Source organism: Rattus norvegicus, chromosome 10 (assembly GCF_036323735.1).
Source record: "Rattus norvegicus strain BN/NHsdMcwi chromosome 10, GRCr8, whole genome shotgun sequence".
NCBI classification, from domain to species: domain Eukaryota; kingdom Metazoa; phylum Chordata; class Mammalia; order Rodentia; family Muridae; genus Rattus; species Rattus norvegicus.
The window spans coordinates 30,384,086-30,456,174 of NC_086028.1; the positions used below are offsets into that span (position 1 = coordinate 30,384,086).

Genomic DNA, 72,089 nt, shown 5'->3' on the forward strand with positions numbered 1-72,089 from the left:
GAAGCACATTAGTTTCAATGGGTGACTCCATAACAAAAAGACAAAATGTGGATTTACAAGACAGAGAAATGCAGTTTATGAGGAGGAAGAGGATGCAAACAAGGAGAAAGTTCTCTTCAGTGCTGCCTCACCACTGTCTCTAGCACATAAACCTTCTAAAACTCTTCTATCTAAACACCAAGGGAACTCTGCATGGGTTAGTTAGTTCTTATAAATATACTAGAATAATATTTATAATGTTGGAAACCAAGTGTGGAGTACATAATGGCCCTCTGGAATATTCTAGCATATTTTCTGTCTATAAAAAAAATGACTAAATGTTTTTAAAGTTTGCTCAAGTTGGAAGGTTTATTCCAGATAGAAATGTTCTTCATCTCCCCCCCCCCCATGGTGTGGGCTAGAAGAGAGTTCCTAGGTATCTCAGGGTTTTTATTCCTGCACAAACATCATGACCAAGAAGCAACTTGGGGAGGAAAAGTTTTAGTCAGGTTATAATTCCACATTGCTGTTCATCACCAAAGGAAGTCAGGAACTCACACAGGGCAGGGACCTGGAGACAGGAGCTGATGCAGAGGTCATGGAGGGTGCTGCTTACTGGCTTGCTTCCCCTGGCTTGCTCAGTTTACTTTCTTATAGAACCAGGGACTATTAGCCCAGGGATGGCACCACCCATAATGGGCGGGGCCCTCCCCTCTTGATCACTAATTGAGAAAATGCCTTACAGCTGGATCTCATGGAGGCATTTCCTCAAGGGAGGCTCCTTTCTCTGTGATAACTCCAGCTTGTGTCATTGACACATAAAAACAGCCAGTACACTATGGATGGCTGGAAACTGTTAAACATGGACAAGGAAGCAAGAAGGAGGCTGGGTAACATGTCTCCAATGCAAGCCCACAGAAGGAACAAACTAAAGCTTCAATGTAGAGTTGTGCCTAGTGCTTACAGCAATATATAATACAGTTCACAAAACTGTATTATATATGAAAATATGGAGTTTTGAAGACTCCAAACCTAAAACAGTAAGAGTACTGAAATGGTCATTCTACACGGTACTCATGACAAGAATCAGAGTGTCCCATAAATATATAAAATTACAGTGTTGATTGGGAAGAAAAATAAGCACAAAATTATTCTATTGTCTACTCTGGATCCTTTAAATAAGAGTACCTTGGAATATCTTTGCTTCAGTTAGAAAAACTCCAATTTGCCATTTATTGACTTTCAACTTTGCCTATAAACGGCAGAGTTAACATTCTCGAAATAGTGACATTATCAACATCATCGAAGCTTGTAAAGCTCAGCTTATCTGCATCTTGGAGTCAGTAGGTTAAGACCTCTTTTGTCAAATATTCTCAAGTCTCTCCAGCCATCATTACTTACCAGGTTTTATAAATTTTCTCTTTTTTTGCTTTATTTTTTATTGCTTATTTTTTTATTACATTTCAAATGCTGTCCCCCTTCTCAGTCTCCTCTTCCCTTTGCCCAACCCACCCACTTCCACCTTGCCCCTCTTGCATCCCCCTATGTTGGAGCATCAAGCCTCCACAGGACCAAGGGCCTCCCCTCCAATTGATGCCAGATAAGACAATCCTCTGCTACATAAATATCTAGAGCCATGGTCCCATCTATGTATACTCTCTGGTTGGTGGTTTAGTCCCTGAAATCTCTGGGGGACCCATAGGTTTTATGCATTTTCATGGCATTGCATTACAAAATGGACCATAGCTATGTACATACATATAGACATACAGATAGACAGGTATACATAGACATATTCATGACTAAGGTTAAACAGTTGTCTTTGGCTTTATTGTCCTAAGGTGATGACCCCTTCATGTCATACTGGTACATTAAGCAGATGAAACCAACTTTTCAGGATGGTTAAATTTAAAAACAGAAGTGTCAGGACCAAAGAAATAGCTCAGTGGTTGAAAGTGCTGGCTGCTCTTGTAAAAAATGGGCATTCGAATGTCAACACACACACACACACACACACACACACACACACACACACACCACACACACGGCTGCTCATAAACATCTATAATTCCACTTCTAGAGGATCTGATGCCCTGCCATCTTCTGGCTTCTATGGGCACCAGGTACATGTGGTGCATAGATACACATGCAGGCAAAACACTCATATAAAGGAGCAATAGATTTAAATAAATAAGTAAAAACAGAAATCTCAGCTATCAAAAATTAAGTATTTTCCCCCCATACAACATGCCAGATCAATGACTCCTCTGTGAATTATCTACATGGAATCTTCTAGATTCACACTCTTCACTGAAGAGACCTTTCGAAAGCTCCGGATATTCCTCTTTATGTGTGAGCACACACAAGTTTGGATAGCATTGGATGAAGCCGACTGTGTGAACCCACCATCTGATCTTAAATAACATGGGCAACTGTTTACTCCTCAATACCTGCTTCCGTTCATGACCCCAGATTTCTTGTGGATAGTTAGTGACACTACATTGGCTTCTCTATAGTCCCCAAATACAATCAATTCCTTGGGGGCTGGGGGGGTGGGGTGGGCTAATCTATAAATTGGGTATTTGGAACCAAATTGCACAGCTATCAATGAGGAGAATGGCCCTAATGAAATCGTAGCTACTTGACCTGTTTACTTGAGAGACCTCCAGGAAAAGGAAAATCCATTAATCAATTTGTTTCTTGAGGCAACTTAGCAACAGGGATCCCCACAGTGGATTGGGTGCCTTTGCTAATGAGCAGGTTGCATCGAATCCTTAGTTTCATCAACTTAATTTAATATTTAGCCTATTGATTTTCATTAGGAAGATTCAATGCAACCTTCCCACCTTCCTACAGACATTCTTTTCCCTTTGGGGACAAGCTATGTTTCACAATTGTCCCAGTGGGGGGAAAATCACCAAAAGCCCTCTACAGTGTTAACATCTGTGGTACCAGAACTTTCCATTGTCACGGGGAACCAAGAGAGAATGATTTCTAAGCTCTGTGCTTCAAAAATCAATCCACGACAAAAACAACAACAGAAGGTCGTACCGGCTATAGCACTTTCTTGTATTATCTTTTGCTTATATCCTCCATCCAATACTATTTTAAGTGAGTTCTGACTCATTTATTTATCTGCTTCTTTAGGAAATGGTTTCTGAGCATGCCTACATCCAAGCACTATATCAGATGATGAGAACACTTGGATGAATGAAAAAGAAACAGTCTTGCCTTTGCGAGGAGGGCAGATAATAACCAAGAAAACATGTGATGACCTAGTGCACTGCATGTTCCACTCATAAGACAGAGCGTAACCAAGGGAGAGAACGGGCTGGCCCACTGTAGGGGATAAATGGAAATAGCTATCGAGTATGGCTCTATATGTTTTACCTAGTCTTTCTTATCTGTATCCCTTCACCATCCTGTGGGGTAGGTACCATACCAACCTAAGTGTGTAGGATGAAGCGAGGAGTTAACTGAAAGCTTAAGGAATGTACCCAAAGTCCTACCTCTGCCATTGGGCAGCTTCAACTGTTGACTCTAGCGGTTCTGCACTCAACCACGACACCACACTGCCTAGCTGAAGACAGTTTACTGATGCAGAGGCCTCAAAATGTGCAGTGAGATGCCACACAAAGCAGGGCCTGGTGATCACTGGCATCAGATAAAGTGCTTGAAGGATCCAGACACAGGGCATCGGTTGGTGCTCATGGAGGCAGGCAGGAGTGAAGTGTGAGAGGGAAGAGCAGTGTTGTGTGTGTGTGTGTGTGTGTGTGTGTGTGTATCAGTATTATAAAAGCCTATATATGTAAAGCCCAAACTAGAGATCTGGAATACCTTACCACTCTAGTGCAAAAATTTTACACACAGCCTAATGAAGTCATCGATGCTACAATAATACAATTAGGAAATTACCTGAATAGATAGCTCCTCCCCCAAGAGAAGCTTGTACCTATTGCATTTGGCCCCAAAAGTCTATTTAATATCTATCCATGACCCCATTCTTAAACGTCTTGGTGACAAGACTCTATCATATCTAACTGTGTAGAGTTAGTGTCCCACCAAGTACATCATACAAAGAAGTGCATGATAAATGGGGTGTCGGTGACTACCCAGTTGAGTGGGTATAGTATAGTATGCAGCTGTTATTGGAAATGGAAGGAGGGAGTACAGAGAAGGGCTTGTTTGGATGTAAACGGCCAAGGACAAAGCAGAGAGTCACCTACAGGAGTAGCTGGGATGTGCAGTTGTCCTTGGGTTCTCAGTTGCCCTCTTCTGGGTACTGTTCATGAGCTATTCAACTCGTGAAAGCTCCAATGGAGGATGACATCACAAATGTGTTATTTAAGAGAAAGAACAGCTCCATGAGGATGCTGAGCCTCTGTTATCCCACTTGTAGGCCCAGGCTCCAAACCTTCTTGGCTCATTCCCACTCGTCTTTCGCCTGTGGAATATTTCTGATGTACACTGCCATCTGTTGAGGAACCTGGGCTCAAGCTGCACAGTTCAGCCCTCGGCCCTTTGGCTGCCTAAGGCAGGGAGGTGGCCCTGAGCCACTGGTGCCAGGGTCTTATCTTCCCTGCCCTGCAGCAATCTATGTAGGCTCCAAAGAGTGATGGATGAGGACCCCAACTGGGCCACCTCCTCTTATGTCTGCATCTGGATGGGTAGCGGACCAGTGTTTTCTGGTTCCGTTTCTCACTCACATTACTGCAAATGTCTCCTGGCTTCGATTGGACACCCTGGGACGTTCTCTTCCACACTGTACATTAGCTCCTCTCTATTCTGGCATTTTCGGAAACTGCCTTTGCCAGGGGCTGGAGGGACGGTGGTTGGGGGAAGGGCAGCTGCTGAACCCTGCAATTCCCAGGAATGCATTCTCACAAAATCAATCGAGTGTCACTCAGGTGACAGACGACAAGGTGCTTCAAGCACTGGTTTTGGAGTACTGGGGATCTATCCCTTCAACCCATCTTACTCAAGAAAGCCTTTTTGTGCAAAAAGTAAAACTGTCTCCCCATCTGGAATTGACGCATAACAATATGCCCAGCTTTTTTCCGCATGGCAGACTCCAGTGCAATCCATGTGTGTGCCCTGGAACGTGCGATCCAGCCGTCCTCCTGTGACCCCGGCTGGAGCACTAACCATCTAAAGTGCAGGATTGATGAGCAGAAGCCCGCTCTGTCACTCAGTTGTATGCCCGCAGGCCTGGATGGTTCATTCATCTTTCCAGAGAGCTTTCGTGTGCCCATGCTTCCTCTAATTGGATCTCATCAACCCTGGGAAACGTGCAGAGCGGGGCTCATCACTCCTCTTCTCATTTGGCTGATGTGATTCTGGGAGGACACACGATGTGCCCAAGGTCATACTTTTTGGGGGGTTGGAATATCATCCAACTCAAAATCCAGTGCTCTTCCCTCACGTCAGAAATTCACTCTGCGTCTCCTTTTTTTTTTTTCTGAATCATAAAATCACGGTGCTCAGACCGATGCCCCTAGTCCCACCCCCAGCCTGTGACAGTGAATTTACTCATTCACTTTGGGGGAACCAAAGAGCACGGACACAGGAGAATTATTTTTAATTTATGCTTAACTAATGTTAACCATGTTAGCATGAGAGGGCCCCATCTGCCACATGGAAAAAGCATGGCCTAAACAAGATGCTAAACCCCCGTAATAGTACCAATAGGAGCTAGATCTGAAGAAGTACCAGCGCTGTGCCTAGACTTAGGCCCTTACTTAGGCCTCATAGTCATAGCACATGGTGTGTGCTTCTACCTTTGTGGAGGCACAGACAGATTGAATTATTAGCACAAGATCACACAGCTAGTAAATGACTGAGGTGGGATTTGAACTCTTAACCTCAGAGACAGTGGTTGTCAATTCTGTTGCTATACATTACACAGGACTGTCAGCGCAACAGCAGGAAATAGAGGTAGCATTTGTTAAGACAAAACCAGAAAACAGAATATCAAAAACTCTTAAGTCCTAGGCCTGGAGGCACACATCTTTATTTAATCCCAGCACTTGGGAGGAAGACACAGGTGGATCTCTGAGAGTTCAAGGTAAGCCTAGCTTAGTGGTCTTCTTAGTGAAGTCCAGAATAGCCAGGACTACATACTGAGACCACTGTAACAAAAATAAAAAATAGAATAGAAAGAACCCTTAAATCTCAGTCTTCAGAACCAGATCCACTAACTGTAAGAGATTCTTCCCTGCTGTTTAAAACAGGCCCTGGTGAATTAGATCTGATGTCTTAAGTCAGAAAGTATTAAAAGAAATTATATATCAGAAAAATTAAAAGGGCTGGTTTCTGACTGAGTGGTAAAGAGCTTATTTTGTCACGTGTAAGACCCTGGGTTCAATCTTCAGCATGAAGGATAAAAAGCAATTAGAGAAATTTACAGAGATGGGGTTGCTTTTCCTGGTCAGACCAGTGTTACTAGATCACTCTCAGCTTAAACTCACAGCCTAAGGCTACTCCCTCTATCATGGGTGAGTCCCTTACAGCTCTGGAATAATGCATGGGCCACACCCTACAACCTTTTTCCTTGTTACCTCAGCCCCCTCTCTGCTTGCAGGGTCAAGATTACAGGTTTATGTATCGATATATCTTGGGGTTAAAAACACCATGCAATATGATCAAAAGCCAACAGACCAGAAAAGGCAAGAATGGTAAAAAACAGATTGCTCCCTGCCAGGAAAACAAATAAAATTTTAAGATGTAACAAACTCAGCCAAGTGTTTTAGTAGGAGCCGAGAGATACATTCTCCTCATAGACCCAATGCTTAAGACCAACTCTGAGAGACTCGTGTGTATTTGAAAACACTGGAAACACGGTACACTGGGGAAGCAATTACAAGTACAACTAAGTAGGCTAAAGAGAAACCATTCAGAATTCCTAATGGCTCCCCACGTATGCAAATGAACGTGCATCCTGGTGCAGCACCCAACCCCTCAAACACATAATCCCTATCTTTTGGCTAAGATACCAAAATCCTATTCTGCCTTTGATTGCATAGCAATGTGGACTCGGTTTAATTCAATTGCTACGAGAACATCTACTAAAACCACCAAAAGTATGTGCAGGGTTATACATAATCTTTGCAAAAAAAAATATCCATGTTTTTCACGTTTGCTTTTCTTTAAAGTGCAAAAGCAAAGAAAATAGGCAAAAAAAAAAAAAGGAAAATAAAAAGCAGGTATAGCTTACAAGTGATACTCATTTTAACTCGTTCAACTTTGTGTATTTGATTTCTTTGGAGAAAGAAATAATTCCAAGAATGGCTGGGCCTCTGGGGATTCAGGACAGGTCCAAGGCAGGAAACACAGAGCATCCTTTTCATGTGGGAATTTTCCCAACCAACTTAAGTACCTGGATTCCGACCCCACCCATAATCACCCAAATCCCTAGTTACAAAGAAACGGAGAGGGGATATTGCAGAGGACAGTCCTCAAGCAAGGTGACTTGCAATCCAGTTTTGATGATGTAAGTGAATATGCTTGGGCAGTCTGTTCCTAACATCTTCTTTAACATATGCCTAGGTGAAGATGAGCAAAGAAAAAACATTAAGGGGGGGAGGAAATACAATTCCCCCCATTCCCCTTCTCTCTAGGGCTTTAGTGAACTGTATCTTGTACCATTTTTAAAAATCAAAATACATGACCCAACACATATTGACCCAAAGGCCTTATTCTCTCAAATAATTAAAAGCCAAAGTGGGGATTTTTTTTTTAAATAGTATACAGGGGGGAGGGTAAATGAAAAACGAAGGGAGGGAGGACAGAAAACTGGGAAGGAGAGACAGGACACACCTCGCTGCAGTTTAACTTTGGATCATGAGAGCAAAGGGTCCTCTGTCATCACCAGCCATCTGCACGTCAAGCTAGAAACTAGCATATTGTTTCTATTTAGTAGATTAGCAAAAATCTGTTCCTAGGACAACTTTAAAACTAGCCCCAATTTCAAGTCTCTATCAGTTATGTCCTAAAGACATAAATCCGTTTCAAAGTCTGCGGGCCATTCGCAAGTATCATTCGCCACTTCCCATCTGCTTAGCTCATGAGTGACGTTCCAAATCGAAGGTGTTTTCTGCGAGAGCCCCATGAAACCACTTTAGTTTTATGCACAGGCCATCATGTCCGGGTCAGGCATTCCTGTAGATCTAAAATAAACAGATGCTTTTCAGTTTTGCCGTTTCCAATCTGATATTTGCCCCAAAATAGAAGGTCAAGAAATGGCAAGGGCTCAGAAGAGAGAAATGGATGGATCCTGATGTTTTTAAAAAATGGCGGGGTTGGGGATTTGGCTCAGTGGTAGAGCGCTTGCCTAGCAAGCGCAAGGCCCTGGGTTCGATCCCCAGCTCCGAAAAAAAAAATGGCAAAGGACAAAAAAAACAAAAATATTATTTTTAAACTGTAAAATTTCTGGGCAGATTCCCTTTATAGATGATTATAGCATAAAGTATTATTGCTCTCTTTATAGAGACTGGCTCGTTTTTATTCTCTCCTATGGACGGATTGGCTGGTAGAGAGTACAGAGACTCACAGTTGCCTAGCTTCCTTGGCTGGCCAGGGCGAATGCTGTAAGTCAATGTCGCTTTTGTACATGCACAGGAAGAACTCCTGAAGCTCTCTGCCAAGGAACAGGGAGACATAAGGAGGGAACCCTACTCACAATCATTATCACCACATCCAACCATGAATCCATCCCCCAACTCTCTCCAGAGCTGAGCTTGCTGTAGAGGGGATTCTAGGTCAAAGGTAAAGCGAATGTTTCTAGAGACAGAGAAAAAAAGGGAGGGTGACTTTCATTTCAGTCCTCCTGATTTAAGGTCCTAGGGTAAATGCCACTATAGCAAGGCTCCAGACCAGCGGCAGGATGACATAAGTGCTTCTATTTCTAACCCAGTTACCCACCAGAACCCAAGGCATCCTGAAGCTCATGATGTATAAATTTAATTTCTCTTTTATGGCCGGAGCAGTGTTTTCCATGATTTATAAATCATTTGGTCGGTGATTTCTTTGAAATCTTTGCCTCGTTTATGCTCTTGACCTCTTGACCTCCCGATACATTTATTTATGCCACAGATCCCTTTGCAATGGTACAGTGTAATGTCATTTGCCTGAGACTGGGTAGCTGAAAGGCAAAGAAAACAAAGACAAGCGTTAAAAGAGGTTTCTCAGTGCAAAAAAAGAATATGTATTTAAAAAGGAGGGATACGCAAAGGAAACTGTAGACACTTAGGGCAATATTATTCTTACGCTATTGATTTATTGCAGGAATGCTCGATTTATTGAATACTTTATGGGCATCTCAGGATATGCCAGTTGATGGGGCAGTGAGCAAACACTGATCCTCACAGCAAAAATATTTGCTTTAAATGGCATGTCATGCCTTGTCTAAATATGATTCTTTCCAGATGGTTATTTTTCAAGTTTCAGAAATGGAAAAATATGCCTTAGGACAAATAAACATAAAAATGATGTCTTTCTCCTTTGTCTCTCTTTTAATTGTAGTTTATTAATACTCTTCTGTTTGCCATGGAGCAACATGCTGGAGAAATCTGGTCAGAATGACATCTGATTAATTGGGCAGGGCACTTCCTACACAGCTCTTTGCTGATACCCCAGCTGTCCAAGAATCAGTTCATTATGAGAGATGCAGAGGCAGGCGACAGTCACAAAACCACTGGGAATCTGGGTCTGTGCTAACAGATTGGCACAATTTGTACCACTGGCACTCAGAACCTACAGAGCTAGCATAGGCCAGAGCCAAGGACAGGCTCTGTCTCTCGGGACAGCCAGTGTTCCTCCATACCATTTGCTCATTACTGAAACACTATGAAGAAAATCTCAACAATTCCCACCCCATTACCTGCTGCAAGTCCAGTTACTCTGAGTTCACATGGAAACAACACACACACATACACATCAACCCAAACAAACATATTCTAGCACAAACACATCTAAAGATGAGATTTAACATCCTGTTAGTCAACCATCCATTAACTTGAAAAGCCCATTTTCAATGTTACAGAAGGTTAAATGCTTTTGTATTTCCAGGATTCTCTAGTTTATAGAGAAAGAATGTCATTTACACCTTCAACTTATGTAAATTCGCCTATAATCATTCTTTCCCCCTTAGCCACAGAACATATGTTCTAAGATTCCAGTAGGTGTTTGAAACTTTAAATAGTATTAAATCTTACCAATACTAACTTTTGCTGTAATGCATACCTATGATAAAGGCTTAGTTACCATTTGGTACAATGCAATATTGATAAAGATAACTGATAATAAACATGAACAATCTTAATAATATTCCATAATAAAGACTCCAGCATCCCTACTCTCCCCTTGAAGACAATTACTAAGCAAAGGCTTCCTGAACAAAAGCACTGTTAACCACAACATATGACCTTATGTACATACCTGGGATGGCTGTTCCTGGTCATCAACTTGACTATATCTGGAATAAATTACAATCCAGAAATGGAGGTCACACCTGTGACCCCAATCTTGAGGTGGGAAGACACATAATCTTTCCAATAGAAGCAGTTGACCAGAATGATGGGACTTGTGGTGTTTTAGCTTGTCTTAGTCCCACTTACCTTTACATCCATGTGAAAGTAGCTGTGTTAGGGTTCTCTAGAGTCACAGAACTTATGAAATAATTTTATATACTGATTTATTGGATTGACTTATAAGCCGCAGTCCAACTAACCCAACAATGGGCAGCTGTGGATGGGAAGTCCAAGAATCTAGTAGTTGTTCATTCCCACAAGACTGGGTGTTTCAGCTGCTCTTCTGTATAAGCTGAAGTTCTGAAGAAGTAGGTTCCAACAGATGTGCTGGCAGTAAGTGCAAGCAGGCAAAGAAGGAACCATTCATTTCTCCATTGTCCTTACATAGGCTTCCAGCAGGAGATATGGCCCAGATTAAAAGTGTATACCACCATGCCTGGACCCAAGTTTTTCTGTACTTGGAACTTGTTCTGTCCTAGGCAAGCCTTGAACTCAGAGATATGTTGGCCTCTGTCCCCTGGAATTAATTGTGTACTACCTTGCCTGGGCATAAGCTTTTCATGGCTACTATACCTTAAGAAACCTGTGTCTTTCTGCCTTGGGATCTGGACCAAGGCTGTGCCCTCCATTTCTGGATTGTAGTTCATCCTTATATAGTCAAGTTGAAAATCAAGAATAGCAACCAACCACAATCCATCCCTTATCAATTTGAAACAAAATCATATCTTCTTATGTCCAGATGAAAACAATAACCAGGTCATAATAATGCCTGATATAACCATCCCTTGGTTCAATTGCAAACACATAAATAGTTAAACGCAGTGGGGTGAGATCTTGCCCTGAGGTCACCCCTCCCTTAATCTGTTTATCTCCTTGAACACAGGATTTAGCTCCATTTAACTTCCTGGTGCCCCTTTACTCCACATTCTTTACCAAAACATCATAAGAATGATCTCTGGGCAACATACCAAAATGCCTATCTTCTGAGACCTCTTGAGTCAGACCCCCACAAATCAAATAACACTCAGCACCAATGTCTTCCCTATTCTTACTAGGATGGTCCACTAAGACCCACTTAAAGCATTCCATTGCTTTCCAAATTCAAAGTCACAAAAAAAGCATCGACAAGCCTATCATAGCAATACTGCAGCCCTGGTACCAATTTCTATCTTAGTTTGAGTTTTACTGCTATAAAGAGACAGCATACCAAGGTAACTTTTAATATAAAACATGTAATTAGGACTGGTTTATAGTTTCAGAGATCCAGTCCATTATCATCATGGCAAGAAACATGGCAGCATGCAGGCAGACCTGGTTCTGGAAAAGACAAGAGTTCTATATCTTGATCTGAAGGCACCCAGGAGGAGACTGGCCTTTGGAGTCAACTAGGAGGAGGCTCTCTTCCACACTGGGTGGAACTTGAACACTAGAAGTCCTCAAAGCCTATCTACAGAGTAACACATTTTCTCCAATAAGGCCACACCTATTCCAGGAAGGACACACCTCCTAATAATGTCACTCCCTGTGGGCCAACCATTTAAACACATGAGTCAGTGAGGCCAATCTATTCAAACCACTACAATATCTAAATGACTAATGAGCAGGCATTATATACTGCTTGGATACCCTGGACAAAACAATGAGGTAGGTCCCCAAAAGGATGCTGAAAGATTGCCTAAGGTTTCAGCACACTATTCACAATGATACACAGTTTGAAATGTATGATTATTTTAGGAAATATCAATTTCACATTTTTAGACCTGGTTGACTATAGATAAATGAAATCACAGGGGGGCAAAAACATCTCATATAATATAGAACTCCACCTTTTAAATGAGTATGAATGAAAGGAATAATAAGATGAAATAAGTTGCTACTCAAACAGGTGTAGAAGGTTGCCCTTTATTCTATTCAAACGACAGAGAGCATGATGGCTGGCCTGGGTATCATGAGAGGGTTTTCCCCTCTGGTTTTGCCTCCCTTAAGCCTCTAAGACTCTCTGAGAAGCCTGGGCATGATTTAAGGATGGAATTGATCACATCCTATTTTCTTCTCACATATTGATAGAGGACATTCATGTTCTAAAAGTGGGGTGAATGGACGATTGTGACCAAGTAGAGTCAAAGATAGTGTTACCCTTTGATACCAGTGCAGGATTGGCTCTATAACCCCTCACAGATGACAAAACACAAGGGTGTTTTACATATAACCTATAATATTCTGCTGTACTTGCATACAACCTATACATAACTTCCTGTACTTGCATGACAGAGAGAGAGAGAGAGAGAGAGAGAGAGAGAGAGAGAGAGAGAGAGAGAGAAAGAGAACCATCTCTTAGACTTGTAATATTCAAGCACCCACCAGGCATGGTAGTGAAGACCTCTAATCACAGGACTAAAGGCTCAAGACAGGACCGAAGGCTCAAGGGCTAGAGCTAATCTGGGACTAAATAGTGAGACATCGTTGCAGACAAACAAAACAAAAACCTCATTACCCATCCATAGGTATATTTTCCACAAGGATAATTGAAAGACCAAAAAATGTTGACTAGTTTGAGATAGGTTATTACTATTTATCCCAGGCTAGCATAGACTCATTGTTCTCAACCTGAGCACCAACAGTCTGGGATGACTCGTAGGCACCGCTACTCTTTAGGTTCCATTACTATTACTATTACTACTATTATTTATTACTATTACTATTATTTTGTGTATGTGTGTCTGCATGGTTTTGGGGTGAGGATAGGCACATGCCACTACGCATGTTCAGAGGTCCAAGAGCAACTCTATGGAGTTGGTTCTCGCCCTCCATCTTTACTTGGGTTCTAGGGCTCCAACTCAAGTCATTAGGCTTGCATTGTCTATTGCTAGATGGTATGGTGGATTGAATAAGTATGGCCCCATAGACTCAAGAGTTCAAATGTTTGGCCCATTCGGGGATGGCACTATTAGGAGGTGTGGCCTTGTTGGAGTAGGATTGGCCTTGTTGGAGGAGGTGTTTCACTGTGGAGGCGGCCTTTAAGGTCTCGTATATGTGCTCATGTCTGGCAGGGGGACAGTCTCCTCCTGGCTACCTTCAGCTCAAGATGTAGAACTCTTGGCTCCTCCAGCACCAGGCCTGCCTCGATGCTCCTCCCATGATTCCCACCATGATAATAATGAACTAAACCTCTGAAACTATAAACCAACCCCAATTAAATGTTATCCTTCATAAGAGTTGCCTTGGCCATGGTATCTCTTCCTAGAATAAAACTCAAACTCATGCAAGCAACTTTACCTGCTGAGCCAATCTTACTGGCTCTGGGTTATTTTTTTAGTAAAAGTAATCCCCTTTAAGAATGGGTTTTTAGTGACGATCTTCACTGAAAGGGGCTTTGGAAGAAGCAGAAAATGGTGGCAGCATAGAGCACAGTTAAGTTGGCTCTGGGTCTGTGTTTCAAATTCTCCAGGCTCCGGCTCTACCTGGGTCCTTCAGTATTCCTCTGGTTTCTCACAAGAGATTGTAAAGGGCATAACTGGTCTCACTAAAAAAACAAAAACAAAAACAAAAACAAATCCCAAGAAGAGTGTGTCTTAGGAACACAGGGGTTAGCTGCCAAGGCTTGGAATCCAAAGCACGTTGAATCAATTTCTGAAGGAGAAACCTCACTCTCTCCATGTGTAACTAGGAACAAATAAGGCACTATACAAACTAATTGCCTGTGAAGAGAACTTTATACAGGTTTGTTTTTATTGTTATTTTTAAATAATATGGGCCAAGTAGTAAAGAAAAAACAAATTCCAGTTACTGACCCCAAATAAGCTATCTGGGGGCGACATAGCCTTTGTTATGCTTCAAACAACAGGATTTACATCAGGGATATCAAATACATCCAATTCTTACCACTATTCTCCCCTTCAGTGCCTATGACAAGCATCACTAATCAATTCGAGATTGATCTCAATCTTTTCCAAGCCAACCCTAACAATCAGCAAGTATTATCATAAGATCGGAAATCTATTTATCATTCCTAATTTAACTCACTGCTTGCTTTTTCTGTGTTGTCACTAGCATTAGGGAAATTTCAATTATCAGTTGTACAGATATCTGTTATGGTGGTGGTGGTGGTAGTAGTAGTGGTTGTTTAAAAACACACCATGCTGTATGTCGACTATTAGCCTCCTTTTACCTCAGGTTATAAAATTACTGGATGTCAATTCTGAGAGCAGGGTTACATGGAGGACTCAACTCAAGGACTCAACTTCCACTGAGCAAGTCTTCAGTGGACAGTGATTGGATTTCAGGGTCGAGCCTTAAGCTGGAAGGGAGTGAACTTGCTTCTGTTCCAGCCAAACACTCCCTATTTGCCTTTCTCCTCGTGGTGGATCCTCACACTCTTCTCAGTGGTCATTAACAAACTTCCCAGATGAAGACAGAGTTTGAGGAACAATATTATTCCTCAGTCTTGGACCAGATCCTTTCCCCCAGAGTGCTATTTGCCGAATATTGACATTGCAAAGCCACCTCATTTTCTACCAACAACAGCAAATAGCTCAGAAAAAAATTACTTTTAGAGAATTTTTTCTTTTGTTGTTACAGCACCCTCAGGGTCTTTTCTTCAGATTATAAAGGAACCGTTGAGTTGAACTCCTATTTTCTTTTACAATTTTATGCTAAATAAATATGTGCTCCTAAGATGAGGGGACAAGAGACAAGATGATAAACATGGCTTCCAGACCTCTCCTTAAGAACTTCCTTCTCCTCAGGATTCTGGGGTACTGGGGCATTTGTGTGTATAAACCAGCTGTGTTTGTGTAAGGACAGGGAACTGGAGACTTACACATCCAGCAAGTGAAACCAATCCAATGCAGCTAATTGGGGTTCCAAACTTATCTTTCTTCACTAATATTTACTTTGGGGAGGTCTGAACACTCCCCCAAATTGCTTATAATTACATTGTCCTTGTCAACACAATCTAGATGAACCCTTTCCACCCTGCCTTAGGACAAATCAGTTCTATTCTATAACAGTAGAGACGAGGACCATGAGAGAATCCTGATTAATTAAATCTAAAGTGGGAATTGCAAATTTTGTTAATGTACTTCAGATCAATACTTCAGAGAAGAGACTCCCTAGTGCAGGAGGTCAGAGTTCAAAGCCTCCAAGACAGTGGACCATTCATTGGCTTTGCCACTCAAATACTCAGTTTTCCTCTATAAATTATGAATACTGTAGCTGTATCTTGTGGCTAACATAGTAGGTAAATGAACCCTACACATCCTCAACACTATATTCTCAAAATGCTAGGAAAACACCTCTGTTGTTATTAAATTTTATGTTCTTCATCCTTTCTCTTGGGGGAGGGGTAGAAATACAAAAGAGTCCAATTCATTCCAGATTCTCACATTAATAGGAAAAATCCTTCCTTTTCCCTCAAACTCTTGCATATTTCTCAGAGGCAGGTTACAGATAGGCGAGCAGAGTTCAGATCTCGAGACCGGGAAAGTTAGTTACTTGATGAGATTCTCTCATTGTCATCAAAGAGAACAAATTTAAATTTCTAACAATGTCCACACAGTGTTCCTGGTTTGTGCGGCTTCCTGCATTACTCCTAAGTGAGCTGTGGGGTACGCATCCTGAATCTACAATTGGGAGAACTAAGCTGGCTTTGATGAATGCGGTCCTGTGCCTTCGTAGCCCCATAGAACAGGCCAACAAATTACACTCTTTCTCTCTCTCTCTCTCTCTCTCTCTCTCTCTCTCTCTCTCTCTCTCTCTCTCTCTCTCTCTCTCTGTACCTTGCACAGGCCCCTGGAGAATCACGCAGTCATCAGCTCAAACTCCCGAGTGGCTGGCTGGAAAGCAAGGGGGATGGCAGAGGGAGGCACTGCAAGAATATTGATTGGAGGGCCACCTCTCTAATTAAGGAAACCTTAGGTTTGTGATTCTGAGGAGCTTACAGCACCAATTTCCCAAATCAGCCTGACATACTTTGCTCTTCTATGGAGTCCCCTGGGGGTCCACCAAAGGCTTTGTATTCACCACCGGAGAAACAGACAGTGCAGGCTACACTAGGTCAATTTCCCACTTGGACTTCTTAAGGTGGAAGATACATTCTGACACCCAGTGTCTCAAATTGCTCCTCCTAAAACCCAGGAAGCACAAGTCAGAGTGAATGGCAGCTTTGGGTTTTTCCTAAAAGGTATCCTTTTGTTTTCTTTCTTTCTTTCTTTCTTTCTTTGAAAACAGATTTTTTTCATACAATATATTTTAATCAAGTTTTGTACATAAGTATGCTGATCTCTCTCTCTCTCTCTCTCTCTCTCTCTCTCTCACACACACACACACACACACACACACACACACACACACACTTCTCTGCATCCTTATTAGCCCCTTCCTCAGGTTCATGCTTTGGGAGAGGTTTGTTTTGTGACTCATATGGTTTAACCAAGGCCATCTTTGTAGCCACCGGATTGAAAGAATCCACTGAAGTAAGTCAGGGTCTTTGGTGGGCCCATAACTGAAGGCAACGAGTTCCCTGCTCACTGAATCTATCTGTAACAAGAGGTTCAGCACAGGAGGGTGAGGTCCCTGAGTCCCTCTTAGAAGGCATCTTTATTTTGCCTGTGTCTCTCATCCATTACCATGAAAGAAAAACAAGATGATTACAATCTAAGACCTGGGACAGCAAGATTGCTTAAGTGTTAAAGGAACAGTCTATGGAGGTGAGTGACATGGTCTAGTTTACAGCTTTCATGGGTACCAGCAAGTTTCTTAAACCCTCTGTTCACCATAGTCCTTATATACTCAATAAGGATAATAATGTTGGCTTTAGAATTGCGTTTCTGAGAAATACATGACATATTTCAAATAAAATGCATATACTCATAGTAAGCAGTAAGTGCTCAAAATGACTGGCCCATCTCGAATGAATCTGGGAAGGGAATAAATGCCACTGATACCAAACATGAGCTCCTGTTAGCTAAAATGGAAGATCATATGGCTAAAACCCACTAGAAATCACGTTTATTTTGCCCATGTCTATATTATCAGTAAGGAGTCTTAAACTACCTTGCTCCAAAATACAGAAACGCACCAAGTGAGTGCAGGATGAACACACCGAAAAAATAACGACAGACAGAAATCAAACACCCTTAGTACAGACATAGGCATCAAATATCAGTACACAGGACATGACTATGATCTACCCCTACCTGGCAGTTGCAGATTAAATTCAAACACCCAAAAACTGGTAGGAAAGGGGGCCGTGCCTTCTTCGCTATGTCTGACATCAGGTTGGTCTTGGCTGTTGTAGTTCTTGAGGCAGTTGTTCTCAACCTGTGGGTTGTATCCCCTTAGGACGTCAAACAACTCATTCACAGGGGTCACCTAAGACCACAAGAAAACACCGAAATTTACATTATGATTCATGCAGTAGAAAAATTACAGTCATGAAGTAACAACAAAATAATTTGATGGTTTGAGGGTCACCACAACATGAAGAACTGTATTAAAGGGCTGCAGCATTAAAAAGGTTGAGAACCACTGCTGTATGGTAACCTAGAATTTAACTGTCCCACGGGGAGAGAAAAAGCAGGAGAGTGCAGCTGGCTCCTGCTGTATGTCCCTTGCTGCTGCACAGAAAGGTGGATAAGGAAACAGAAAAGGAAGAGAAGCAGTTACTAGCCATTTAAGAACCATCAGACTTGGGGTTGGGGATTTAGCTCAGTGGTAGAGCGCTTGCCTAGCAAGTGCAAGGCCCTGGGTTTGGTCCTCAGCTCTAGAAGAAAAAACAAAACAAACAAACAAACAAACAAAAAAACACCAGACTGTAATACAGAGAATTACCCAGAAATATTTAGGGTGGGGGTCCTCACTGACTCTTGAATCTTGAATGGAGTGACCTTTTATTAGGATTGTAGTCTGAGCACGGGGCCTAACTTGGCCTTTCCCTTATCTCAATGGAGAGAAGACATATGGGAAGACTGGATATTTTCGGAGAAATTAGTGGGGAATCCATTGGAACCAAAAATTTTAAGAGTCAATGTGACTCAATATGTTTTTTTTTAAAGTGGGTTTTTTTCCTATGTCAGTTTCTTCAAAGACCATTTTTCTACTCCTTCAGTGCAGACTTTTACCAGATTGTATATATTAAATCAATTTTTATCAACCTGACACTGGTCATATTTTGTGTGAAATAATCCTCACGTAGATTTATCCCACCCTGGTGATTTGAGTGAGAATCCATAGGTCCAGGTTTGAATGCTTCGTCCCTAATTAGTGGACTTGTTTGGGAAGGATTAGGAGGTGTGGCCTCGTTGGAGGACGTGCATCACTATGGGTGGGATTGAGGTTTCAAATGCTCATGCCAGGCTCAATGTCTCTCTGCCTGCCTATGGATCAGGTTATGTAAAGCTTTCAGCTACTTCTCTGGCACCATGCCTATCAGTATGATAGTAAACTAACCTCTATAACCATAAACAAGACCCCAACTAAATGCTTTCTGTTATATGAGTTGCTTTGGTCATTGTATCTCTTCATAGCAATAGGACTGTAGCTAAGACTCATTGTAGAATATTTAGTATTAATTCCAGCCCTCACCGTCAGTAGCAATTTGCCAAACAGTTGAGACAATCAAAACTGTCTCCAGGAATTCTGATTCTCTTTGTGAGTAAATAGCTATGCCTGGAATAGATGCAGCTGCTGCCACAATAGACAGGCCCCCAGGTCACAAGCAACATCAAATGGTTCTTGCCTACGTTGCTTGTCTGTGGCAGGGACTTAAAGGATTGGCTCCAGCAAGCTAGTGGAGTAAACAAACACTTCTGGATTAATGCTAGTCAGCAAGGAAGAGGAAAGGAGAATCCAGTCAATTCTTCATCCAAAAAGAAAACACCGTCTCATATTCTCATTTCATGAGCCACAGGAAACCCCATGGTCATGCATTTTTCCAAGGGCTGAGATTTTTCCAAGGGCTGAGAGAAATACCAACCCAGAATTTGCTCAGAAGCAGAAACAATGAGTAACCAGCCCTATCAACAAGAGCCATATCTAGTACTTAGGGAAGTTTAGAGTTTTCTTCCTGATGCCTTTATTGTTACTAGTTACTAGTTACTAGCTCCCACTCTTTACTGAGTCATTGTTTCCTTAATTGAAATGCTAGCCTTTGTTTGGAGCTGCACTAAGAAAATTGAAAATTAAATTTAACTTTTCCTCTAGCATCAAATTTCACATGCACCGCAATGTTTAATACATTTACCATATTGGCCCACTTAGAAAAAAATGATTTTTTTAATAAAAACTCTGCTTTAAAATATATCAGATCAGGGCTGGGGATTTAGCTCAGTGGTAGAGTGCTTACCTAGGAAGCGCAAGGCCCTGGGTTCGGTCCCCAGCTCCGAAAAAAAGAACCAAAAAAAAAAAAAAAATATATATATATATCAGATCATTCAATTATAATGTGATTTAATATGCAAATTGCACTGCTAGCCATAAAATAAAGCATGGTTTTAAAAATAAAAATACTGCAGAGTTTGATATATCTTTAGTTCTATTCAGGTTCAAGAATTTTGTGATTTTTCTATCATAATATACTCTTTTAACCAAGGAATTATTTAGAATTATGCTTCTCTGTTTCTCTATATGAGATATTTCGGGGAAAGGTTCATTTTCTTCTTACTCTATAGTGTGTGGCTGTTATTCTATATGAATCAATATCTGTATAATCCTAATTTTCTTAATGTGGCATTCTTTAAAATTACTTTAGGAACTTTAGGCCTAGCAAAATACCGGTTTTCATAAGCATTACATGTGTCTTTGTAATGAATAAGACTCTTCTCTAGTGGTTAATTTTGATTGTCAGCTTGCCTGGCCTAAAGTGCGTGGGAAATTAGTAGAATAAACCACTGAGCATGACTGTGAGGACTTTCCCAGACTAGATTAGGTCATAGGGCTCTCTGCTTTCCTCGAAGCCTTAATCCATAGGTAAGTAATTTGAATAGACTACTTAGAGCTGGCAGAACTGTGAAAGGTGGAGCCTAACAGGAGGAAGTAACTCTGGCCCTCAATGAAGGGATTGAAAACTATCCCAGGCACAGGCCCCTCCTTGTCACTCTGTTTCCTGACCACCACAAGATATTCACCTCTGTTCTGCCAATCACTCCTGCCACCAAGATGTTCTACCTACAAGAATGACTGAATACAGACTGGAACCTCACAACTGTGAGCCAAGTTAAATTCCTCTTTTCCTAATTTGTTCCTTAGATATGTTGACAAAGCTACAAAATCTGACTTCGATCATTCCATTATTAGGCTACTTAAGGTTGTTAGATTGTACAAAATAATATGCGCCATCACAACTTTCCTTCCTTCAGAGTCTCCCCCTCTATAAATTACTTTGGGTTAAGAGAGTTGAAATATCTGTTAAGAGAAACTTAAAGTTATTTTGTTAATAATGGGGGATTAAAGAGATGATCCAGTAGTTAAAAGCACATATTGCTCTAGCAGAAGACCTAAATTCAATTCACATCAACCATTTCATGTAGTTTTCAACCACCAGTTGACTCCAGCTCTGAGGAATTCAATATCTGGCCTCCATGGTTACTGCATACAAATGCATATCCCCACACACATGCACACTATCATACATTTTGTCTGTCAACAGGCTTATTTACATCATGCTTTTACAAAGAGCTTCATTTGGATATATAGTTCAGGGTTAATAGATTTATTTAATCTTTGAGGATATCATTTTGGCCACATTGATATTATAAGCCAAACATCATTGTATCAGAATCCATTTCAGATGATTTGGGGATTTTTGCTACTTGCTTTAAAAATTTCTCCTTTACTCTTACAAAAGTTTGATACTGGGTGATTGATCATAATTTAGTTTTATCCTATTCATCATGATTTTACTTAATTTCAAAGTTCATGTCTTTTATTACTTGAAGAGAATTATTAGTCATTACCTCCTTAAATATGCCTTCCTCCCTCATGTTCTTCTTTAGTAGTTTAAAGATTGTTATTTATTGTTTCTGAATGGCATACCAAGTAATTTCTCCACCATTATCTTCCAGCATAGAATTCTCTTTTTAACTGTATCTAACTGTATTTCATAGATTCTTTAGTCCTTGTATGTTAACTTGTGTCTTTACTAATTTAAGCATCTACAGTCGTTACTTTACTTCATGTGTCTGATATTTTCCAAATCTGAAGTCTTGGAATCTTTTCTATACTGCATTTTCCTGTGAATTTATATCCATATGTGTCGGTGATTTCTGAGAGGAACATTGTGGTTTTTAAAGTGTTCTCTCTCTCTCTCTCTCTCTCTCTCTCTCTCTCTCTCTCTCTCTCTCTCTCTCTCCCCCCGGTGTGTGTGTGTGTGTGTGTGTGTGTGTGTGTGTGTTCTCTGAAATCTGGATGGAGGCATATTCATCAAGAAGGGTTAATCTCCAGAATGAACACATTTCAGTACATACACAGAGACACAGACACACAGGCAAGAGAGACAAACAGACAAAGATATACACACATACATCATTGTTTCATACCCTAACTTCAACTCAATGGAAATTTTTCCTTGTAATTATCTATATCAGAAGCAGTATTGTCTTGATGGCTGTGATCATTATGAAATACTCTACATGGAGCATTTTAAATCTTAATCCATCAATTGTGAGACCATTATCTAAGTCATATTCTCTAAAGCAATGGTATAACACCAAGGTATTTAATAGTAGGTCACATATAAATTGGGAGCAACATTTTCTAAATACTAGGTGTGATATGGAAACATAAGCAGTGACACCCAAGGGGTAAATAGCTCATAATTCTTGAGTGCTTGGCTCTCAGCTGAAGTTATGTGGCAAGTAACTAAGCTTTGAGACTCTGCTTCAAAGGCTACTATATCATTGACTGAAAGAAAATTATACATTTAAGAAATGGGATATGGATACATTGGAATACATTTTATTGTGAAAATTAAAGGTTTAAACTTTTTCAAAATGGATGACTTTCAGTCATTCCCTCATCTTCACTCCCACACCTGCACCACACATGCATGTGGTGGTGAGACCCCTCCAGGTAAGACAGTGTTCTTAACACTATGTGTCACCTTACTTATACAAGGGCTGGGACCAAATTCAAGCTGTCAGTGTACTCTGAAGAATTATATACTGCCATGTTCAAATCACAATCATTTAGCTAAAGCAATTGTTAACTTTCACCATCCATCAGAGAAAGGGTTGGACTAGATGGTTAATTGTGGTTTCAAATTGTCCCTGCAAGGAAGGAGGAAACATTCAGCAGAGCATACCTGAAAGCTCATGTAAGGCTTCTACACCAACAAAATCATGAAGTCTCTCAACCCACAGATACACTAAGTTATTATGAACACCTCCATATGATGATGAAAAAAAGAGGCCATGACCCAAACAAATGGTTTGTGAGACAAAAGCAGGAAGATTTTCTCCTTTCATAAAGTTCTTGGTATTGTCTTCCCTATCCCACATCCATGACCAATTAATTCATTGGTTGGGGAACTCCTGACTGATGACCACAAAGCTAGCCTGGGAACTTAGGCTACCATGTCAAAGAAAAATAGCTGTATCAGTTACTCTTCTATTGCTATGATAGACAACCATGGCAAAAAGAAAGTTAGGGAGGAAAGGGTTTGCTTTGGCTTAAAGTTTCAGAGAGGATACAGTCCATCATGACGAGTAGACAGGGTGGGAGAAGCACAAGACCACCATAGTGTTGAGGAAGATAACTGATCACATCTCAGAGAGAGAGAGAGAGAGAGAGAGAGAGAGAGAGAGAGAGAGAGAGAGAGAGAGAGAGAGAGGAGACCAGAAAATGAGGGCAGTATCTACAACTTCAAGCCTGTCACTTCCTCCTGGAAGTTTCTACCTCCTAAAAGTTCCATAACCTTTCCAAACAGCTCCACCAGCCAGGGACGAAGTGCTTAAATACATAAACCTATGAGGGATATTTTTATTCAAGCCAGAACGATAAACAATCATTTGGCATTGATGCACAGCAATGGCTAACAGTCACTGGCACTTTCATTGAGCTGCCCATGTCTGATCACTCATTTGTTAGTCTCTCAACAGTGCTGGGATGTCCTGTGATTAATTATCCCTCATTTCTCACACTGGTAAACAGAGTCACACAGAACTAAGTCAAACCTACCAGAACGCACAGAAACGTCCTTTACGTGGAAGTTTCATGAAATCATTTGGGTTCCTTTCCTTGAGAGACTATAGCTATGTTTGTGATTTTGCTTGATCTGAAATAGCTGCTGCACAGATCCAGAGTGGTGGTTGCCTCTGCCTTGGGCATAGCCTCTGTGTATGCTCATGAATGGCCATCATATTATTCTGCTGGTCTCCACAAGATGTATAAGGCAAGAAAAAGGAAAAAAAATCTTTTCTACTGTTTATCTATAATAATATGACAAGAATAAGGCCTACCAATGAATGAAGAAATGAGTGAAAGAATGGTAATAATGTTGTAACTTATAAATAAATGCTCTTGGAACTGAGATATTGAGAATTTTTATGTTTATATATAAGAAGCATGATCAAAACTCTGCGAAACTCATCTATTAGATAAGTAAGCATGTAGCCTCTTAATATAGCCTAAAAAGTTAGAAAATAGTGTTCACTTCTCTGCTATCAGTCTAGAGTATTCTAGAATGAATACTAGGACTACAGGCACCATTTACTTCCTTTTTGGTATGGAGTTGTCACCTGGGTCTGTGTGAAACCTCAGTTATTACATCTGTGAAGAAGATCAACAGACCCATCTGTTAAGGGACCATAATATAACCTCTATGGACTTAGTTCTCTTGTTTACAAAGTGATGGCCTCCTTGCCTAGCAAGCGCAAGGCCCTGGGTTTGGTCCCCAGCTCCGGAAAAAAAAAAAAAAAAAAGAATGCCATTTCCACAAAGTGATGGCCTCACTATCATTCATTTAACTTTATTTGGAGGCATCATTAAAACAATGCGGCTTCTAGCATTCTTCAACTCATATCAGACAATGGAATCTTGGGCCATCTAGAGAGCCTGAGTTCACTTCCAAAGACCCATGTGTTCAAAGGAGAAAAATGAATTCCTGTGACATACTCTGACTGCCACATACATGTCATGATATGCACCCACCCCTATACACACTTAAATAAATAAATGAATGAATAAATAAATACTTAAATACTTAAAAAAACACAAATAGAATCTTAGAACTGAGTGTGGCTACCTATGTCTATAATCCCAGCATCCAGGGGTTGAGATAAGAGGTTTGCCACAGGGTTGAAACTATCCTAGGTTTTCTACTTCCTGAAATAACCAGCCTTGTAAAGGTGTGAGTTTATGTCTTGAGGCGCCTTGCCAGTTTTTCCATCCTTCTGTTAGAATACTCCCTCATCATATGACTCAGACTAGTCAACTTGAAGCTAAAAAGAACACAGGAAGAGACTGGCCTACCAAATAGACAATACGAAACCCAGTAAGGCCATGCGAGAATACCTAGCCCTTCTGAACTCCCTGTTACCAGCACAAGAACCATTTAGGTGAGGTCAATCCAAGCTACTGAACCATAGATTTATGTTCTGATAGGAAAAAAAAAGAGTTGTTCAAGGACTCTGAATGTGTGGAGTGTTATGTAGTTCAGCCAATAGCTGGTATACTTATCTATCAATACTGTTACTCTTATTTTATACTCTAGGTTCCATGAGACAAGCAAAGAGGGATGATATTCCCCATGTGTTACATTAGAAAATAGACCACATTCCTGGGCACACCCAACTGGGACATGTGGAAATCATTCATGTGGTAATAGGAACATTATAAATTATGTAGAATAAACAAGCATCACTTTGTTAATATCTAGCACACATGTGTGCAATTGGGAAGCAATTGTGTACAATGAGTGTTTGAGAGTGATGTGATATTTTAAGATGTAGTAACAATTCTAAGCAAGATAGTAGACAAAGGACATTAGAATGTGCATCCATGAACACCACTGGATTAAGCCGACAATTGCAAGAACAAACCCCAGACTAACGACCTACAGACCCAAAGAACAGGAACTAAGCACAAAGCAAAATGGACAGAGTATTTACCCCAGAAAAATCAAAGAATTTCCAAAGAGCAGTTGTCTTCCTTTGAGGAATTAAGCATAATAGTTACATTTTGAATTATAAAGTTTTCTGAAGTATAAATATGGAAGGAATGCATTTTTAAAGTAGAATCATCTAAATTATACTCTAGTGAATGTTCCGTAATTAGGTTTATGGATGAGTGCATATGGAAAGCATCTATCTTCTAAGTAAGAAAATTAGGCAATGTGCATTGTATTGTGGGAGAACCATGGAGGTCTCGATCTACTTTAAGACTAATTCTGGGGCCTGGGGAGATGGCTCAGCACTTTAAAAACATGTGTTGTGTGACAAAGGATCAGGGTTGGATTCCCAGCACCTATACTGGGAGGTTAGCAACTGCTCATGACACTGGTTCCAAGGATCTGCTGCTCTTTCCCATCCTCCACAGGAATACATACATGTGGAATACATACATACATACATACATACATACATACATACATACATACATACGTACGTACATGCAGGTGTGCGCACACATACACACCACACACACACACACACACACACACACACACACACACACACACATATATACCCCGCACAATCTTAAAAGGAGAACAAATCTGAAACTCTTCTATGACTTATGTTTTATAAACCGAAAACAATGTTGGCCCCAAAAGTCAATAAATTAACTGTGAAGATGAGCGCAAACACAGGCACATTTGTGGGCTTTGTTGGGATTTCCTTGCTAATGTAAGCATCATCATCTAACAATGTAAACAACGTCCCAGAGGAAAAGGCACTGGAATTGAGCTCTGTGCTTACCACCATGTTTACCAAGGATTATTAAGGGACTGAATGGACTAATATTTTTTATACTCATGGGAGACTACCTGCCACATAGATGCTTGATGCCTATGAGAAATTACGAAGAGAGCAATGGAGATGAGAGTTCACTGCCAGGAAGTCTTTGGCTTGGCCCATCCTTTGCTTTAATATATACTCTGAGTAACCATTGTCTCCTGGATGCCTTGAACTGATCCTTGCAAGTCTACCGAGAATCACTGACATTAGAGATGTGACCCGGGTTCACAAGAATAAAGCAACTTGCCCATGAGTACTCATATCAGAGTCTAAAGGTCTCCTAGTCCTTTGTTCTAGTCATGGATTCAGCTACCTGTAGTGATCATTTTAGGGTCGATGTAATTCTTTTTTTTTTTTTTCGGTCTGAGCTAATCCAATTCACAGCAGCAGCAATGAATGTCCCAGACTCCTTGGAGTCTTGTCCCTGACACCAGATTTCTGCCTGAGGGACCTACCCAGTTTATAATAATGTGTCATGAGCTCAGAGCCCAAACTTGATACAACTCTCTGGTCTGCATACACTCTGTGAATGCGCATATGAACACAATTAACAAGCCTTCCTAAAGATCCGAGGCCACACTCCATCAACAAAGACGGCAATACATTCCTTCCATACATGAAGGTCAAGAAAAACACACCAACTTCCGTAGTTCATCCCAAGGTATACCTGCTTTTAGTACAGGTGCTTTTGATGGAGATGGTTTTTTACCCCCTCCCCCCAAAAGACATTTAGCAATGTCAACAGAGAATTCTGGTGATCACAGATGGAGAAAGGGGCATGTGCCACCAGCTTCAAATTGTGCTGTTGCTTGGATCTGAAACATCCCCTCAAGGGCTCATGATTCGAGCGCTGGGTACCCAGGCTGTGAAGTCTTTAGGAGGTAGCATATATATGAAGGAAATAAGACATCAGGGGCAGCTCCCTGAAGCTGGCCTGCATTCTCAGCTTCCTGTACGCCATGATGTAAACTGCCAGCATCTGGAATACCATCTCCACACACTGAGTCGCCTCTGTCTGCCTTCCCTGTCACAGGGACCTAGATCTTTTACAGACTTGGAGCCAAAATATATCTCTAAATGTCAGTGTTCCTTCTAGGTATTTGAGCCATAGCCATGTAAAGACAGCTTAAATGAATGTGAAAAGAGGTATCACTGAATGTCTTACAGCGCATAGAGCAGCCCTCCATGACAAGGCCCTGTTTTAATGCCTATAAAACTCTCTTACAGCTTCTTTTTGTCAGAAAAAGAGACAATCCAGGCAACAATAGTATTACCTTACAGAATGCTTGCCAGCCCTGAACAAGAAGCTCTATGCTAAGTCTTCAGTATGGGTCTAGCTCACTATAAACAAAGGACTCATTTATTCATCAGATACATGTGGCATAGACACCCAGGGTAGGGGAGGATGAAACACTTATCCTTTCTGCTCTAATGGAGACAAGAGACAAGAGAGTGAGACATCCATCAATCAAACAGTCACACAAACAATAATAGTTGCCATTATTGTCATTGTTATTATTAGGAGAATTGCTGCTTTTGGTGACTTCTCCACGCTTTTATTCCTAAGCTTTTTTTCCGGGAGATGTGCGTGCGTGCGTGCGTGCGTGCGTGCATGCGTGCGTGCGTGCCTACATGCATGTGTGCATGCATGCATGCATATTCATTCATTCCAAGGCTAGTACCAATTGTGAGCTACCAGCCTTCCCTGCCCATTCTGGGACGGAAGAGCAGAAAAGCTGTCTGTTCATCTGTCATCTCTCTGACCTCTAGAAGAAGCTGCCTGCAAGTTCTAATTGCCTGCTCCCCACTCCACAGTGCATAGAGAAAGGGGCATGTGATCTGTGGGCAACCCTGCCACCACACTGCGTTGCTATAGTAAGCATGCCCTTTATTGATCAGACTCGCCCGGAGTCATGCATCTTCCAGCCTGTGCTGAGCTCCCCAAGGGGAAGTTGGCAGGCAGCGGGGTCTCTCTAGACCAACACTGATCTCCAGTTCTGCCCTCCCTCCCATCCCCGGTACCTGAAGTCTGTTTGAAAAACTAAAGCACCTAATGCTTCTCTGTGGTATCTTGTCATTCACACACTAATTTAAAGTCATAGATCAACACTAGGGAGGGACACCAGGGAAAAGAGAGTTGAAGGCATCCTAAAGCAGTCCTGCATCAGCGGAGAGCAAACCTGTCACCGCCACCCCCTCCCCGACAGATTCTCTTATCCCCTCATTTCACCATTTCCAGGATGCATCCTTCCTACCAACATTTTTATTTCAGGGAGTTTGACACCGAACCTTGGAGAAAGGCAGTGTGTTTGTTGTGGATTAGAAAGCCAATGTCCTAAGAAGTTCTCAGACTTGCCCAAAGGTCACAGGGCCTGTCAGTGACTGTACAATTCAGAGCAATGCATTTCTCTCTCCCTCTCTTTTATTAGCCGAAGAGAATGAGCACTGGAAGGGACTTTTCACTGTGGACTCCAGAGCCTTTAGGAGGTCGTGCCTAGCTGGCCAGCATAGGTCATGGGAGTAGAGCGGGGGGTGGAGCTGGGAGGCTTTGAAGGTGATAAATATTCAGCCTTGGTTTTAACCTGCTCTCTGCATCAGTCTGTCATGACATAAAGTACCTCTACTTCACATTCCTTCTGCCACAGATAGAGTTACCCCAATACACCCTCCTCACTGTGATAGACTAGACCCCTCCCCGAAATTGCCAGCAAAATAAGTCTTTCCTCCCTTAGATTCTTCTGTCACAGGAACACAAAACTAATGCAGAGCAATAAACATCCATGTTTATCTACTATCTCACGGCAAGAGGATGTCCCCCCAACAGTTGACAATGTGAATGAGCTGCAACATGACAACTGGTTCACTTCCAACCTCAAAACCACACGCAAGAACTTCTTGTAACCTCCTCTGGTTGAGATACCTCAGGAAGGTAATTCTTAGATTTATGATTTAGTTTTAGATTTATATAGATTTAGATTTATATAGATTTAGATTTATATAGATTTAGATTTATAAGGCCATCCATCAAATGAAAGATATATATATATATATATATATATATATATATATATATATGCCCTCCTCACTGTGATGGGCTGAACCTCTCCCCCAAATTGCCAGCAATATATATATATATATATATATATATATATATATATATATATATATGGTATGTGTGATTCTGTGTGGTGTGTGTGTGTGTGTGTGTGTGTGTGTGTGTGTGTGTGTGTGTGTGTGAATACAGACACATATGCCACAATGTACCTGTGAAGATCATAAGACAACTTTGTGGATCCTGTCCTCCCCATCTTCTCACAGATTCTGAGAATTAAACTCCAGTATTCAGGCTCGAACTCCAAGCATTTTACCCACCCAGCCATCTCACCTACCCTAAAGGATAGATTTTTGTAGTTGTTGTTGGTTGCGTTTTTGAGACAGGGTTTCTCTCAGTAGACTTAGCTATCCCAGAACCTACAGAGATTCACCTGCCTCTGCCTTCTGAGTGCTGGGATTAAAGGTAGGCCCCACCACCACCACTGATGGGAATCCCTGGCTTCTCAACAATAACCTTGCTCTAACACTCTCCGTAGGTCCTCACACAGTTGTGGTCCTCTCTTGAACATATAGTTAAGAGTAACTCCTGGCCTGCATAAAACAATGTATAGATTCACTGAGCTTTTCTGTCTCACACATCTCTGTATCTCCATACTACTGTCATGGAGATTCTTCTGTTCGGAAGGGGTTTGGAGAGACCGAGCACATTTGCAGCTGAGAGAGATGGAAGTGGTCGTTCAGACCCTGTACACCTCAAGAGGCTTAGAAACAAGACAATCATGAGATACTGTGAGTGGAAGAAACAGAAGGCCTGCATTTCTTCCATTTCTTAAAAACCCAGTTGTATTTGTACTTTCTGGCAGAATGCTACTTCCACTCCTATTTTACAAAAAAATATCAATTTATGTTATGCCTGAGTCAGTCATCGGAGGTCAAAGGTAACCTGTACCTACTCCCCCAGTTTCCTTACCTACCGGAGACCCAGAAGCCCAAGGTGTATACTCTTCTGTCCGTTCACACAGTGAAAGGTGTGTGATCAAACCTCAGTAACCTGCGATGAACAGAAGCAGAGCGAGAGCTGCGTTGCGTCATGTGTGTTTCCCTATAATGTAGCCAGGGCAATCTCAGCCCATAGCTCTTGGTAAAATATACACGTGAGGGATGGCACTCTCCCCAGAGCTGCCAGTCTTCCAGTACCCATGATCCTGAAAGTCAATTTAATATAAGGTTTTAAAGTAACTTTTCACAACTTGATGCCCAAACAAGAGAGTGCCAACTGGGCCTTTTAGCTCAAGATGTTTTGTGGTCCAGAATCTCCAAGGACCTGATACCCTTCAATCCACACAACCTTGATTCATCCATTCCTGAGAACAGATTCACTGTGTTGAGTTTGTTTCTTCCATGTAGAGGCATCAAGGCCTGCCCGTGTCCAGAAAGAGGAAGATGTCCACACTTCCTGTTTGCCATGACTCAGGGAATCAGGAAGAGCGTGTGTGAGCGTGGACCTTGTCAATACCACAACTGAGACTCAGACCCTCTTCCCAAATGTTGGTTTCAGTGGTCTCCAGCTGCCTTTTCCACCCGAAAGGAGATAAGCACTGGCACCTCATAGTACCAGTACAAAGAACAAGTGTGCCTACTCCATGCATCATTTTCTCAAAGCAGAGACAGACAGAGTGACGGGGGAGGGTAGGATATACGTCCACACCTAGACCAACTGCTATATACAGAGAGAAGGTAAATTATGGGCCAGACCCAGGTAGGTAGGGTCCTTCCTAAAGCCCATAGAGGCAGATAATATTGCCAGAGAGCAAAGGGTCAGCAGAGATCTAACGGTGGCACTGATGTCGGCTAGGTGGACACTCCCATTGCCTCTTCATGAGACCCTTTACCTCTGCTGTCCAAAGGCAGACAAAACACACAGTTAGGCTGAGAGCAAAACAACCTATAGCGGCAGGTACTTAGCATCTATTCTTCATTCTGCAATGTGTCACTTAGGAGATAAACACTGGTGTCATAAGACATATCATTGTAAAACTTCTAGCCCTCTGCTAATCTGATTTGGGGGCAGGAAACGATGCGTTCACACAGGATGAAGGTGGAGAGCGTCATCGTTCTTAAGAATCTGTTCTCTAATGAAAAGAAGGGCATGCAGTAAAATGATGCATGGGGAGGGTGAAGTAGTAAAGAGAAATACAATATGACCAAGATAAATGGCCACTTAGTCACTAGGATCTGAACAGCTGAGACATGATTTGCTGGCAAGTATGAATGAATTCAGATATGATGACGGATCATACCTAAGCTACCCACGAGCAAAGGCCATGCATGACTTTCCAGAATGCCTCAGTAATGTGAATGAGAAGGGCCCCTACTGTATAGATGTTGGCCATAGCTGTCCATGCGGAGGTTACTTGAAGCCTCTGCTGATGTCATGAATCTCAGGCTGTTTGCAGATGGCGTTACCTGTTCTCAAATGTCACAGCCCCTTGAGGCAGGTCATCACACCTCTCAGAGGCATATCGCTGCCCCTGAGGCATTCTGAGCTAATTGCCAAGGCTGAAAATAATCCCGGAAATTACACGAGGCTTTATAAATAACGGCGGGGCAAGTATCCATGACGTGCATTATGACAGGGTCTCAATGGCTCTTATCCTTTCCTCAAGTGGAGCTTGCGCATTTGTGTTACTAATGAATCTTCCTCAACTGTGCAAGTGATGCTTACATTTGACAATGACAAGAACATAAAGTGGAGGTTAATTTACTCCATGGCAAAGAGGTTCATTATTTAAGCTGACGTTGAGGACAAAACAATGTAGCTTAATAGATGACAAATAGAAATTAGTTGTGATGAATTTTGTCATTTAATTCCAGCAGGCTTTCTGAGTGCTTGCTACAAACATGGTAAGAGAAGTTATCTTCTCTGTGGGTGGGATGTGCCCACTTGGCTCTTTTAACGGTGTCATCCAATGAGCTAGAAGCTTCCCTTGGGAAATTCCACCTGAAGGAAGCCATTTCCTGTGCTTCAGAAGACTAGAGACTGAGAAGCTGGTACTGAGTCCAGTTTTGTGTGAGAACTGTTTTCTAATACCCAGTCAACAGTTTACAAGGCATGTGACTGAGCCTTGCTAGTTACTAGAAATTCATATTTAAGCCCCTATTCTTGTTTGTTTTCGTCTTCTTCTTCCACAGAGAAAAGAGTTGAGCAGTCGCAGAGAAACATGAACATAAAGTCCTAACTCTTACCAAGAAACTATTTGCAATTGAAATTTGATGGGAAAAGCAAAATCTGTATCTTCAATGGAGCGTCACTGGGCATATCAACCACACTCCAGGGCAGGCTTCATGTCCAGAAATAGTTTGCTAATGCAAAAATGGACTCCACGTTTTTTGTGTACTTTTTGTTTTGTTTGGGGACACTTTGTCTTATTGTTTTAAACTTTGTTCTTATTTTATGATTTTCTTTATTTTAAGAGAACATGAATTTTGGTAGGTAAGGAAGTGGTAAAAATCTAGGAGGAATTGAAAGATGACAAAGTGTTATTAAAATAAATTGAATGTAAAAAGTTGATAAGAAAATTTAATTGTGTATATAATTTTAGAGCTAAATAGAGCTTTCATTTGGATCCAGAACAATGAGTAACAGAATTCTGTGGTTTAGATGAGTGTCCCTTTAACTCTCACAAATTAAAGCTTTGGATTCCAGAGTAGGACTATTGGAAAAGTTGTGGATCTTCAAGGGTAAGGTCAAGTAGAAAGTTCCTAAGACTCACAAGATCCCCCAAAGGGATTTGAGAACCCCCATTCCATCCAGTTAGTTTTTTTTACTCCCTTATTCATATTTAAGCATTGAGGCCCACAACTGAGACTTCAAAATCTTGGACTAGGACTTCCAGAACCTTTACCCAAAATAAATGTTTTCTCTTTGAAACTTGAGTGTCTCAGGTATATAGTTATAGTTAATAGACAGAGAGTACTATCTGGGCATACCTGAAAGTATTACTCAACTTTTCCTTGACTCTATTAGTCATGTATAGGATGCAGATGATAATAATATCTATTCCACACTATATAAAGCAAATGGAATTTGGAGAAGTGAAACACATAGACAACTAGGAATTTGTATGAACTCCATGTTCCTCGCTAGAAGTCGATGGCTAATGAGTTGATTCGAAGTAAGTATATCTTCCTGTGTATCAAAAGATGTTTTTCTTCATGGAGTATGCCGTTCAGACCTCTGTGTGATAGGTGTGTTCCTTTTCCCATTGATGTCTGCTTTCATACATGCCTTTTCACTGAAGAACTGAACCCAGGCTCAGGAATGCTAGGTCCGATTGATTACATAATGAGGAAATAAAAGTGGAGACAGGATATACCAAGTTTCTGCATCAGTGGAGGATGTAGGAAATTCAGGAAGCAGAAGGAAACCCAGGGCATTTAAAGCACAGAAATCCAGAAGGTTGCAGAAGGAAGGAGCAAGAGCCACGGTCAAAGCTTCCCAGGCCTTGAAGGCCATGATTAAGAGTTTTAACTTAATCCAGTGGGATGACTAAATGCCATAAGATGTTCTAGCCAGAGAAAGAATACGCTTAAATTTCATTTTAAATAAATAATGCTGTAAGTGATATATAGATAAGAGATTTAGAGGCCACCATCAGTGGATGCAGCTGGACCAGACTGTTTCTACTACTGTGGCCCAGACTGAGAAAGCCATAACATAGATGAAGGGATAACAAAGAGAAATGTGGGTTTGAGAAACCACGCAGGGCAAAGTCACAGTCCTGGCATGAAACTCACACTGAGACGAAGGAGTATCAACGAAGATGCCGTGAGTCACGTGGTCTACTTTTAAAACATAAGATCATTGCCAGGGAGATGGCTCAGTGGGCAAACGGGCAAGCGTGACAATCTGAAGTCCTCAGTGGAATCTATATAAAAAGCTGCATGTGGTAGTGCCTATCTGTAGTCCCAAAACGGATACAGGAGATGCAAGGCTGAGAGAGGAGAACTGCCTGGATGCTCACTGGCCAGCCAGCCTGGGGTGTGCAGTAGCAAAAATAACAAGAGAAACGGTACCTCAAAAACAAGGCGGAAAGGTGAGAATCGACTCCTCAAAGTTGTTCTCAGACTGCCATAAAGGAATTGTAGCCAGCATACTGCACGCGCGCGCACACACACACACACACACACACACACACACGCGCGCGCGCACGCACACACGCATGCATGTACTTGAATTTGAAAATGTAGAACCCCTAGAGAGGAAATTAATTTTATCAAAACATGTATTGCAATGACTGGGCTTATAAATATGTTGTGTGACCACTGTTCACACACATACAAACATATTGTCACATCTCTAAGAGTAGAAACCTCCATGAAGTGCATTCCTGTGGCCTGACACTCACACACTGCCACTTATTTTTCTAAGCTATACAGGGTGCATGTAACCTCTATACACTTTCTTTTATCTGTCCGGTGTGTGGCCACCTCGTTTTTATTGTAATTCTGGCTTTCATTTAATTTATTAGTCCATGGCCTATGTACACATATTTTAATAATTTTGAAAGCCTCTTGTCGTCATTGAAGCTTGCCTAAGGAAAGCCTGAGATAATCAGTATTTCAGATTTTACGGCTCTGCTGTCCCCTCCCCCACCACATGCCCACACTCATATAGGTTTTGCTTTTTTTAAAAAGAGAGATTTAACAGCCATAAGGCACTTTTAAAAATAACATTCACATCTGGGCTGACCACCTGTTTGCCAAAATTTAGTTTGATGTTAATTAAAACAGGCATGTTATAAAGCTCAGGAAATGGCAGCTGACCCCTAACCATGAATGTAGTGCTATAATAATATGTAGTAAAAATAAGACATTTGGGGCTGTTGTCCAAACCACTCATGCATTAAAATTCTCACCACTGTATACTCCTTTGCAGAAGAATGAGCAAATCAACTGCAGAAGTAGTTGAACCAAAATACATAGATAGATAGATGATAGATAGATAGATAGATAGATGATAGATAGATAGATAGATAGATAGATAGATAGATAGATAGATAGATAGAGATAGATAGATAGATAGAGATAGATAGATAGATAGATAGATAGATAGATAGATAGATAGATAGATAGATAGAGAGATAGATAGATAGATAGATATTGATGATGGTGGTAATTCTAGGAAAAAGAGCTATTTGTTCATTTAACAGGTAGTTTCAAATGCCCATCCTAAGCAAGCACTATAGTCCACCTGGTGAGGAAGACTGTGTGGAGAATGGAAGACTGATTTAGCAGTTCTTGCCCAAACAGTGGTGATGTCCACATCGCTGATATTTACTGAACAGTTTGCTGTGTGTGCAGAACAAGGTGAGACATTTGGTTTGCATGACTTCACTCCATTCTTCCGTCAGCTCTGCAAGGATCAGGAGCTCTGCTGAGATCCATGTAACAGACAAGGCAAAGAAAGTGTGTAAGAACCAGTTCACCGCCCTGTGTGGTCCAGTGGCTGAGCGAGACTTGAATGCCAGCTATCTGGGTGTGTCATCGGGGCTCTCCATGAATGACTACAGTGCCTTGCCCTTCTTCCCACTTGGTCCCCGCTCCATTCGAGAACTCGGGCCATGCTGCTTAGAACCAGCCATAAAGGTTTTTCCAGGGTTTGTACTGCCTCCCATCCTACCCCTGTGTTACTTACTACCCCTGTGGCTCCAGAGAGCTCCCCCTTCCCACTCACTTTCCTATCAGCCTCACTTGTTTGAAACTACTCCTAATTGCCTTTGACAAGCTGACATTTGACAATTTCGCCTTTGTTCTGCTTCTCATATGATCCAGCTCCCTGCCCTTACCTCTGAATCGCAAGTGTTCTTTTTTTCTCCTTGTTCTTCAAATTTTTCATTTTATATACGGGGAGAAACTGGGATTTCCCTGATTATTTTCTCCTTTACTCACCTCTGGACCCATCCTTGAATTTGGGGACGTATATATGTGGGGTGCAGTTTACACAGTATATATAGTACCACAACGAACATTAGGCTGCGTACTCATGGTCTTTAAAGAAAATCTTCAACTGGGCCCATCAACATTTCCTCATGTGGGGGGGGGGGGTTCCTCATAAGGCCCCACCCCTCAATGAGGTAAAGTCTATGATAGCATCTATTTTAAATTATAAATTACATAAAGGGCCAAATTGGTATGGCTAAGTTCAAACCACAACACTAAGTTAACACAGGAAATCTCCATATTCGCTTTTAATATGTGCAGTTTCTTTAAGAAATAGAAAGCAAGACCCTCTGAAATGCAACTGTGTCATAGCTCCTGAAAGCTGTTATACTTGATGAGCAAGACTTACAGAATCTGCTGGATACCCAATATATGAGATCTAGCACATTCTTGGCCAAAGGGCTGAAGAGATTTTGTCTATGCTCCCAGCAGACTGGTGTGGGATTAAAACACCCAAAGATGTGCTCCCCCTTCTATACTTACTATATGGGACTGGACAGGTCTTTAAACCCGATTCTGCCTTGGTTCAATATAGCCTTGGTAAAAAGAAGATCTCATCTTATGAGCTTCTCACTAAACAATGAAGAAATTGAGTGACTGAGTGAGATTTTACACATTAAAAGCTTAACCTAGCAAGAACTCGATGAATGACACTGGGTACTAACATCAATTCCTTAATGTTGGGATCATTTTATTAAGAATTATTTGTGTGTGTGTGTGTGTGTGTGTGTGTGTGTGTGAGAGAGAGAGAGAGAGAGAGAGAGAGAGAGAGAGAGAGAGAGGCTAGAAGAGGACATTGGATTCCCAGGAACTTGAGTTACAGGCAGTTGTGAACTTCCTTGTGTGAGAGACACTGAGCCTGTGTCCTCTGCAAGAGCAGTAAGTGTTCTTAACCTTTGGCTGACCTCTCCAGCCCTACCACTGGTTTTTAGACAGTTTTTTTCTCCACAGATACTAATCATGGTTGTTACAAAAGTACATCTGAGGAGGAACCCAGGTACCCCTCCCTCTTCAGCAGCATCTGTAACAGTAGCCTCTCGTCAGCAGCCACACCAGCAAATACCATCCTAGCTCAGCTGTCCTTTGCCCTGTTATACAGTTCCTCACTTTGCCTCAAATGGTGATTGGTCTTCCTGTGAATTGGTCTCATCAAATCCAGATCACTTTCCAATTTTCCAGATTAAAAATGAGCACCTGGGCAAAGTCCACCCTGACTCTCCAAGACAGCCACAAACATTCATTCCTTGTACCAGTGTTGTAGACTCCATTCCCTAATAGACCGAGGAGAAACTGGGAAAGCTATTTTAGTTTACTTTGCCTTTCCTGTAATCTCAACACCAGGCATAAGCTCATGCATCACTGGGTCCTACTTAGGAGACTTTAACACCAAAGAGCTGAAGCTTCACCCTGAAAACAGTGACTTAAATATTAATTAAGTAGATGAGCAAATACAACTGGATGCACAAAAGGCAAGATGGGGCTTGGGGCTCATTTGAGGGCTCAGCATCCATGTTCCCATCACCTCCCCATAGTCATCCTTAGCTGCTCTCATCTCTCTAGAGACTCTGGCCACAAGATGGCTGCCACAGCACCAACTCTCTCACCCAGCAGTAGCGGCAACAAAGAGTGAAGAAACCGTCTGTCTCTCCTATGCTTTCTTTAGAAGCCTAGAAACCTTTCCCAGAAGCCCCATCAGACTTCTGATTCTCCATTTCCCAGGACTGTGGTTTTATGCTCATTCTCAAACCAATCATTCACAAGGGAAATGAGATTACCACAATTACGTCAGGCTAGGGATCAGCAAACATTCTCTGTAAGGGGCCAGATAATAAATATCTAAGGCACGGCAGACCAGACTGTCGCCACTGCACAGCTCACTGTGTCCATGCAGGGTAAAAGCACTCAAAGACGGTAAGTAAATGAATGATGTAGTTGTGTCCCAGCAAAACTATTCATGGATTCCCAAATTTGAATTTTATATAATATTCGCATGTCATCAACTGTTCTTTCTCTGAATGCTTTCTAACACTTAAAATTGGTTAAAACCATCCTTAACTCAAGAGACTATACAAATATAGGCAATAAGTTTGATTTGGCTCAAAGGCTACAGTTTGTTGAGCCTTGGTTAACAGTATCTGTGGCCAATGCATACACAAGTGCCATCAAACACAACTTCCGAAGAGCGCAATACATTCTTAAAAATCAAAGGGATATATGACTAAAGAGAATCCAAGCGTATTTCTCCCCCGACTCAGCCCTCCCAGATGGGATACCATGTATACAAATGTGCTGTATGTCCAAGGATGACCTTGAGCTCCTCACAGCCATGTTTCTATTTCCTCAGAGCTGGGGTGCAAGCTCAGCCCGTCATACTCAGTTTCCTTGACACCAGGGTATCGAACCTGGGACTTCATGCATGCTCAGAAAGCACTCTCTCAACTGAGATGCATCCCGCCCTAGAGCACAGTTGTTATCCGGGAGGAGTTTGTGGAAGATCTGTGTGTATGATTTCCTGAAACGTATGTTTAAAAGAACAGCTTTGCCTAATGATGATGGATTTAGCAGAACTAGACAAACAAAAGTTGCTGTGTACAGCAACTTAAATTGTGAAATGAGAGATAAGTGATGTTTTGTGTGTTTACGTGTGTGGGGGGATACAGAACTGCGACCTCCTCAGAACTGGAGTCGTAACGGGGGTGCTTTCCGCACCAGGAGGAGACGAGAGAGATTATATCAGGGGCACTTTTCATGCTCACATCTTCTGACTTTGCAATCTTCCAAACATTATTTTGCATGTATCCTGCTGTAGACAAAGAGATAATTACAGAGTAACTGCTTGCACTCAGTGCAAATTAATCAAATGTAAATTAAATAAACTGTAAATACAAGATACTCCTCAGCTGATAACGGCAAGTGAATCACCGCCATTATAGACTCATTTTTGCGAAATTACATCTAATCATAGTATTTTAAGATAGTGTTTGGCAAAACATCTCTAAATCTGTCAACAAAAGCAGCGATTACTTCTCTGCAGTGAATACCTTTGGCAACAAACACCCATTGTTCGGGAGAGATTTACTGAAGATTCTTCCAGAAGGCAGGGGTACATTCTAATGACCTCCGGATGGTGCCTTGACCTGTGTGCTCAGAGTCAATAAAATTCATTTCAGAGTCATTTACTGCCATCATTTTTAAAACTATAAAGCTAAGGTGTGAAAAGTCTGAAGAAACCCCCAAGTAGAAATTATTCTAGGTAATTAGAGTTTCGTGGCTTGATCAACATTTTAACCTTGATCATCAATTTCTGCTCTAATAGAGACCAGACTTTTCCATGTGGTCCATAAGGCTTTTGGGTCTCCATTAAGACCGCCATTCTTTTTAAAATTTAATATGTGCGTGAGTGCCCTACCTACATGTATGCCTACGCATCACACACATTCTGGCCCCTGCCGAGACCAGAAAAGAACAACAGATCTCTGAGACTGGAATTAAGGACGGTCATGAGCAGGCAGGTGGTAGCCAGGAACTGGATTTCGGTTTTCTGGAAAGCACCCAGTGCTCTTAACCACCGAGCCATCTCTCCAGTCCCAGAACCTACATTACTCTTGCTCTACCAATCTGATCTTTTAATTCCTCAAGTACAAGGTATCTCAGTCCTTTTTCCTGGCTGCTGCTTCCCTCTTCAGATCTCATTACCCCTCAGGGTAGCTTTCTAGACTTGACTGGGGTTGGGAATCAGCAAACACTCTTGTATGAATAGAGTACCTCTTTTCAGTGTTTATAATCCAAGTGCATTTCCATATGTAGGGAGAGTCCTGAGTGAGTGAAGTCCCAAGCCTATGAGTGCTATTGACATGGGCACTGTCATGTCAGACTGCAATGTCTTTGACAATGGAAAGCACAGAGCCTTCCTGGGCCTGGCTCAGGTTAATGGCAAAGCATTCCCTGCTGGTCCAAGTTTGAAGGTGATGAAGTGTACTACTTTCTGCCTCCTTCAGGCTAACTCTGCACCCCTATGATTACAGCTTGAAGACTTCTTTCCTACAGCGAATGCTCCTACAGAGCTGCTAAATCTGCCTCCTTGATTCAGCTGTGTGCAATAGCCCTGCCTTCCTGTTCAACTGTATTTAATAAACATGCTGAGCTCCTGTCTTCTGTGTCTTCCTATCAGAGAGCCCAGACCACCTAATCCCAGATTTTCTGTGCATGAGACCATGTGTCTGTCTTTTTATTATTCCCTTACTACCCCTGTTAAGTCAAACCCCTGGATTCATACAAGAATTCTATATCCACATATATGTGTTACTCCCTTCAGGGTTGAGGGCACCACTCCATTTGGGTCATTATGGCAAACTGCTCAAGAGGTGAGATCATACAGAAATTTATATGCCTAGGTAAAAACTTTGAACTCTGTCCTGAAGGAACTGGAAAGAGGCTATTGGAGATGTTTGCCATGTTCACATATCAAAAAGAACATTCTGGAAACCTCATCAGGAGACAAGAGGGGAGATGGCAAGAGACCCACAATCTCTATTCTAGGATTTCTAAAAAGAGGTTGCCAGATGAAAGAGGACAACTGCTTAACCCATAGTCATCAATACTGGAGACAGGGAATTGCAGTTACTTCAGGAAACCATTTAGAAGTAGAACTTCATGCCATGGGTTACCAAGTACATAGCAAAGTCAAGGGGTTAGAACACAGTAAAGGGAAAGTCGATTTCTGGCTTGTGCAGCTAGGCAAATGATAGTGCTATCCCCCTGAGCAAGGGTAAGGAAGAGCAGCATGTTAAGGCCACAAGAAAGCAATAGGTAATGCCACGCGGACACGTGGTTTTGAAGGAGCCCTCAAAAACATTGAAGAGATGACTATGGTGGTTTGGTCCAGGGAGTGGCACTATTAGGAGGTGTGGCCTAGCTAGAGTAGGTGTGGCCTTGTTGGATGAAGTATGTCATTTTGGGGGTGGGCTTTGAGACTCTCTTCCTAGCTGCCTGGAAGACAAGTTTTCTCCTCATTGCCGTCGGAACAAGACGTAGAACTCTCAGTTCCTTTTCCAGCACCATGCCTGCCTGGATGCTGCAATGCTTCCCACCTTGATAATCATGGACTAAACCTCTGAACCCATAAGCCGACCCCAATTAAATTAATGCCATTCTTTATAAGAGTTGCCTTGATCATGGGGTCTCTTCACAGCAATGGAAATTCTAACTAAGACAATGACCAATGGACATCTGTATCTACGTGTAAGATACAGATGAGTAAAGCACACATTAAAAGTAAAAAGCTGAGAGCCAGTGGGTCAGAACTAACATTAAATGAGAGAAAGAGCCGCAGAAGACAGCCAGACCGTGAGAAAATACGAAACAGGGCCAAAGTCGCAGGACACGGATGTTATCTGACAACCGAATCTCATTCCTGTGCCACAATAGCATTTGCTAGGACTCACAAATCCACAGGTTTGTTACAGGGGCAACCTAGGGCTGCAGGTCTATGTACGAACTGTGGCTGCTCTAACTCAGCTGTTATCCCTGTGGGACTAACAAGTTCCCTGGAGCACATTCTTTTCCCAGGAAAGGCAAACCTTTGAAAGAACACATAGGAGCCTGAGGTACCATTTGGATTCTGTCCTCTAACACTTCTGATCACATTCCTCCAACACAGTCATAGAGGCTAGGCCAACGCTGGGAAAGAAGTGCTCAACGGGCACGAGAACTGTGGCTAAAGCTGGAGCTATTTCATAAGAAACATGATCTTGTCCGTGAGTAAGGACTAGCATTGGTTACTCAAGCAAAACGATGCTACTATAGGCTTTCAAACCTGCTCGGTGGGCCCTTCTTTTGGGAAGACACAAGATCAGCCATTAGAAGTTATATCCTACCTAGAAACCAAGGCATTGCCAAGGCAGGAGATGGTGGTCTCATGGCTAGTGGGCACTAGGTGAGTAACAGGACCAAGTTTTCATAGTATCAAGGGACAGTCTTGCTCACTCACAAAAATGGGAATTTGTTGTATGACTACCTTGTCAGTATGGGGCAGACATAGGAGATAGACTTGCATCTAGAGGCTGAATACAGATTTCACACAGGCAAGGTTTGTGGTTTCTTTCACCTGATGGACACCGTCTGTCCATCAACAATGCTTCTCCTTAGAGTGTTGGCTGCACCCTAAATTCAGTTTGCATATAACTGTGAACGGCTATCACTCCGACTGGGGAGCATGCTTCTGACACTGCTTGCAGCTGCCTGGGGCTCACCAACTTTTCAGTTCACACTTGCCAAGGACACACTTGGATTTTCCCCCTTTAGTCCTGGAGAGTTTGCATACATGGCCATTGCTAATCAGACCAATTATGACCAACCAGAGCAAGCTGGTGATACAAGGAATAAGGAAGTTTTCCTTAGGGAGTATTATGGGTAAGGAGTTATCAGTTGAACTTTCTAGTAAGAGGAGGTACCCAGAGCCATGGAATTAGGGTTCAAATGAGAACCCTCTAAGTAGTGGCAGAGTCACCTAACTTCATCCTGAATGAAGCATTGGGGTATTGCAGCTAAACTTCTGACTACTACTCAACTACAGATTCAGAGAGAGCCAGAGCATGTTATATAATATGGTATTTCTTAAACATTTCTCAGTTCAAACTCCAGGAAGATTTGCTCCAAAGCCCCTGAAATGAGACTTTAAAAAAAAAGGACCTGGATACAAAATTGTAACACAGGGGGCTAGGAACAAAGAACTAAAACTTTCCATTGTTTGGAGGCTCCTTCTAAGGAATAAGATGTTGGTAATGAGTAGGTCCTCTCCTACTGTTCTTGTGAGGGGAGCACTAGAGAAGAGGGATGGAGGTCCATGAGCATTGGTGGTACCACAGAAAGACTAAGGCTGCCAGGGTGATCACACTCATCCTTCCACCATTGTCAACGAGTAGAGACATGTGCCTGGACTAACTTAAGCTGAGAGTTTCTGGGTACATCACAGTGTCCTAAAGGGCACTGCTTGTTGCTCTCCAATTTCATTTTCCAAGACCTTACTTCCCTCCACGTACAGAGGGAATCAACACTTGTGGTACCTAATAGTGTGGTTATTACTGTTCTTTCCATGAAATTGGTGAAGCCTTTTCAGCCATCATTGGCCAGATGGGCTTCTCTCTTTATGAAGTTACCCAATAAATACTGCATTCTAAACCCAGATTATCCCTATCCTAGCATGAAATAATTTTGCATTATCTATTCTTGGTCTAACCTGGGTGAAATCTGAAAGTGATGGCACCTCACAATATAGACTATTCTAGGGGGGGCGGGGAGAGCAATACAGGCCAGGATATAGTAAAATATCACACAAGATTTAAAACAACAGTTCAAAGATGGCAATGGTGAATTAGCTAGACTTGGGGAGCTGTAATGGGGCCAGAGGTGCATAGGGAGAAATGAAACTTAGTTAACCCCAAAGAACACAGCCTACGCAGAAAGTACCTCACTCTGTTTTTACCCTCAAAATAATGCGAAGGAAAGGGTATAAATAATGACTGACTTTAATGTGTGGATAAACATACAACACAGCTGTTACTTGAAAAGAGAGGAAGGAGGTGTTAGCAAATCAAACCATGAGGTGTCACAAATTCAAGGGGCTTGGAAATCACCACACTCTTGGCCCCTTCAGTTTTGGAGAGATTTATGTGCCTTATGGGCATCCAAGCATTGGCAGCTCAAACACCCCACCTCACCCCCCCCCGCACTGTATTCAGGCTTCATTTAAAGGACCCATAGGTCAGACCAAAATACAACAGGGCTTTATATGCCAATTTTTCTTGACTCTCTGTAGGTCAGGGGAAGTTAAGCTCATGTAATTAGGGGATAAAGACAGCGGCTGGGAGTGGGGGGGATGGGAGAATGATGAAAGTTCCAGAGTTTAAAGGCTCAGGAGGAAACCAGAGGCAAAATTGATAAAGTCAAATCTCTTCTGAAACATGTGTTTTCTGTGTGAAAGACGTATGTCTTGCAGGGCCACTTGTACTCCCAACTGGGGCAAAAATAATATGAATAGGTCAGGATTGTAAGGTCATTGCTGTCCTCTTTTCTATAGACAAATCTGGGGTCAAGTATCTTCATTCCAGTGTCTACAATAACTGTATCTCAATTGTAATTTTTTTAAGGGAGTCTCGCTACATAGCCCTGACTGGCCTGGAATTCATACTGTAGACTGGGCACAGCTGGAACGCACAGAGCTCCACCTGCTTCAGCCTCCTGATTGCTGGGATTAAAAGCATGGACCACCCTACCCAACCTGCGCTGAATTCATTTTATTTAGCAACTGATAGTCCGGGCAACATGTTAACATTTTAACCGGAATCCTCGCTTAAGATATGGTTGAACTGTTTGTAATAATGGCAGAGCACAAAGAAGACTTTCAGCGTGTAATCTTCAGAAAGCCGTTCCCACAGGCAGTGTAAAAAAAAAAAAAAAACAGCGAACAGCAGGAACCGCCAAAACTGAGGGAATTAGTGGAGGAAGGCCCTGTGGATCTCAGAACGCAAAAAGAAGTTCACAGAGTCCCGATATTAATCAGTAGCACTCAGACTGAGAGCGAGCTCTGAGAGCCAGTCTGCTACACTCTACTCCAAACTCTGTGGAGAGCTTCTGACCATTCAGTATCATCCTGACATCCAGGAGCAGTGCCTGCATCCATGACTCTTCAGGAATTATTACCAAACCTCCCACCAAAAAAGTGTTCTTATGGCCAATTGCATGAGATGCTAACACAGGGTTCATAGTCAGGATTTGCTGGTATTAATCTTTAGAGCACTGGGGTATGTTTTTTCTGTCTCAGTCTTTTCATTATCTAGCCAGACATTAATCCTCTCCCTCCTTCCTCTCTTCCCTCCCTCTTCCCTTTCTTCTCCCTACCGTCTTTGCTTCTTTCGTATCTATGAAGAGACTTGTGTAAGTATGTGCTATGTGCTGAGCTTGGGTGTCTTTGTTTGCAGAAGAATGAGAAATTCAAAAGAAACTAGACAGGATCACTCACTACACGTACATCTGATACTCTAGAGAAGAAAAGCAAATAGCAAATAAGTTTGAAAGGAGAAAAAATTGTGTGTGAAAGAAAAGGAGTCTGAAAGGAGCGGGGCTGCTTTGAGGAGGTGGGGAGATGTGTTTCAAGGGAGCATGGACCATTGTGCTAACTCAAATGGGGACTCTTAGCGTCAATCATATTTACCGAATCATATTCTGTTATGAATGACCCCTGTTGGTATAGGTTACTCTGCAGTATATCCAACTTCTACCCATTCACTGTGCATGACAGAATCATCTCCAATCATGGCCATCAAAATCATCTCTAAATACTGCCAAATGCCACAAGGATTAAAAAACAAGCCATCCCTAGTCAAGAATCATCGTGACCAGCATGGACAAATCTCATTGTGGAGTTGAGACAGCGGTGCTTACAAGGGAAGCAGGGCAGTGTGAATAGAGTGGATAAACAGAGTGTATGGTACAGTAGGAGTTGATGGTTGGCACAAAGCCAGACAGGGCCTTCCAGCTCCTGGTAGAGATGACATTTACGTCATAAAGGCCACCCAACATAGAAATTTCTCATCCCAGAGAATAAAAGGACAAATGCACAAACCCAAATCTTACATTTCTCCTCCTAACCAAGACTGACTCGCATTTCACAGTGTGGGGATTCTTCTGAGCCCATTTTCCCATGGCTTCCACAACATCAGAGAAAAATCATCAATGTTGCCTGGAAAAAGAAAAAAAGAAAGAAAAGGTAATAAAATCTCCAATCCAATGACAGTTTAGCAGGTCAAAGATTCTCAACCTTTTTCCCAAGGGTTTGCATGGAACATCAGCTTTTTTTTTTTTTTTTTTTTTTTGGTTCTCTTTTTCGGAGCTGGGGACCGAACCCAGGGCCTTGCGCTTCCTAGGTAAGCGCTCTACCACTGAGCTAAATCCCCAGCCCCGGAACATCAGCTTTGATGCGGCAGGTAACATATTGGTCCTTGTGACTTTGGACAAAACGTGACTGCCAGCATCAAGATTCAACCCCACAGTTGATCTATGTGCAGCTTACATGTTGTTTCTAAGCTCCAAATTGCTAACATAAGATTGTCTTCAGAGGAGTTTATTCTGAAGATCACCTCTTTCCTTTGTCCCACACAGAGATAGAATTAAGGACCACATTCCTCTTGATCATGGAAATAGACACCCTCACATGGCAAACAGAGTAGACTTTCTCGCTGAGTTGGTTTATATCTGGGGAAAATGGTGCTGAAAGCTGGAAGACTGATACTTCACCACCTTCCAAATTCTAGCTGCACAAAGGGAACTCCAAGACTACTTAAGCTTGATTAATGGACATGCAAGGTAAGAAATGGACGGTATGTCAAAAAGAATAAAACCCGACTTTAGAGCAGTGTATAATTGGGACGGGAACCACAGACTTCAATTCGTACAACGAAAGTTAAAAGATAGAAAATTAAATAAGGAAAGGAAAGGCAAAGGAAGGGGAGGTTAGAAAAAGAGAAGGAGGGGAAGGAAGGGCACGGGAGGGGGAGGGGAAGGAAGGGGAGGAGAGAGAAAAGAAGGAGGGGAGGGAAGGGCACTGGAGGGGAAGGAAGGGGAGGGGGGAACAAGTGGAGGACAGGGGAGAGGAACAGGATGAGAGAGGAAGAGAAAGTGGGGAAGGGGGAGGGAATGAAAGTGGAAAGGGGAGGAGGAGGGGAGGAAAGGGAATGGAGGGAAGGAAGGGGAGAGGGAAAGAGGAAAGGGGAAGGGAGAAAGTAAATGGAGGGGAGGAGAGAAGGAACACAATGGGAGAGGAGAGAGAGGAAAAGAAGGGAAGTGGAGAGTGAGGAGGGGAGGAAAGGGGAGGGAGAAGGAAAAAGGGAGACCTCAAAGCCCAGGAGAGTTGGTGTGGATATGCAGTGCTGACTGGGTCCCCTTTCTGCTCAAACCATTAGGGACGCTACACAATGTAGGCAGAAAAGCTTTGAGGTTTGGAAATGGTCTTCCTCGATTGTCCACGAGTCACAAACCGTCTGGATTTGGCAAATTGCCTTGTTGGGCCTTAGCTCCCTGGCCTGCTGAATGGACGTGATAGTGACAAGCACATAACTCACAGAGCAGGCAAAATGCCGTGATGTGAACAATTATAAAAAAAAAAAAAAAGAAAAGACAATCGCAAAGTCTAAAACTTTGAGGTCGTAGAGACAGCTCAGTCAGTCAGGTGCATGTTCTGCAGACATGGAGCCCTGTGTTTGATTCCAAAATCCATGTGATTCCAAAATCCATGTTTAAAAAAAGAAAACATGTCAGGCATAGTGGCATGTTCTTATATTCCCAGAACTTAGGAGGTGGAAACAGGTGGATCCCCATAGCACATTGGCCACTGGAGTATAAGAACCATAATATTACAGACCCTTCGAGTCCCCCCTCATAGAACAGTAGCTGGCCCTAATCTGACATTCGGCAAATAGTAGCTGAATAAATAGAAAAAGAATACTCACCCCCGAATAATTCACCTTACTGTTGACAACGTTTATGAAGCACAAGGCTGTGCCAACCACTCTTCTGCATGGTCGCACACATTTTGCAACCAAATTGAATGGAACAAACTCAGAAAAAGCGATGGGTTTTTTTTTCTTTTTCTTTTTTTAAAAGCACATAAAGCCACAAAGCTGCTAAGTCTGGAGCAGCGTGTGAGCCTCTGTGCACATGTTCTGGGTACTTACTGAGCCCTTACTACAGTGTGATGCTCTCCTGGGCAATGGGAAGATGACGGAAATCAGACATAGGGCATCTCTGTTGTCTGGGTAGACACATAATTGGGCGGTGAGACAATGACAACCACCAGTAGACACGTGTCTCCCTAAGTCTAAAATCCGGGTTCCTTGCTAGGTTGTGCACCGCTCCCCCATCTCCACCCCAGGTATCCTTTACTTTTGGACAATAAGCACCAAAGGAGAGAAATGTAAAGAGGTGCACCCAAACTAAAGCTAAATAGCTCCAGTAAACCAGAGAAAAGAAAGCCAGATAGAAGAGTTCGCCCAGAACACTAAAAATGTCCTGTTACAAAGCCTAAATTGGAAATATTTGCATTTGGCTTCAGTGCCCTGTAGGCCCCCAGGCAGGCAGCTCGTGGACCTTCCGCAACACAGACCCAACTCCAGTCAGGGCCCAGTCATGAAAACCAGTTCTCTACCAGAAGGCCTGAGGTTTAGATGAATTAAAAGGCCTGGGTCCCTGGCTCCTGGAGATGGCTAGACAAGGCGAAAGCATATGCCTGCCTGCCTGCCTGGCAGCAGCTATCCCTGGCTGAAATGAAAGCATTGACACAGGCCAAGCAAAGCTGGCAGTGACAGTGGCCTTGGGCAGAAGCCACAGCCAGCCAGCACCAGCATGGGGCTTCCTACAGACGGCTCTTGCTAAACAAAGGATGATGGCAGGAAGAGCTGTGCATGTCCAGCCTCCAGGCCTGCACCGAAACTGGAGACCTGGGCTGGCTTCACACGGAAGGCCCAATCTGCTCCAAAACCTTGGGCTCTGAGTGTGGGGCGCAATCTGAGTCGTTTCCTGATGACTCTTGCCTGCATAATGGATTTGTGTTATAAAGGAATGTATGCCCTCAGGACCAAATTACCCAGATAATTGAAGATGGAATGAGGCTGGAGAGTGGTGAGGAGAGGGAAAAGCCTCAATTACAGGGGTTTCTCTGACACCCCGAGTGAGTTCAACACTCCGATTCACAGGGGCATTTCATCCGTGACACCACTGTCTCTGCAGGCTGCCCTGGCAGGGAAGGCAAACTCAGCGGCTTTCTCTAGCTCGGCAATGGAACATCAAGTCTCCATTCCTGTAGAACCCATACCCGGCTACATTTCACCAGCCCCATGTCCCCTAAGACGTGATTCTTGTTCCACATCTCACATCCACAAGTAAATCCATGAACCACATTAAGTAAGATACCAGAAGCCTAAGAGTAAGAATAGAATAGAGCCAAAGGCAGTCAGGACATCCTTTAAGCTCAGCCCGACCTGTGGTCACAGCTGAGATCTGGACAGTAATCTTAAGGATAAACATTTCAGTTCTTAAAAAAAAATTGAAGTTCTTCATAAGTACATACTTCCTTGGCTCTCCTTTCTGTTTTTCAGGGTCAGATAGGGCTTGCATATGTCCACTAAAACCTTCTGTTTGGGAAACTTAATTCCCAAGTTCCTAGTTTATGGTATTTACAGGTAGTTCTGATGAGATGCTAGTTGTGAGCGAAGGCACCCTGTGATGGCTTCTTGAGATGAGAAAGGCATGCAAGCAGGGACATTTGCTCTGTCTCAGTCACATGACTTGTGAGGCAAGAGGAACCAGGTGTGATGACAAAACCATGTCACTAGACTTTTCAAGTTTCAGACTTGTGAGCAAAACACGTTGCTATAGTTTATAAGGTACCTGCTGGTCTCAGGTATTTTGTTTTCAAAACAGGAAACAGACTAAAGACGCAAGACTTGCCTACAGTCAACGGAGTGAGTAGCACGACTTTCTGTGAATGCGTTAAGAGTTTTTCAGGTTAATCATGTTACATCTGTCCTGACTTGATATCAAAGGGCAAAGAGGTCCTGTCCCCAGAACACTTTTTAGCCTGCTTTTGGGATCAACAACCATAATACAAGAGTGAAATCCTTAGACAGATGACGCTCAACAAAGCTTGTTTAACAAAGAGTAAGCCATGATTTGGCAGCTCTTAAATCAGAAGAAGGTCCAAGAATGCTTATCTAAAGAAGACAGGCAACACATATTTCTGGACAGAAAAACCAAAGTACAGAACAAAATAGCTGGGATGCTGGAGTGGGCGGGTAGGTGCCTAGCTTTGCACATGCTCAGATGCTTAGGTAGCATAACCATGGCTAACACCCAAGTATTGGTTGCAAGGGACGAACTTCTAAATCATGTTTAAGTTCTGATTTCTGTTACAGTTCACTTCATTAGAACTCAGGGGACGGAGACGGCCTAAGTAAATGCTAATGCCTCCACAATGACACCCTGCTTGTTTAACACTGGGAGGGGGGGGAGAATATAAGGAAATGTCAGGATCTCAGAAACTCCCATAAAATACTCCTCTTCCTCCTCCATAGGAACCTCTCATCTCAGCTTCCTTCACTGCTTGCTCTAGGAGGTCAAACAAGGGACACAATAAAAGCTATTTTAGGAAAGTTGTCCATGATTGAGACCAGATTTATGGAGAGACTAAAAGAGTCCCATTGCAGAATTGTTCTTTACCTGAGCACATCTGATTGCGTTTATGAGCCTCATTTTGTCAATATTTACATAAGGAAATAGACAAATGCATAAAAGCCAGGGACTCTGGAGTAAGACTGGAGTGATGCGGCTAAAAGTGGGCACGGTCACAGATGGGGGTGGTCATTAGATAAGCAAAGGGGCCTGGCGAGACACCCAGCCCTGGCTGGCTGGCTTCAGGGAAGTTTGCCGTGAAGCAATAAAGGACTGGGGGCGGGGGTGGCTTGAAGGTGGTGAGTAGTCTGGAAATAGGTGTTAAACCAGTTATTCCAGCACTCCCACAAATGGCCTAAAAGATTTTCCCAGCATCCCCTGGATCGCTATGAGTCACTGTGGGATAGCAGTGAGGCTTGGAGTTGAGTTATAACCATTCACCAAAGCATTTTCCTCCAGACCATGTAAAGGAAAAGGGCTATGTTGGTAAATTTATTGACTATTTCATTAGATCAATATGGAATATGATTTAAAAGGCTTTGCCTGGCCTCTTTAAATCGATTTAATCAAGCCAATTAATAAAAAAAAAGTAAGGAGTTGAAGTACATCATGTAAGGTGCATCATAAATATATTCCCTTACGTGGGCTTTTGATCTCACCCAGGTAATTAACAGCTTTAGTTAAGTCCAGCCATTCCTTCATGCCTGGCTATGACCATAAAACCCCCAGGCTGTGTGTAGCTCTTGGATTTATTATGTTTTCCTTACTGCAAGAGCGTCTCTCACATTCTAGTTCTCCACTCCTTGAGAAAGTTTATGTAGCCATTGCTTTCACAGCTGTCAAGACAGCTACATTGCCTGGGAAACTCTGTGCCTGACTGAGTCGGGGTACACTCCGAATTTTCTATCCATTTTAGAGGCTTCGTCACCCAGAATCAGACCACTTCACACTGTCTTCTCTTGGAGTAGGGAAGTGAAAACATCCGGAATTATTTCTCACTCACTGCTTGGCTATTCTTGGCTTCCTGTTTTTTTTTTCCAATGAAGCAGCTGTTTTCTGCTACAATGAGTTCGGATCCTCTTAGGAAATTGGAGGACAGAAGACCTTCCTCCTAGAAACCATTGAGGATCCACCTTTCTTCATGGGCTCTCAACAAACAGACTCCCATTCTTCCACCTGCCAGCCCCTCTCCCAGTTGTCCAGACCCACTCTTTCTGACGTAGAGGCTTTGAGCTCCAGACAGGCCAATCTTTTGGGAAGATGAAGATGAGAAACGTTGGACTCTTCGTCTTAAGACTCCAAGTGAGACTGGGCTTGCTGCTTCATTCCAGATGCCTATCAGGAGAACGGAGGCTTAGAAAGTCACACTTGTCTTCTCTAAGCTTGCTTCCATCGCTGTTGGACAACGCACCTGGTAAATATTATCACCGGGATAACTGCATGCTGGGCTTCTTCTTCTGGTAGCTAAGGAAGCCGAGCCTGGGGAGCAGAAGGGGTGTGACAGCAACAAAATCCAAATGGTCCGTTGAGAAGTGACCTTCTTAAATAAAACCCGCAAGAATTTTTTGGCAAGAAGAAGAAGCATAAGACACTCTTCCTGTGGCTTGTCTTCCAGAGGCTATCAACTTCTATTCATATGCACAAAAATCCTGGGAAGCCCACAGAAGGAAATGAAGGAGCTGATCCTGGCTTCCCCAGCCCCACCCCAGGAGAGGATCAACAGCAGTCGCGTACCCTTCATCCCTCCACTTAGTTCAGTGAGCACTTGTATCTGGCCTACGAGGTCCTGTTGGAAAAGAAACAAACATGAAACACTGATCAAACACACCAATTTTTACCGTCTTTGTGGGAGACAAAGCGAGCTGACATGAAATACTCATGCTTAATGAAAACATCTTTCCTCTGAACTTTCTCACCCCCCCACACACACACTCAAGAGCGCATGCCCAGGTACACACACAAGCACACCCATATAACCTGTTCTCTCATCATTCATTCAACATGTGTTAGGTGTCCTCTACACTAAAAGTCAGGCTATAAATGGTTTGTGAGAGTAAAAAAGCAAGGAATTATTATGGGCTTACTCTATGCTAAGGGAGCTACATGATACTTATGAATAACTTTACAAACTTTACATCTCTTCATGAACTTACATTTAAAAATAAATGAGAGTCTAATTCAAATCACAGTATCATGTTAGGATATTCTGAACTGCAAAGTCCAGGGTATATTGAAATGCTTAGATTTTTTTTTTTTTGAACATGGGTAAAGGCCACTTTGATCTAAGTAAAATTCTGATTTTGAAAACTTAAATAATATTAAAATTTGTCCTTCAAATTGCGACTGGGATAAGGGCAGCTTGATGATGCAAAATTTCTGTATGTACATGGACTTTCTGAGAAATGGGGCTTACATCATGCTGTGATATTGTTGCCTTTAATGAGCAATTTTTTAAAAGAAAGTCTTCCTTCTTAAACTGACACAACCTCATGAAGAAACAGCCCACCCTGCACTACTGTTCTCAACTTTTGCCCAGTCCCTCCTGAACTGGGCCCTAATGCTTGGTCACAAGCAACAGTTACAGTCAACAGCATTGCCCCTGATGCTTTCTGAGCAAGATGTGAGACCTTGGCAGAGCAAACACATTGAGGGTCACAGTAAGCCTAGAAGGTAGGTTGCCTGGTTAATTCAGTTCCTCAGGTGAAAATGTGGAAGCCCAAGTTTCCTCAGCCAGTAAAGGCAGGCTGGATGGCTGGATTTGAAGCTCCTGCTATGAAATGAATCCAAAATCAATGGCATCTTGTCCCATGTATGTAATCCACAGTTAAAATAAGTAAGTAGGTTGACAAATTTGCAAGTATAACCACACACACACACACACACACACACACACACACACACACACACGCACACACGGAATGGATGTGATATTTTTTTAACCTACCAATTTTCTCTAAGCCTCCTAGTTTCCAAAGGGACCCATGTTGCCCTGTCCTCCAATCATAGATGCTCACCAAGTGGAAGAAATGTTCTGCCTTTTACTTCAGCTGCTTATGTGCACAGGCAACTCCGAGACACCTAGTGAAGGGGAGCCTTGGAGAATGCTATGAGAATTCCCATCCCTAAAATTAGATTATTAATTTTTTATCAATTAAATGGATGAGAGCAGTGAAGAGAGGGCACTCTGTTCAACAGAGCTCCACTGGGTGCCAGATAAAACAAGAAATCTGCCTGGGTGAGATGGGAAGGAGAAGGCAGGGGAAGCCACAGTGGTAATAACCAGCTTCCCCTTGCTTCAAACGAGGGGAAACCAAACCCCTTCCCGGGAGGAGAAAGCAGAATCGCTCAGATTTCTCCAGGGAAGTGTCTGCTGCATCAGCCCTCCAGGCACTGTAGAAACTCCAGCAGCTGCCCAGCATTCACAACTCTCAATTCTCCCACCTTCTAAGGAAGAGCAAATCCCAGGAAAGAGAACTTTGCAGCCTCCCTCGGAAGAGATGAGAGCTGTTCTTATTCAGAATAATATTGCTTAAGACAGGAAATAGAGGTAGTAATGCCTGGTATCTCAATATGTGGGACACTGAGACAGGAGGGTCAAGAGTTCAAAGTCAGCTACATAATGAGTGCCCAGGTCAGCCTGAGCTAACAAAAAAATGAAAATTAATATTAATAATAAATAAAATAAAATGGAAACAGCTTATGTTGGGCAGGAATGTGCAGATAAATAAGGTTTTAAATAAAAAATATCAAATTATGTGGAAAATATACCATCTTATAATATATTTTATCTTTGGTATTTATTCACAAGGCTAGGCAAGTGCTTTACTACTGAGCTACATTTCCAGTGATAAATTCTTCTTTTTCCTTCCTTTCCTTTCTTTCATTCATTAATTCATTTCTTCATGTATTTTCTTCATGTTTTGAAGACAGACTCTCACCATGTAGCTCAGGCTGGCTTGGAACTAGTCATGTAGCCCAGGATAGCCTCGAACTCTCCAACTTCTCTTCTAAGTACCAGGATCATAGGCATATGCCATCACAGCTAGCCTTTACATATTTTATCATTTTAGCTTTTTTATTTTAATTAGTGTGTGTGTGTGAGTGTGTGTGAGTGAGTGTGTGTGAGTGTGTGTGTGTGTGTGTGTGTGTGAGAGAGAGAGAGAGAGAGAGAGAGAGAGAGAGAGAGAGAGAACTTGAGGAGGTACCCAGAAGTCATGACACATGTATAAAAGTCAGTGGACAACTTTGTACGGTCATTTCTCTGCTTCCACCTTTATGTGGGTTCCAAAGATTAGATGCATGTCATGGACTTATGTAGGGAGAACTTTTATCTACTGAGCAGTGTCACCAGCCTTTTATGTTAACGAGTAATGTTCATATGCTTGCTCTGGCTGATAGAGACCTATAAAAACTCATCTCTAAGTTTTGAACAAGTATTCACTAGATTCCTACTGTATACCAGAAGCCCTAAGCCCTATTCTTTGACCTTGTATTTCATTCAATAATATGATATAAATTTAGCCTCACAGTGATATAAACCTACACCATCATCTTAGATACTCATTTTCATCATAATTCCAAAGAGAAACTTTTGACCATTCTCAGTAATTTCTTTTACTGTACTTCCAATCCAAACGCCTCTATGTTTTTCCCTACTTCTTGCTAAGAAAAAAAAAGAAGCATTTTTAAGATATCTTCGATTATGTCTTTTGAACAAAAGCTGTTGGAAATTTAAAGGACCCCACGTTCATATAGCAGCTCAGAAAATCATTCCAGTTGTCCTTGTATTCAGAGGACAACAACGAAGAATCTGGCCTCTGTCACCAGAATTGGTCTGCCTCTTTTACAGTCTGGGGCATGCATCTGTGTTTGCCTCATCAGTCTGAGAGGTCAAAGTTTGGCAGATGAGTAAAATGAATGACAATATATATCTGTACAGGAGATGAGGAGGGACACGGAGGAGTGATACAGGGAAGGAAGGCCTGGCACACTAGAACCAAGGAGTCTCGCCAAGACCGAAGAGACACTCATACACACGAGGAAGCCAAAGGAAGACCATCAGACCCTGCCCCCATCTCCTTCTAGAGAAAACTATTCCTTGTGGGTCAAAGTAATGTCTTTCTCACCAGTATATTTTCAGCGCCTAGCTCAAGGTTTGGAATATGGTCGGCACTGAATAAACAGACCAGGATTTAGCGACTGGAGCAGTTAACACCCAGCAGACAGATTCCCTACTTCTGAAAACCACAACTTGCTCCCACCCTCAACTCAGCAATAGGAGCTCTGTCAGAAAGCAAGGACATTCATAACTAGTAAATTTACATATGGTGTTGATGCCCTAATGAATTTCTCCTGTGGCTGGGAGAGTTAGCCTCCCCCAGCAACGTCAGATCCTTGAGCTCAAAGACTTAAGGTGAGAGGGAATAGACAAAGAGCCAAGGTGGAGGAAGGGTCCTCTGGTTTCCTTGCTTTATTTTCTTGGGATGCCTTTGTAATTTCATCTCCCATCTCTCCCTCCTCCCTCAGACATAGTATTACCTCACCCTCAGCCTCGTTGTCAGGAATCCGTCTTGGGCACTAATTCATATACACGCATGCTGTGTATGTGAAGCTGCATTTCCACGTGGGTGGCTCTTGAAAACCAGCCATTCATCATGCATATTGATCATGGGGGTAGGTAAGGTATGAATCAGAGAGCAGCAATCACTAAATCAAAGATTTATACCAGGAAAAGAGCACCCAGGCAATTCATCAATACCACACCACACTCAGTGATTAATTAGGCCCCAACCTGACAGGGCACAATTAAGGCTATTTCAGTTAGAGATAGGTTCTTTTTTTAAAAAAAAAATATGTTTCTCCTCAGGAGGCCGACAGTCTCTTGTTCTATGGCACCCTGTCCCATTCCACTGTAGCATTTATCAATTTATAAATAGAGGGTTACTGACGTGATTGTAGATTAAAAGTTTTCCTCTTCATCATTCCATTTTGTCCAAGAAGACTTAGCACTTGTGGCATCCAGATACATAGTACATGCCCTATTCAGATATGCTGAATGAATGCATTTATTAACAAGCTGATTCTGACTCCAGGAAGCCTGACACAACAGCTCTCACAAAGAGCCTTCTAATCATCCCCATAGCATACTGTCCTTTAAAGGGAAAAGCAGATTCTTCCCAGATCAGATGAACACTTTGGGAAGTTACATAGCAGTCGACACTGAGGCTAAGACATCTAATTTCTATCACAACAAGTCTAATGCTGCCTCAAGATTCCCCCTAAGGAAAGCAAAGAAATGTAGATCAAACACCTGCTCAGGACTGTCGGTAGGAGCATTGTGATGAACGCCCCTCAGTGAAAGCCAAGAGATTGTTCATCACCAAGAAGCAGTATGGGATGTTCAAACAGTTTAAGACTACGCAGCGATGAATATGAACCAGCCCCACACAACAGTACTGCTAAATCTTACCAGCATTACAGGGACAGACTAAAGCCAGATACAAAGTATAATTCTGCTTAGGTGAACGAGGTTCAAACAGGGCAAAATCATGGATAGCATCGACAGTGGGAATAATGGCGCCAGAAAGATGATGTAACAGGTAGAGGTACTTCTTGCTGGGCCTGGTGACCCACGTCCCATCTTCAGGACTCATATATGGTGGAAAGAAAAAAACAACACACGCAAACTGTCCCGTGACCACATGTGTACTGTGACAAACACAGGTGGGAGTGCATACACACACACACACACACACACATACACACACACACACACACACACACACACACACATACACACACGGGGATGGGATGGGGGAGAGACAGAGACAGAGTAAAAGGAGTTAAAGATGTTGGTTGCTTTGAAAGTTAACATCTGTGGGAGCATAGAGAAGCTTCTCAGTGCTGGAACGTTTCTCTCTGGTCACTGAGGTCATGAAATCTCATCAAGGTATTTTTCTGTTGGAAACCAATAACATAACTGTAAGACCAGTGCTCTTTCATGTATGCATATGGAAATTTAAATAAATTACTGAAGTGTGAACCTGGTTCTATCTTTTTATGGTAGAAAGTTATAGATACCCTCATATACACTCCCAGGACCTAATCCAGATTTCACAAAGATCCCTTGCTACAACTTCCAATGTAGGTCACCAGGGTTCAAATGAGAGACTAGACTCCAGGGCCATTGGGTCTCTTGCAATCCTAAAAGTCTAGGAAAAGTGGGCTTCTAGAAATTAATGGAAAAATTCAATGGCCAACAAGTGTGACTTTCTGTGGCTAAGCTGGGCTGTTCTTGAAAGAGTGAAAAGAAGACCTTGAAGGGTGAAAGAGCTCATTCTGCAATGTTCCTATATTTAAACTATGACTCGATGTATCAAAGACAATTTATCTGCAATTTTGTAAGGTGTCACCATTCCAGAACCAACCAGAACACTGGAGTGACTCTCAGAGTCATCCTGCCATCTTAAGAACTGACTTCATTACATCCTAGCACTGCACATGCTGCTGACAACGTAGGATGGACCAACTGTCACACTGTCTCCCTCCTGTATCTTAACACAAGTGGCAGTCCTGTTCATGAATCAGAGCTCCATGTACTTCCCTCTGTCCTTGCAATCATAGGTGATTAATAGCCTGGCCAAGTATGGTTAAATCCATCAGTCTGCCCAAAGCTGGTTAAAGAATGTGCATGCCACGAAGTCTTGGCAATGTAAGAAGTTAGCCCCTCCCCTTCCTTACTCATATAAAGGAGCCCAAGGCAGGATATTGCCCAGTCTTCTATCTCTGCCATTAGCTAAGTCAGATGTGTCATGGGGCTTCTGGTCCCCATGAAGAAACAAAGGAATACATAGAGTGCATGTAGGAAAGGAATTAACCAACCCAGGAACTGGAACTGACCTTCCTCTGAACTATTTGTTGGGACTCCTGTAGAGCTGATGTTAATTGGTGCTTTGAGAAATTTACAGCTCAAAGCACTGTGATATATAACGTCACATGGGAGCAAGTTCCAGGAGGAGAAGAAGGATGCTCTCTTTCTGGATTTATTTCACAAATAGAAAAGAAAAGAAAAGAATTTCCACGGGAGTGCCAACCCTTGTCCTTCCTGCCTCTGTTTCCTATCAACTCCCATTGGCCCTTCTCTGGCCACATGGTCATTGCTGACCCAATCATAGGCTAGTGGCATTAAAAACTCCTGTTGCCCAATCAGACCTGCACCAGTGATCTGGGATTAAGATTAGTTGACCTTAAAATAAATGTCTGCATGGAATAGTGGTGACAGAATAAAAGCGACTTCTGGTTGGAAGAGTGAGTTGGATATTAGAAACCCATTTACTGAATCCTTCTTATCACTACATGCATAATGTGTGCTGGGCCCTGGACTCACAGAGATAAGGCCTGCTTAGTACAGCTCTACCTCAATCAAATGGAAGTCAGAGTCCTACCTTGGGTCCTATTTTTGGACTCTCAAAATCTCTTAAATCTAAACCAGCCCATCAGACATCTAACAACTGCACTTGGGCTCCCATCCAAACATGGATTTTGCTAACAAAAATTTTATCTAAAGGAAGGTCAAAACACATTTCTCTATACCATGTACTAATTTTGCCAAACTGTAGAGGCCAACCCATGCAGGTATATGTAGGAGTTATATTTTGCTTTTGACACAACTTATATCACCCCTGTTTTCTATCTAACTCTCCTGAGTTTACATTATCAGGCTCCATAGAACCTTGAAAATGACACCCCAAACTGGGAAGGACCTTTTTCTCCTGTTGGGGTGACTTAAGAAGGGCTTCAAATCCCTTCCTTATCAATAATTTGGTAGATCTTGGGAAAGTTGTTTAACCTTTCAATGCCATAACTTCTTCAACCATAAAAACTGGAGTAACTGTAGTTTCTAGCTGATAGGGTATGGGACAAACAAAGGGAGCCGAGGCAAGAAAAATGCTACAAGTATGCAGAAAATAAATGTCAGCTCAATGGGCCTTAGCTATCCCTCCTGTCTCTTTTCTCCCACTTTCTTCCCCCTCTCCATCCTCTCAAAGCTTACATCATCATAGTCAGCAAAAATAATTGACTGAGCTCTTCTGCTCGGGTATTACCAGTCAATCAAACTTTGATCTCCCCCCCCACACCCCAATAGGCTAGGCAAATTTGCCCTTCGGTACAATAGTTAACTTGGCCAATTAAATGGAAAGGAACGTATAATATTTATATGGTAATTTTCTCTATCCTGAGCTTTCTCTGGGACCACAGGACTGATCCTCACTGGGTCTGGTCTCTGGAGTCTAGGTAGATTTGGGTTTTTTTTTTCAGGCCATACTCCTGGCCTTGAGCCAGCAAGTCTGCATGGTCTCAGAGCAGCTGAGCTCCAAGCATGCCTTGGGGACTCAACTTCATTGACTCACAAAATCAAAATATACAAATCCCCCTTTTAAACCGTGATATATAACTGGGAGAATATTGCCTCTCCACTGCATTAGGGTCTGCCCTATTACCTTATGGAATTACCCACAGTGGCAGAAATCCATTCACCTGATCCACTGACACCCTGGGGGCAGCTCAGATAGCACAAAGCCAATTGATAAATGTAGATTTGATATATCTTTTATGCCCAGAATTTATGTCTTTCTGCATGTTTCATTTGCCATTCTGACTCATTTTATGCCACGGGAGAACTAGGGAAATTCAAAGGGGACTGAGAAGGCTGCAGCACGGAAGGAACAGGGTGGAAATCAAAATAGCCATTTTTCTTTCTGATCTAGGGCCTCACACCAGAGCGTCTGATCAGCTTTAAACCACAAAGCCAATATCTCTCCTTGGCTCCTCCCAATGAGGAGGTGACAGAAGAAGCGTTCCACTGAAGAAATGAAAAGCCCTTTTCCTGCATTCTTACTGGACCAGGTCCCCACTACAAAGCAAATTTGAACAGTAATAGAGTGAGGGTAATGCTCATGATGAGCAAAAACTTAGCCACAGAATTCTGCTCAGATCATGCTCAAACTACAAATGTGGGAAAGAAAAGAGCAGTCTCCATAGGCTCCTGTCACTGGTATTTGAGAAAGGAAAATGACTTAATAGAGACCATGGGTTCTAACAAAGCTTTCTGCTTCCTCTTTGCTCGGTTAATATATATAAATGTATAAGGATCGTAGAAGGTTTCTTCACAGGCATTTACAACACATGGAATGGATCAGTCTTGTAATTATTCCTCCAAGTCCTGTAGTATGCCCCACTTCTTTTCAATATCTTCATTTAAAAAAAATTATACCAAATTATAATAACACACGCACGCGCGCGCACACACACACACACACACACACACAGAGCCATATTCCTTAATATTCATAAAGAGGTAGTTCTAAGATCCCTGTTGTGGGCATCAAAAGCCATGGATCTACAAGTCCCTTATACAAAATAAATAATATTTGCCTAGAGCCCATGCCAGGCCTCTTATAGACTTTAAATCACCTGTAGCTTACTTGATATAATGTATACAATATAAGCACTGTGTAAATTATTGTAATGGGAAATAATGGCAAAAAAAGTATTATTTTCTGAATTTGATTTGGTTGATTCTCCGGAGGAAGAATCTATGCTCCCTGGACTCACAACTAAAACAGACTGACTATGCATGTGCACAAGGATTCATGTGCATCCACATGTGTGCATGCATGCATACACACATGATGCTCACAGTGACCTTAGGAGAAAAATAGTGTTCTTTTCTACATTGTTCTGAAAATAATACTGAATGTAGGTGATAAAGTAACTTCCAAGTCATACAAGGAACTGCGAGGAAACCCTGCCAATTAAGGTTACAGTCTACTATGATCAGATGTCCCCTTTGAGATCAGTGCAAAATGGAAGACTCCCTTTACCAGCAGGGCTTCCCCTTCTCTGACCTTGTCTGGGGATCCTGATTCCCCACACCCTCTACCTGGGGAAGGCTGAGTAGTCCTTGGCAGAACACAGACTTCCTTTTCTCCCTGATAAGAACCCATCTAGCAAGTACCTGGGGTTCCTGGAATGCCTCTCCATACAAATGAGGCATTCATAGAACTTTAAACTTCAAACATTCAGCCAATGATGTTCATTTACCCTGAAAATTCCTCCCCACTCTCCAAGGTCTATATATACCCCTGGTTTACCCTGAATAAAGTATATGTGTACAAGCCTACCCCAAATAAAGGCACACACAAGCTGTTTCATTGAATATAGTCTAAGAGAGTTGTTTCATTCAAGACTGTGAGAAAAGGCCAAAAGGCCTTCGCCCAAAGAATCCTATCACTAAGATCCTGAGCAAAAGCCTTCTCCTCCTCTCCCTTTTCCCCTTCACCTGCTAAGCCAGACCAGGATCCTGCAGAACCCTACCCATTCCAGAATCCCCTTCATCCTTCAGCCGGTGTGCAGTGGCATCTGAACACCCTGGGAGGGAGAAAGCAGAGGACACAAAACAGGGAAACATACTCTCTTTTTATTGGATATTTTATGTATTTACACTTCAAATGTTATCCCCTTTCCGGGTTCCTCTCTCTCCCATCCACTCTCTCCCTATTTCTATGAGGATGCTCTCCCTCCTATCCACCCACTCACACCTCAACACCCTGCATTCCCCTACACTGGGGAAATGAGCCTTCACAGGACCAAGGGCTTTTCCTCTTATTGATGCCATACAATGTCATCCTCTGCTACATATGTGGATGGAGCCATGGGTCCCTCCATGTGTACTCTTTGGTTGGTGGTTTAGTCCCTGGGAGCTCTGGGTCTGGTTGTTTGATATTGTAGTTCTTACTATGAGGTTGAAAACCCTTTAAGCTCCTTCAGTTCTTTCTCTAACTCCTCCATTGGGGTCCCCATGCTTAGTTTGATGGTTAGCTGCAAACATCCTCATCTGTATCAGTAAGGCTCTGGCAGAGCCTCCTAGGAGACATCCATATCAGGCTCCTGTCAGCAAGCACTTCTTGGCATCAATAATAGTGACTGGGTTTGGTGGCTGCATATGGGATGGATCCCCAGTGGGGCAGTCTCTGGATGGCCTTTCCTTCAGTCCCTGCTCCACTCTTTGTCCCTGTATTTCCTCCCATGAGTAATTTTGGAACCATACTCTTAACCTCTCCACAGTGCTTCTTCTTCTTGTCACCAATGGAGAAATGAGAGTCTGCACCTCAAAGACAAGATTGGCAGGACTACCAGACAACAGTGAATAGCTTTGAATTTGTCGAACAACCTTGTTTTAATTCAACAAACTTGTTTTGGTAAAAAGTCTCTTCAAGAATAAGCATTCGATGAGATCGGTATTCTTTCCTGAAGTCCTCATAGTCATGGAGAACACTCCCCCTTATAAAGCATTTCCTTAGAAACACCATTTCTCTGAAGCAATGTGAATGCCTCCCATTGTGGGCACAGTTCCAGAGCTTCTGTCTCTATGTCCATATTGCAGATTTCTGCCCTTCTAGCTCCTATGCATAGTCCCCTCCTCTACCGTTTCAACTTCCAACACATTTTTTCTTTCCAAAATATGAAAAACAAACAAACTCAACTCAGCTCCAATTCCAACTAATAAGTTTGGTATCTCAGCATACACAGGCATTCAACAAGACAAAAACCTTTTCTATGTAATGAGGCCGTTCTCTTTATCAGTGAGGTAGATGCCAGAGAAACACTTGTTAGTCCTACAAATCCTCGACTGAGTGGTGAGCAATATCAGACGTGAGCCCTGGCTTTATGGTACTTACTGTGTACCGTAGACATGACAAACATCATTCAAACAAACACAAAATGTAAGCCTCAGGCATTAAAAGGCACTGTGCAGAAATATAATAGGATTTCCTGTATTCGAGGTGTCCCAGAGTTTTTATTAGTAAATGTTAAATGATCTGAGACCTAAGAAACAGGGTATGTTAGCAAGGATATTCACCATGGTGGTTTTTTTAAAAGGGGGTGTGTGATAAAAATAGAAACAAAAGAAGCGTTCAATGTCTATATAAAGAAACCATTTGGGACTTTAATTTGTGGCTTAGACCTCTGCTAAGTTGAACAGAAATCAATTAAGAATTAAAATTTTGATACTAAAATAGGATAAAGTAAAAATTATAAACAAATCTGTTTAACATATTAATATTAAAAAATCTCAACAAAATGTTAACGAGAGCACAGAAGTACATTAAAAAATTGAGTCACTCCAAGAGTTAACAAATAGCTCAATGTTATAAAAAATCTATTAATAACATTCACCATAGTGGTAGGTCAAAGGGAAAAATGTGAATACCAAGAAAACTGTCAAAGAAGCACTTTGCAAAATTTAAAACTACCTCTAAGTTAAAGGAAACTAACTTTTTGAAAGAGAACATGTCTAACTCCCAAATTAAGAACCCTGTGAACTATTTAAACACTGAAACATCGCCTTTGAAGCCAACAATCAGATGTGGTTGTTGGCTTTTTAAATGTTTTTCTTTAATCTTCTGTAAAACTTCCAGCCAGCATGTAAAAGAATCAACAAAACATACAGTTACTAAGAATAGTTAATATACAATTGCTATTGTTCATATGTGTTATAATTGTATACTTTAAAAATAAATCAATGAAAAGTTATAGAATAAAAGCATTTAAAGTAGCCAGTTGCACAAAAGTTCATAAAAGTCAATATTGTTCTCACAAGCTAACTGTAGGACTAATAAACAAGTGGAAAAAAAAGATGGCTTTACAAAAAGTCAACAAGAAGGACAAACCAACTAGCTTACCTAATCAAGAAAAAAAAACAGAAATAATTACACATACATAAAGTAAAAAAAAGGCAAATATAAAAGTATCAGTAAGTCTGAACACCAACAGATTCATTAGAAAACACCAAAGTGGTAATCTGGTACAACAAATTTTGAAATCTAAGTAAATAACTTCAAGAGGATACAAGTCATCAAACTGACTCGAGTAAGAAAACATCTAGAAGTATCAGTTTCCTAGAAGAGAGAGAGCAAAAGGTATCAAAGCCAGCCAGCAAACAAACAAACAAAGAAAAGGACAAGGTAATTCATAAGCAATACAAAGTTATCTAAAAGTTAGTTCGGTTGTCACAGAGATTAAGCGGTGAGAGTTCCCCTAGCTCCTTTACACATGCCCACACCTGAATGTTTGCATCTGGTAAAGGCTGCATCATAATCTGGATATTAATCTCATCTGTAAACACACACAACAGTGGATATCCTTGAAGAAACCAAAGAGCTAGCAAAAACAACACTCCATATACACATGGTCAATTCAACACAAGGAAATCTATACATGTGATTTCCCATGCCAATACATTAAAGAATGAAATCACATTAGATAGATAGATAGATAGATAGATAGATAGATAGATAGATAGATAGATAGATAGATAGCATTTGACAAAAAGAAAGTCAATTTTTTGTGAAAACCAAAAGAATTAGATTTTGTTTTTAATGAGAAATCAGTAGAAACCTAGGTGTGCCTACTCTGTTCTTCTTGAGGGAAAAGCTTAGTGTTCCAAAGAAAAGGACAAAAGTAGCCATGATACAGAACCCATTACAGTCAGGTAAGCTCCAGTAAGCTAAAGTGAGAGAGTGTACAGATATCCATCCCAACAGAGAATAGATTACAGGGGCAGCATAGCCCCCATCAGTGACAACAAGACACAGAGGACAAATTAAACTGTGCTTCTTCACTGCCTCATACTGACAAGAGATTTGTATGCGTTATCTAAGTCTCCCTATTGTTACCCAAGAAGCAGACAGAACGACCTCTACTGTGCCAATAAGGTTTTGAGAATCAGAGCCGCCTAGCAGCTTTCACAGAGAGAATAACTTGAAGACTTCAGGGGATGGATTTATGCCCCCAAAATGTCTAATCAAGTTCAAGTTCGATTCTCTTCTGTTATCCTCCCAATCTCTTTAGCTAGGATCCTTACTAGTCAAACTCAAGAGAATACCAGAGCATAGGGAGCTGTGGGGTGGGCCTGGAACCCAATCTGGTCAGCTCCCAGAGGCAACAGTGAGATAAAGAGGAAAACTGGTAGAATCTGACAAGGTCCAGAGCTCATTGCACAGCCTAACTGTACAACAGATAACCAGAGCTCAGAGAGGAGAGATGCTAAGAGATTAAGATACCGATTGTATCTCAGGATTCCTGGGCTCTGAGCAAACTCTCAGGCCCTGTTAACCGTCTGAAGGACTGCCATCCGCTTGCATTGCCTAAATGCCTCAAGTCAAATAGAATCTATTTTGTATGCAAAAGCTTGGATTTTGTTTCTGAACTAGAAGGGCAAAGGGGGGCCCTGAAATGGCACAGCTGGCTCCATCCATCCTATGTGTTAAATTGCACAAACAAACCAACATCTGGACAGAGGAAGACATTAATAAAACGAGCAGCACCCATTTCCTTCCAGAACAACACTTTAAATTCACTTCAAAAGTATTGCCAGTGAGGAAATTCTCTGGAACATCTTTTTTGAGCTGTGAATAAAAAGAGTATTCTAGGAATATGTTCTGTGTACCATCACATAGATAGACACTCACACTTAGTTATTTTGACCGTAAGTGACCCTCTAAATAGGTCACAAATCATTTCGCACCTGTGACCCCTAGGATAGAAAAATGTAGATGAAGGTAATTGACCTACTTCTAAAGTACACACACACACACACACACACACACACACACACACACACACACACACACACAAACACACAATCTGTTCTCTCCTCTCCTGACTTGGGAACATATGGCGTCGGATTACATGGTTGGCACCTGGCTGACTGCTGAGCCCATGTGTCGCATTCTAACACAAACAGCCAGAGAGGCACAAAGCCCGCCCAGAGGAGTCACCAGCCAAATGCAAAATGGGCAGCTCAAGTCACAGGCTCAGCCAAAAATTGTTGTAACAGCCCGGTGGAGGAGACAAAGTTCTGTTCTCTGCACCACCCCTGCCCACTCCATTTCCACTCAAGCCCCATGCCCTCCTCCACAAGCTGCTGAGAAGAAACCCTAGGCTGATCTTTCTCCACAAGTGAATGCCATCAGCAACCCTTGCTCTGTCTGTTGAGGAGGAACTGAGCTAACCTCACCTCCTTCCCTTGAAAGCTGGCTCTCTCAAATTGTTTCAAATCAAACAAATCCCCATCTACACACTTAAATCTCGGCACGCTAATAAAGGGCAGGAGACAGTGATCTCCAAACTACTATAAAGAAAGCAAAATGCTGCATTCTACTCCCTTGGCTTCACTCTTCTGCTCTTTCTCACCTTAGGGTAGAGGCCATTTCTAGTCTGCTGATCACCCTCATGCAAGTAAATGTTCCTACACGCAGTTCCCTGGGCTCCCCACTGCAGTACTATATGTCTCTAAGTTTTTCCTTCCCTCTTTCCTTCCTTCCTTCTTTCCTTCTTCTCTCCTTTCTTCTCCCTCCTTTCTCTTCCTTTCTTCTTTCCTTCCTCCCTCCCTTCTTTCCTTCCTTCCTTCCTTCCTTCCCCCCTTCCTTTCAAAACAGAATCTCTTGTAACCCAGGCTGTCTTCAAATTCATTATGTATCTGAGAAAAACCTTGAACTTCCAATCTTCCTGACTCTACTTCTCAGGTACCGGGATCTCAAGTATGTGTGCTGGTTTATACAATGCTGGAGATGGACTTGCAGGTCTTTCCACACTCTAGACAATCACCCTACCCACTGAGCTATATCCTCAGTCCTTCTCACTCGGTCCTATGATCAATTATCGATTTATCAATTTTCTTCAATTTTTGAAATATGTCTATACACGTCATGTTGAGCAATGGATAAATAGAATGTGTCCCACATCAGCTGTAGAACTTGAGAGTCCAGGAGAGAGTCAGTGTAGTTAGAATGAGAAGAAGTTTGTGAAGGAAGACCAAGCTCGGCAGATATACAGCTTAGGTAAGATGTGAGCAGTCACTGTGAATATGGACTTCATGGCAATGTAACCAGAAAGAAGAAGATGAGATATTAAAAGATGGTGTGAAGAGGAAGTGACCACAAACTCCACCTCTGACCAAGAACCCACAGCTGAGAAAGGGAAAATACCAGTTTTCTCTAATAAAGTGATCTTGGTATACCAACCCAAAGGACAGGCCCCATCCCACAACTAGTTGGCCAATAAAAAACGTACTCCATGCTTTTGTATGACTTTGGTTTGGGTTGGGTTAGGTTTTTTGTTTGTTTGTCTGTTTGTTTTCTTTTTTCTTATTGGGTTTTGGGTTTTGTTTTGGGTTTGGGTTTGGATTTTTGTTCGTTTGCTTGGTTGGTTTTGGCTTGATTTTCATTTTTTGTGGATTTTTTTTCTTTTTAAAGAAAGAGAGAAAAGAACATGAAGTTGTATGGGAAGTGATTCAGGAGAAAGAATATGATCAAAATATATTGAATGAAGAAATTGAACAAAAAAATTTAAGTGGGTCTTTTTTAACCAACTAGAAAAATCCTTAAGACCAAAAGGGTGATGATTGGTCAGCTGAAAATGGTTCTTCCACATTTACATGATGATGTATGTCAATCACATGGCCAGAGCAAGATAGTGACATGGAAACAGGTCTCATCCCCCTTCTTGGAGACTGTACTAGATACCTACTCCTTCTCCACCCCCAGAAATCATTTCCTTCTTCTGTTGATCGCACCTAACAAAATAGAACCTGTCCTCCATGGCTGTAGTGAGGTGGGCTGCCTACCCACAGCCTTTATTCTGGATAGTAGCGATGAGCCTGGACACTGGACCCAAGTGTCTGAGACAAGCTCTAACCTTGCTGGCACACTGAATCAAACTCAAGGAATGGATAAGTAGCTCAACTGGGTTGACGAAAATGCTTCTCTAAAATGTGGACTGAACCAGAATAGTGACATGTAATGCTGCAACTTCCTGCGTCACACTATCTAGAGGGAGCTAAGGCATAGGTCTGTGTATAAAGGTCAAAGGTGGTAAATGATACAGGGGAGGGACCTAGAGATGGGGCAGAGGGAAGGTAAGATGGAGAAGGGGTCAAGAAAGAAATTAGGAGAGAGGTTAGGGAGAAACGGGATGCAGGAGAGAGAGAAAAACGGAGATGGAAGAGTATGAGAGGAAGATAAGGAAGGGGGATGCTGGACAGAAGAGTTTATAATAAATGAGGCAACATGAGGAAAGAGGAAAGGAGCTTAGGGGAGATATATAAAAGGAGAAGGTGGGGGAGACAGAAATGGAATGAAGGGGATAAAGTAAGGGGGAGATGGTAAAGAAAGAAAAGAGGAGAGAAAGATACAAAGAGATGAAAAGAGGGAGGGAGATATGGGAAAATGAGGAGAGGGAACAGAAATCGATGTCCTTTAGGTCAAGGATCTGGGTGACACTCGAGGCCACCTCTGTTCTGTGTGTTCTATAGCAGACAATCGGCGGTGAGCTGGCTTCTGTCCGTAGACACCATAACACAGAGATCATCAACCTAATCTGGGTTTTTCTCTTCCTTTCTGTGTAACCTCTCTCGTTTCTTCCCCGGTCTTCTCGGGTTTATTTTCTCACTGCTCTAGATCTACCATTCTTATCTTCTGCCATCTTCTGACCCTTGCACACAGACCCATCCTTGGTGAGATCACATCCTCTTACAAGGGTGACTCTCGGCAGCTGCATCTTTGTTGGACCTAAAGACGATTTACCTGAAAACATTTGCATTCTTAGACTCTACTCACATGACACCATAGCGCAAATAATGGGTGAAAATATCAGCTCTTCTGTCAAATGAGGCCACTGGAAACATCTCCATTGCTTCCTATCAGAAGCTGGTCCCTCACAAAAGGCAGATAGAAAAGAGACCATGGGGAGGTTAAAAGCAGCATTAGGAAGAAAATGATGTTGTACATCATACCAAAATTTAATATGACTTTATGCAAAATAGTAATGTGTCTGCTAATGTAGATTCTCCTAAAGTAGGTTAGTAACAATCCAAGATCATTCCCCTTAAAAAATGAAAATGTATGTCAAAAAAAATAGACCTAAAGTAGCTGAATCTTGTACCCATTGATGGAACTGATTTACATAGATAGCATTTAACATTCCATCATCATTATCTTATCAGTCTCCTGTCTAATGCACAAGCTGAGACATTCAATGTGCTTTGAGGTTAGAACAGGCACACACACAAGCACGAACACACACACACACACACACACACACACACACACAAGCACACCCTACACCCACCAGTCCAAATGGTGGTAAATTACAAAAGAAAAAGGAAAAGAACGAAAAGAAAAAAAGAAGAAAAATCACTTTCGGCAGACAGTTGAATATCAACAGGAATGGAGAAAAGACTGTCTCATTCCCTACCCAGTACCAAGATAGTAACTTTAGAGGTTGAATAAAATAAAACTGAATACTGAAGACTAGAATGTGGGTACCAAATGGGGGCAGGGGATAAAACAGAGCTGGCATTATGATAATGGGTTGTGTCTGCCTCTGCCAGAGCAAGCAGCTTTGCATGTGCCTCCTTGGTTTACATGGAAGAAAATTTCAAATGGAACTCAGTTCAACCTTTAGAGTCCACAGTGTGAACATTTTTTTTAATTTTCTCCCATTAAAATTTTTGAGATATTATTCTGATGTCAAGAACCAGAGTGCTCTGGGGAGTAGGGGGTGATCATGGAGAATCTGGTGTTTGTATATCCTTTTTGCCTGGAGTCCTCTGATGCCACACATACTTGGCTGTGGCCTTGAAAATCTTCTAGCCTCTTTCATCAGTCCAAGACAACCAGAGTATTCAGAGGCAACAATTGAACCAGGGAGGATGCTAAGCCACTGAATGGCGTCCACATGAGACAGTCTTGAGGTGCCCAAGATTAGCAGAGAAGGGTGAAAGCTGTTGGGGTGGGCATGAGGAGCAGATTCCCTTCCCAGGACAAAGGAATCACATAGGGGAAAAGGGAAAGAGAAACAAAGAATCATGAGAAGAAAACATTGAAGAAGGAAAGAAGGTGAGGGGGCCGGGGGCCAGGCAGAGATGAAAAACCAAAACCTTTACTGACCTGGTAGTTCCCTACCCAGAATGCTTAATCTGAGGTCCAGCCTTTCAACAGTTACTGCCATACATACTATGTTATCCTATGGGTCCCCAGACTCTGGCTCACAGACACTCATCAATTATCAAACAGCCTTAGTGCGTACCAGCATCCTTTCTGAGACAACACACCTGACAATCTAAAAGGAGCTGATCTTCATAAAACAACTGCCCTCGGTGAAGCTTTTCCTCAGACTTCCATAAATTCAGTGTCCTCTGCAACTACCCACTAATGACAGGCCTTGCCCAGGTCTGAGATTTCTCCCATCAACAACAAATTTTATTTACAACAACAGTAACAGAGGCTAAAGTCAGATACAAAGAAAAATATGGGGGGCCTCCCAATATTTAAAGGAAAAGAATCCTGACAACCTGGAGCCACAGTTCCTTTTGTCCTACCCACCCCCACACACACAATGTGAGGAGACTAACCCCAGACAAGCAGGGTTCCCTCAGCCAGCAGTCTAGTCTTGGGAAGAACAAAGACAAAACCAGAGTGACAGCCTTTGAATATTAATAGGGCCTATCAGCAAGGGTGAGCAGGAACGTTGAAGTCATCTCCAAGTTCTAAAATCAGCTCCTAAAAGCCGGGATTCATCTCCTCCACTTAAGAATTCCACTATGAAAATGAACCTTTATTTCAAAAGTAAACTTGCGAGATACCCAGAGATAAAAGCTGAGAGAGAGGTGCCCAAGCACCACAGGACTCTTTTCCTCACTCTCTTTCTCCCCTCAGGACCCATCATGATAAGCTCAGCATATTATAGATGCTCAATAAATACTTGTGACATGAATGATCTGAAAAAGAAAAGGAATTTTAAAGTCAGCTTTTGAGTAAGACTGGGCTTTGAAAACAAGCCAGTCCCCATCAATATTACAGAAAGGGAAAATAGATTCTTAGGTGACTGAAATCTTCATAAGTACCATCTCTGGTGGGGCTTCTTTTCTTAGAAAAAGTAGAAACAAAGTTTTCTCGGGTGCCGCATATCTTTTTATTATTATTATTATTATTATTATTATTATTATTATCTTGTCTATTGCCATTCACACAATCAATGTCATTGATCATTTGCCACGTGTCAGGCACCATGGACATCTCCAACGTGTTAGTGGTTAAAATGGGGTGGAGAGGGGCACGAGTGAAACCCAGCTTTCATGGACCTCATGTTGGCTCTGCTCCTATGCTGGAAACATTTAGACCTCCCCACTAGGAAGCCACGCCCCAAGTTCATCTTACTCACCAGATACATTTGTCTCTCTAAAGCAGCGCTGCTGCACTGTTCACCTGCTCAAAATCTTCAGGAGCAACCACTA

General features: G+C 42.2%; 1 long non-coding RNA gene across 1 annotated transcript; it reads right to left on the bottom strand.

Moving 5' to 3' along the window:
- Positions 1-5,233: 5,233 nt before the first annotated feature.
- LOC134480681 (uncharacterized) lies at positions 5,234-48,431 on the bottom strand. The gene is made up of 4 exons (XR_010055336.1): positions 46,145-48,431; positions 17,702-17,876; positions 8,899-9,118; positions 5,234-8,144 (listed from the first exon to the last, which is right to left on the bottom strand). It is a non-coding gene; the product is annotated as an uncharacterized LOC134480681 (long non-coding RNA).
- Between the last annotated feature and the right edge of the window lie 23,658 nt (positions 48,432-72,089).